At 39.5% G+C, this 72,089-nt stretch overlaps 2 protein-coding genes, 1 long non-coding RNA gene, 1 other non-coding gene and 2 pseudogenes across 10 annotated transcripts; 4 read left to right on the top strand and 2 right to left on the bottom strand.

Annotated features, from left to right (window-relative positions):
- Window positions 1–13,456: 13,456 nt before the first annotated feature.
- TRNAP-AGG lies at window positions 13,457–13,528 on the bottom strand. Its single transcript has one exon. It is a non-coding gene; the product is annotated as a tRNA-Pro (tRNA).
- A 2,791-nt stretch (window positions 13,529–16,319) lies between these two features.
- Window positions 16,320–19,267, top strand: LOC112180722 (annotated as a pseudogene).
- Window positions 19,268–24,577: 5,310 nt separating this feature from the next.
- On the bottom strand, window positions 24,578–29,164 carry LOC112180723. Of its 6 annotated transcripts, none has more exons than XR_002928440.2 (10): window positions 28,711–29,161; window positions 28,121–28,564; window positions 27,860–28,025; window positions 27,645–27,763; window positions 27,321–27,522; window positions 27,182–27,228; window positions 26,249–26,304; window positions 25,651–25,751; window positions 25,028–25,089; window positions 24,578–24,904 (listed from the first exon to the last, which is right to left on the bottom strand). It is a non-coding gene; the product is annotated as an uncharacterized LOC112180723 (long non-coding RNA). The 6 variants fall into 6 exon arrangements; XR_005802814.1 differs by having other exon boundaries at window positions 28,121–28,175; window positions 28,253–29,160; XR_002928439.2 differs by having other exon boundaries at window positions 28,121–28,175; window positions 28,270–29,159.
- A 15,059-nt stretch (window positions 29,165–44,223) lies between these two features.
- On the top strand, window positions 44,224–46,810 carry LOC112180721 (flavin-containing monooxygenase FMO GS-OX-like 3). The gene is made up of 8 exons (XM_024319281.2): window positions 44,224–44,805; window positions 45,212–45,282; window positions 45,456–45,608; window positions 45,698–45,736; window positions 45,817–45,899; window positions 46,003–46,144; window positions 46,254–46,427; window positions 46,536–46,810. Exons 1-8 carry the CDS (start codon window positions 44,238–44,240, stop codon window positions 46,713–46,715), a joined length of 1,410 nt encoding a protein of 469 aa, XP_024175049.2. The 5' UTR covers window positions 44,224–44,237; the 3' UTR covers window positions 46,716–46,810.
- A 566-nt stretch (window positions 46,811–47,376) lies between these two features.
- On the top strand, window positions 47,377–65,630 carry LOC112180485 (annotated as a pseudogene).
- Window positions 65,631–65,956: 326 nt separating this feature from the next.
- Window positions 65,957–69,265, top strand: LOC112180484 (flavin-containing monooxygenase FMO GS-OX-like 4). Of its 2 annotated transcripts, XM_024319042.2 has the most exons (7): window positions 65,985–66,614; window positions 67,018–67,088; window positions 67,270–67,422; window positions 67,540–67,622; window positions 67,739–67,874; window positions 67,971–68,144; window positions 68,898–69,265. In XM_024319042.2, the coding sequence occupies exons 1-7, from the start codon at window positions 66,083–66,085 to the stop codon at window positions 69,123–69,125; spliced, it is 1,377 nt and encodes a 458-aa protein (XP_024174810.1). In that variant the 5' UTR covers window positions 65,985–66,082; the 3' UTR covers window positions 69,126–69,265. The 2 variants fall into 2 exon arrangements, with proteins under 2 accessions (XP_024174811.1, XP_024174810.1); XM_024319043.2 differs by lacking the exons at window positions 67,739–67,874; window positions 68,898–69,265 and having other exon boundaries at window positions 65,957–66,614; window positions 67,971–68,138.
- Window positions 69,266–72,089: the final 2,824 nt, after the last annotated feature.

The following is a 72,089-nucleotide window of genomic DNA, read 5'->3' as shown; positions in this document are numbered from 1 at the left end:
GTTATTGAGATCTAGTTAGTCTAATAGTGCTTTTCTCTCAATTATGACATAGGTTACAAATTAGTACGAGATGCTTTGAACTGACCTAGAACTCTCAATTAGGGTTTGTGGTGCGGCGGGTTCTTTAGTCTGTCGAGACCTAGAGCTTCTCCATTTATCGAGATTCTTCAAGCTTCGGCCTCATCTAGTTTGCTCTCGCTTTTTTTTTTTTTATGGAAAAGTGTTTTTTGAGGCAACTTTCCATGGGCTGATTTTGGCCTTGCCTGTGAGCCACAAAGTTGTTTGGATGGCAACAGTTAGTGGAAGAGGTCTCATTCCCTGACTGCGGTAAGGCATTAGGAGTAGGATTCAGCAAACGGGGGATTCCCCCGCCCCCGCCCCCGCCTCAAGTTTCCCCCGCGCCCCCCACCCCCATCTGGGGATATTTTCAAATGGGGATACCCCGCCCCCGCCCCCGCCCCTCGCATTGGGCAATTTCTATATGAGGGTTTTTTTTTTTTTTCTTCTTCTTCCTATTTTAAAATTCTATTTTCTATCTTTTCAGATTTTTTCTTTACTTTTTTGACAAAAAATAAATTTTTTGCATTCTTTTTATTTGCATCCTTCTTTCTTCGAATGAGTACTTCAATAATCATACATTAATCCTTCTTTCGTTGAAATTCTACTCAATAATCGTACATTAATCATTCTAATCCCCAAAATCCTACATTCATCGATAATTCCCTCTTCTTCCAATGTCAATCATAAAGAGTGACGTTATCCTTCATGGTCTCGGCTAAGTCAAAATCATCATCAAATGTGCTATCGCCCTTTGAAGTAATTCCTGCAGCTGATAAAAGAAAAAAATAATTTGTGTAAAAAGAGTATGAGTATGCATATATATAATAAAATTATTATTATTGTATACCTTTCATTTCATTCCACATCCAGTCTCGGGCGCACATAAGAGCCTCCAAGGTGTCTGCATGTAGACGGCTCCGATGGGAGCTCACAACTCTCCCACTAGTGCTGAATGTTGACTCTGAAGCAACAGTGGATACCGGTATAGCCAAGATGTCTCTCGCCATGGCTTGCAAGGTGGGATACCGTATTCCATTAACCTTCCACCATTCCAAAATATCAAACTCAGGGGAAGTTCTAGTTCTTGGTATCAGCTTCTCTCCCAAGTAATCCTCTAATTCAGACTTTAGGCTATCCTTCTTTTTCTTACTAGAAACATATAAATCGAAAGATGCCAAAGAGTCGTCATCCAAATCAAAAGGTAATGAAGATGGAGAAGCAGAAGACTGAGATGATACTTGACCGGCTTGTAGGCTAAACTGATAATGCTTTGTCAGGTTATTTGTCAACTCTGTGATTCTCTCAACTTCCGATGAGTGCCGCTCTTGACAAATCAGAGGAAAGAAGTACTCAATCAACTCCATCTTGTACCTTGGATCTAATATGGTTGCAATAGCCATCATGCCATGAATGGAATTCCAATACTTGTCAAACTTCAATGACATTTTCTCCGCCATCAACCTCACTTGAATGTGTTCGGACTTCAACCAATCATTGATCCCAATTTTGATATGGCACACATTCGGGAAATAGAGATTTGCAGTTGGATATTTAGTCCCAGAAAACAACAAGGTAACCTTATAAAACAAATTCAACTTATCAGCAATTACCTTTGTCAGTGCCCAATCTTCTTCACTTGGTATAGCCTTGTACTCACGCTTCAATCGGGGGAAGACATCCTTATACTTCAATGCTGTGTGTAGCATAAGATAAGTTGAATTCCATCTGGTTCGGCAATCCAAAATCAACTTAGTTATGCTCTTGAAATTCATTGTTTTCACCATGTCTAAAAACTTCTCTTCTCTTTTTGGAGTTGCCGTCCAATAGGCCACACACCCTCGAATCCTCTCAATAGAGCCACTGATCACCTCTAGACCATCTCTCACAATTAGATTCAATATATGGGCACAACACCTCATGTGAAATAGCTCTCCATCTACCAACTGTGAACTAAAGGAAATTCTTCCTAAAAGATCATCCAGCATTGCATCATTTGTAGAACAATTATCCACTGTTAAAGCGGACAGCTTAGCATCAATCCCCCACTCAGTCAAGCAATCCATCAAAGCATTAGCAAGTACTTCAGCTGTATGCGGACACGGCACATATATAAACCTATTAAAGAAACAAATACATTTGAGTAGGTATGGTTGGCCATGTAAGACAAATTAAAACAAGTTGAAGTTTTAAAAAAAAGGGTACGATTAATATAACTAACCTCACAAGCCGACTATTCAAGACCCAAGCATCATCTATGAAATGTGCGGTCACGGTCATGAAACCCCTCTTTTGGTTGTTTGAAGTCCACATGTCTGTTGTGATTGCAATTCTACTACTATTCGTACTCAACAATTGCATTGTCCTCTCTTTCTCGTACTCATAGATCTTTATGATATCTCTCTTGATCGTGAATCGAGAAATAACTCTAAACAATGGTTGTAAAGAGTAACAAAACTCCCTGAATCCATCATGCTCAACCATGCGCAAAGGATACTCATGTTTTATAATCATGTGTGCAAGCAATTTTCTTGACTCAAATTCATCGAAATCATACCCTCCAACCTTGACAGATGCAGACCCATGACCCTTTTTTCTTTTATTTTTCAACTCGGGGCATGATTTACGATGTCCATGTAAACCATGTGTCCCTATTCTGCCCCCACCAGCTATGACTTTACTACAATACTTGCAAATACACTTTCCATCTGCTTGTTTTGTAAAATGATTCCAAATAGCTGAAATCTGTCTCCTCTTCTTACTATCTGCATCACCTTGAAGCGTTGACTCTATCTCATTTTCATTTGAGATTTCAATTGGTTCTGCTCCACTAGCCTCTGTGTATGTCAGTTCCATATTTGGTCCTGTCAATCATACAAAAAATGACAAAGCATTATTGAAAAATAAAACAAAGCATTAATACAATCAGCTTAAACGAAAATGTTAACTCAACAGGTTTCTGGGTATTGTCATACTATGCTAACTCAACAGGTTTCTGGGCATTGTCATACGAAAATGTTAACTCAACAGCTTAAACGAAAATGTTAACTCAACAAGTTTCTGTGCTACTTTCAACACATTCCAGAGGTTTCTGGGCATTGTCATACTATGCTAACTCAACAGGTCCATTCTACGAAGAAATCAAAGTGAAAAATTGAACTAAAAGAAATGAACCTTCTCTTCTGCAAATTGGGGCTTGAGCTCTGCTCCTCAGAAGCCGAAACTATCAGTCCCCGATTCTTTTTCCTCCCCAACCACGAACTCACAGCTCCATTCGATTGATACACTGATCCGAGAAACACAAAATATCAGACAAAAAACAAAAACTTCTAGTAATCAGAAACCCAAAACAGAGAGCATACCTCAGAATCGAAATAGCTACCTTTGACCTCTCACTTAGATCCCTCTTCAGTCAAAACACGAACAGAGCTCTAAACCCTTAAGCCCAGATTAACTTCTTTACTCCTCGATTTCTCAGAATCCAAAACATCCATGCTTTCAAGTGAAGAACATACTCTAAACCAGTTCAAGTGAAAAAGAACCCTTAAGCCCAGAAAGAAGGGAAAACCCAGAAGAATGAGACGGAGGTATAGGCAAGAATAAGGCGGCTCTTCTCGTTGAAGGTGGGAAAGAATGAGACGGAGGTCTAGGTTTTCTGTTTTTTGAGATTGAAAAATAATAGTTCTTAATTAAAAAAAGAAAAAGAAAAAAAAAGGGTAAAGTGGGGAACCCGCATGGGTAATGGGAAACCCCGCCCCCGCCCCCGCCCCGCACCCTCGCGGGGGAAATAAGTCCCCCCACCCCCGCCCCCGCACCTGTGATGGGGAACCCCACCCCCGCCCCCGCTTGACAAATGCGGGGAAAACCCGCGGGTACCCCGCCCCCCACCCCCGTTTGCTCATTCCTAATTAGGAGTAGCGGCGATGGGTTGGTATTATTATATAAAAATTCCCTAAATGAAAGTTATATGAAGCCTCGAGATGACTTGCAGAAAGAATTCTTTCTAGGTGAGGCACGAAGCCACTAACGTCGAGTTGGCGCCTGTTGATGTCTAAAAGTCCAGCGGTAGCTGGATCTTAGCTAACGCTGATCCGGTGGGCGGATCGATACTTGTGTTGTTCTCGAAGCTACCGTTACCTGTCAAATGAAATACAATGGGCGTCAGAGGGAGACCGCGCCGGGCGGTCTTCTGCTCTCCGATGCCTAAGTTAGTCAATGTATTTGTGTTGACAAAGTAACAGTAGGTAAGTATTGAATGCGTAATTAATGAGGAGAGAGGAGAGAACCTTTTATAGGTGAGGAAGAGGTTGATCTTCTCTTTGTTTTCGATGTGGGACTGACATGCTTCAGTTCCCAGTTTCAGAAGCTTCTGATGCCATCTTGGCGTGGCGCGTGGCGGCGCGTCGACGGTGATCTGGAGATGGTCCGACGCTGAGGCTGTAGCCTGCCTGGTGGTGTGTCTGCGTGTCATTCCTTTAGTTGGAATTAGTACCTTCGGCGGTACAATGAGCGTGGCCTATTATAGCTAATTATGTTTGCAAATGTACATGTATGTACAAGATCCCCAGGGAGAAGAACGCTAAGGCTGATTCACTGGCGAGACTGGCAACCGCCCAACCACATCAGAGTCCAGCGGACACAAGGGTGGAGTACCTTGACAAGCCGAGTATCACAAAGACCTTGGCGGAGATTTTCAACATTCAGGTCAACCCCAGCTGGATGGACGAGATCATGGCATATAAGCGCAACGGCACCTTGCCAGAAGATAAGGTCCATGCAAGACAGCTCAGCCGCAGAGCAACCCGCTACAACATCCAGGATGGCAAGCTTTACCGCCAGGGATTCACCCATCCCAACCTCCGCTGCCTAACCCCAGAAGAGGGAAAGGTCGTCCTAGCAGAAATCCATGGCGGAGAGTGCGGAAACCACTCGGGCGCCAGATCCTTGGCCAACCGCACAATGCAACAAGGCTACTTCTGGCCCACGCTTGGTGATGACGCCCGGCGGATTTCGAGGTCTTGCCACAAGTGCCAACAGTTCGCAGATCTCCCACACGCACCGGCGGAACCACTGTCAGTCATCATCGGCCCATGGATTCATTCCACGTGGGGCCTTGATTTGATGGGAAAGTTCCAAACCGCCAAGGGTCAGTTCAAATACATCATTGTTGCCATCGATTACAACAGTAAGTGGATAGAAGCGGAGCCACTGACGGCAATAACTACAGCTAAGGTAATCCGCTTCCTTTGGAAGAATATCTACTGCCGCTATGGTGTCCCACATACAATCATTACAGACAACGGCACACAGTTTAACAATAAGGAACTCATCTCATTTGCCGCCAACCTGGGCACCAAGTTGAGTTTTGCATCTGTCGCCCATCCCCAAACCAACGGCCAGGTCGAAGCAGCAAACAAGATAATCAAAAAGCTGCTAAAAAAGAAGCTCGACGACGCCAAGGGTTTATGGGCGGAAAAACTTCCAGAAGTCCTATGGGCCATCCGGACAACTCCAACTACCGCCACCGGCGAAACTCCTTTTTGTATGATGTTCGGCACAGAAGCTGTCCTTCCCATTGGGGTAACTCAGCCTACCGCTAGGGTCGACGGTTACTGCCTAGAGACCAACAGCGACGGCGTCAACTTGGACAGGGACCTCCTAGAAGAAAAAAGACACAAGGCCCATTTACACAATTTACAAAACAAACAACGGGTATCGCGTTTCTACAACGCTAGAGTCAAGGCCCGGAACCTACAACTGGGGGACTCGGTCATGAAGGAAGTCATTCCGCCACCAACAAAACTCCGCCCAACTTGGGAAGGCCCGTACAAAATCGTGGAAGTAGTTAGCCCAGGCACCTTCTACTTAATGGACAGGGACGGCGTCACGTCGCCCCACCCTTGGAATACTGAACACTTTCGGTATTACTACAAATAGTCAGACCGCTACCAAGGAGCATCTTGACTTAGCTAAATTTTTTGTTCAAATATTTAGCTAAGGGAAGCTACCCAACGGGTACTACCCCACTTTTGTACACTAATCCGTCAGTTATCAATGAAACGAGGAATTATTCAAACCATTGTTACCAAGTCTAGCACTGAGGGCAACTGGCAACGCCAGCAATCGTCGGCGGACTTCGTCCGCTACGTGGTGCACTTGGACCAATCTTAATTCCTTTAATGTTTCATTGATCGACAGAAGAAATATATATTACTCAAAACACTAGCACTTGCAAACACATCATGGCAAACCAAGTCAGAAATTTATTTCACTTTCAATATTCTTTACAAGCTGTCGTGACTCAGCGGCCACAAAACAAAACAAAAAAAAACTAGGAGTCTCCAGCGGCCTCAGCCGGCTTCAGGGGTTGCCTTCGACATTTTCTGCTTCGGCGGGCGGCGGCACGATCGATCGACTCGCTTGGTCGGACCCTCGCGCCGTCGGACTGGGGGTCTCCATGGTACCATCCGCCCGGGTATGTGCCTCCAGGAATCAGGCACGTGACACCTCCGACGGGGTGGGGTGGGGAGTCTGCTGGGACCCTTCCGCCGGATGAGCGACACTTTCTCCGCTGCCCGAGCAGGCACCGACTGGGACAGGCACGTCTGTCTCCGGCGGGATACTCTCAGCCGGCGGCTTGTCAGGCTGTGACGCTTTGGCAAAGTCAATGGCGCCCTTCCGCTTCAGCATGTCTATATTTGCTCGGGCCCCAGTCTTCGCCGACTCGATCATTGCCTTCTTAAACTCCGCCGACTGCTTGAACGCCTCGACGGGGGCGGCCGCAGCGGTACTCCCTTCAGCCCTCAGCTGGGTAACCTCACCCCCCAGCCGCTTCACTTCAGCCATTCGGTCGGCGGACTCCCGCTGCACAATAATGAGTTTTTGTCCTTGGCGGCTATCCGCTCCTGCAGCAGGACGATGTCTTGCTCCAACTTGGAGACATATTCATTCCTCTCCAAGTCCCGCTCAATGGCTACGTTGAGCTTACCGCGGACGTCGGCATAGTCACATTCCGCCTTGGCAAACCCCCGCTCCGCCTCCGCCAGCTTCTCCTTCGCCTCCGCCAACTCCCTCTGGAGACCTTGGATTTCATCCCTGAGCTCCCCCTCAATCAGGGGCCGCTTCGACGCCGCCACGAACATGTCGTGCAGTCCCGCCGATATTTGACCAAACGCCGAGCTGAAGGGCGATTGGTCAATTGCCGTGGGGCTCGAGATACCCGCTAGGCCGCCGAACCCTAGCCGTTCGCATAGATGGAAGAGGAACTCCCGCTCACCATCTTTCATGAACGCGGCGTACTCGGCAAACGAGTCCAGATCACTACCGGCGGGCGCCTCCCCCTCCACCGCAACAGTTTTCGAAGGAGCTTGGCGGGCCTTCTTCTGTCGGCGGGCCCCGATTACCTCAACCTCCTCTTCCTCGTCAGGAGAGTCAACCTACCGGCGTTTTCTCTCCAGCGCCCTTTGGTTCCCGCCGGCGGTCCTCGTCGCCCTCACTGGCGGATCCGCCGTCTGCACCACCTTCCCCTTTTGAGGGCCACGCCTCTGAGCAGGCATCCGCTCCTTCTGTTGCCCCGCCGCAACACTTCCCCTCTCCCCGCCAGCCGTTTGGGTCCCCGTCTGCACTACCGGCAGACCATCCTCACCAAGATGGGAGTGATGCGGCATAGGCAGCACCACGGGAACCTCGGACTGACTCAGTGCCAGTGTCTCGGGGTTCACCAGCGTTTGCTGAGCCGCCAGCCCCTCGGCGTACATGGCCTCCAGAAAGTCGTCTATCTCCGCGCGGTCCATGGCCTTTTCGAAAGCGTCGCGACTTGATTTATTACCCGGCGGAGTTTCTAAAAAAAAAAAAAAAAAAGGAAGATAACGGTCTGGCGGAGATTTCTCACCAATGGTCAGAAGTCGGAAATCTAGCAAGTTGCGGTTCCGCCAGCAACCTCTGATCCTCGCTACGCGGCACTCTTCTTCGCGCGTTAGCGTGTACCGTAGTCCCGCTGCACAAAAACAATAATCGTTAGTGACAGTGCAAGTGCAAATACGTAAACCCGCCAACTACGTTCAGCGAAAACCGATTACCAACCTCGAATGGGTTGGAACTCCGACTTAATCCTAAATGTCGGCCCTTCCTCGTTCGACCTGGAGTGATACTCCCAACCCTCTGTGGCGACGCAGAAGGTCCCCCGCTAGTAGGACATTGAGTCCCTTAGATTTTTGATCAGCTTGGGGGCTCCCTGCCGGCGGCTCAAGTTCACTTGCCCTTTGCAACCTCGGCGCTTCACGTACACCAGCTCGTAGAAGTGAAGCACTTCCGCCACAGTAGGGCCCTCGCACCCGGACAACCGCCAGAGTGAGTTCATGGCCAACATCAACCGCCACATGTTGGGGCAAATCTGACCAAAGGCAAGGCCAAATTCGCACACCAGGATTTGGAGATTTGGCACCAGCGGGAATGTCACTCCTTGGCGGAATATCGCCTCGTGAACGGCAGCAAGTCCCGCCGGGAGGATCGAGGCCTTCTCATCCGCTGTCGGCTGGCGCAGCTTCACCGAGCCCGGCAACCGGAACGTCTGCTTCATTCGGTTAACGGCGGCGGTGTCCATCCACCCTCCTGCCTCGTCGACGGCGGTGCCATCCGAGAGGAACCACGCCGACTCAGCATTTTGCCCCGCCGCTTCTCCTTCTCCAGTGGAGCCGCTAGCAGCACTGTTGCTCGCCAAACGCTCGTCGCGCCTAGCTTTCGCAGCAGCGACCTCACCCGCCCTAGAGCTCTCTGGACGCGAACCACGACCCATAGCTACTTCCCAGGGGATGGTCTGTAGCGGCTCAACTTCGAGCGGTTCTGGCAGTGAGGTTCCTGCATGGGCAGACGGACGCAACAAATCAATAAAAATCCTATCCGCCGCGCTGAACGACACGTCAGACCCGGAATCCTCACTGCTCGAAATCTCTATGACATTAGCCATCCCAAACCCTAAAACCCACATCAGTTAGCACAAACACAGATCTAGCCTATTCTTACATCAGTTTTAGCCAAGGCCATCAAGAACAAAACCCAGAAAATGCCAAAATACGAACAAACGCACTCAACCCAGATTCGGCCATCCAAATCCCTAAGCGCTAACGCTTTGCCAGCGGCAATTCAACCCCCCCCCCCCCCCCCCCCAAAAAAATCTCTTTTTTTACACCTCAGAACACACCCAACAAAACCAGCAATCATCCCAGAAAGACAAACAAGACCCAGAAAATAGCAAACCCACTGAAACAAAATAAGAGAGGAGGAATCCAGGTACCAACCTCGGTGGTGAAGTCTACGACACGGTGGTGCACTGTAATCTTAGGGGGCTACGATCGTCGTCTCTCCGGGAACGGTATCCCCAAGCTTCGGCAGACTCTTTCTTCGGTCTCAGACGAATGGAGCTTGAAGACGATGACTAGGTTTTCAAATTTTCAGAGTGATGAAATCTCTCAAAGTTCCCCCCCCTTTTATGTCAACATCAACGCGTCCTAAGCCGTCCGCTCCCTAACAACATCACATACCAGCCGTACACGTGTCGTAACCCTCTACTCACTCTCCGGAGTACCCGAGGCGTCACCTCGGTTACGAAACCCACATTTACTGTCATTAAATGCAAGAAGACGGCCAGGCATAGGGGACAGGCCTCCGCACGCTAACCCCCTGCGACTTGGACACGTGTCTACTACCACCAGACGAACCGTCTGGTGGAAGTAACCACCGCGATAACTTCACCAACCGTCCGAGTCTCCGCTGAGCGAAACCCCGCCAGCGGAACTTCTCCCTTGTCATCTTCCAAGTGACGAAGTCTCCGCTGAGCGAAACCCCGCCAGCGGAACTTCTCCCTTGTCATCCTCCAAGTGACGAAGTCTCCGCTGAGCGAAACCCCGCCAGCGGAACTTCTCCCTTGTCATCCTCCAAGTGACGAAGTCTCCGTTGAGCGGAACCCCGACGTCGGAACTTCTCCATAGCCATCCTGCAAGCCTTGTCATCCTCCAAGTGACGAAGTCTCCGCTGAGCGGAACCCCGACGTCGGAACTTCTCCATAGCCATCCTGCAAGCGGGGTGTCTTCCGCTATACATCTCTGGCGGAATCCCCTTTCATCTTGCAAACTGCGTGCTTTACTCAACGCAATATCGTTCAACAAAGTACCGCCAGCCTCGTCTACAGGACGCTACTTCCTGCTACATTTGGAGGGGGGATATCCGCCAAACTGCGAATCCCGAGGCCACGCCTCACTCTGACAACGACCGCCACGCGGCGTTACCGTCAGACCGTCCCTACGGGACAAGGGGACTAGTCAACAGTCTACGACGGCCCTGATCAGGCACGTTGACCCCCGTCATTTGGGTGTCACATTGGGCTCGCTACCCAACACCCTCTGCTCCGTGCAGCTCCCCCTCAACAAACAATTTGCCGACCGTCCGGAGGTCTATCTTCGCCGGGGAGTGGGGGACTCCCTAGGGGGCCCAGCAGGGGCCCGCCCGAAAGGGTATAAAGCGTTTGCTCAGTAAAACCAACAGTTGACAACGCACTGACGCTAATTATGCTCTTGCAAGTCTAGCGGAAGAAAACGCTTCAAACCGCCGAACAACTCCCCAACCAAGATTGCCCTCCTTGACTGGGGACTTGGGGGACTTGTACATACATGTACATTTGCAAACATAATTAGCTATAATAGGCCACGCTCATTGTACCGCCGAAGGTACTAATTCCAACTAAAGGAATGACACGCAGACACACCACCAGGCAGGCTACAGCCTCAGCGTCGGACCATCTCCAGATCACCGTCGACGCGCCGCCACGCGCCACGCCAAGATGGCATCAGAAGCTTCTGAAACTGAGAACTGAAGCATGTCAGTCCCACATCGAAAACAAAGAGAAGATCAACCTCTTCCTCACCTATAAAAGGTTCTCTCCTCTCTCCTCATTAATTACGCATTCAATACTTACCTACTGTTACTTTGTCAACACAAATACATTGACTAACTTAGGCATCGGAGAGCAGAAGACCGCCCGGCGCGGTCTCCCTCTGACGCCCATTGTATTTCATTTGACAGGTGACGGTAGCTTCGAGAACAACACAAGTATCGATCCGCCCACCGGATCAGCGTTAGCTAAGATCCAGCTACCGCTGGACTTTTAGACATCAACAGCGCCTATGTTCTCTTTCCACTTCCTCAGTTCAGGAACAAAGACTTCGTTGTTTCGCTTGGTGGTCCAGAAATGCCAGACTTATCAATTTCTTTGCAGAAACCATATCAAATCAAGACCGATTAATATATGAAAGAAACATATATGAACTTCTCATATAATAGTTTCCTATACGTATTCATGGTGGAAAGTTTTCTCACAGCCACTAGTGTCTAGTGCTACTAACCAGCAAGGAAACGAGGCAAATCGTGCAAGTGAAGCGACAACACCGAAAGAATTCCCGAAAATCCAAATTGAATGAACTGATGCTTGGATCTTGTTGTTTAGACTTTAATCCAATTACAATGATAAAAGTCCTTGATGAGATTTCATATTTTAAAATCGTTTCATATTAGTCTTATCATCTATACTAGTAAAAATGTATTTCTCAATATATGAAATAAAACAAAAATTCTCTTTTTGAGAACTATAATTTTTATACCTGAATGAAGAAGAGAGGTGTAGTGAAAGTTAAAAAGCGGTTGCAGCAATACATAAAACGAATTAACTCACTGTAATACACACACACACACACACACACACACACACACACACTAATACAGACATAAATTACATGTCAATAATATATATATATATATATATATATATATGTGTGTGTGTGTGTGTGTGTGTGTGTGTGATATATATAGACACACACACACACATACAGACATAACGTACATGTCAATAAAATATTAATGTTAATAATAATAGACTTGGGTTAGTACTTAGTAGTAAGGAATGTGACCCATCCAAGTAATAAATATAAGCTATTGTGTGTGTGACTTTTTGACTTTGAAAAACTCTTTATGTCCCGCAAGTCATTAGTTTGGTAGAGAAGCAGAAAATGTTTGGGAGAATATTACAAATGGTCACTCAATTTTTACATATTCGACACTTTAGTCACTCACTTTTTAAATATATCACTTTGATCACTCAACTTTAATTCTGTTATTCACTTTAATCACTTGGTTAATTTTTTTATTAAAAAAAATTATCTGCCACAATATTAATGATATTTTCGTCCAACCAATTATGAAAAATTGAGAAATCTATATTAGAATGATTGGGAGAAATGATTAAAGTGAGATAAAATGCTCATTGGGTGACTAAAGTGATTGACAGAGTAATAGTTGAATGACCAAAGTTATATATTTGAAAATTGAATGACAAAAGTGTCGAATGAATTATAGTTAAGTGACCATTTGTGAAATTCTCATATTCCCTAATATGTTTAATTAACATAATTTATATATTTTTTCTCAGAAAAGTAAGTTGGGGAACGGGACCCAATGAATCCCTTAGTCTCTCCGCTTTGCTTACCAGTTGCCACCCTCATTTATCATTTAGCGATGAAGGTGAGTCTAAACTAAAAGGTGGACATTTTTGCGTATTTGGGTCGATATATGATCTGGGACCAATTATTTTCAGATCATGACTGCTACAAGAGTTGGTAATTATCTAAAATAAGATTGGCGTTCAAGCAATTTATGGATAAAGAGTTGCTCCTATTTGTACCACAATTGCGTGATTGGCTAATGGGAGGCTAGTTGATTTTGCCCTAGAAAACACTGGAGTTGTTCTTTGTACTAAACACTCGTTGTTCGCTCAAAACAGAGTTGTAATGAATTTGCTTTTTTTACTTGATAGAGTTTGAAATTCTTGTCCGTTTCCTACTCAAATTATGGTCAACTCTATCCCTTACTAAGGGCCGCTAAATCTAATAAAATTGATATCCTTTTAAAAAACAAAAGAGCCGCTAAATCTAATAAAATTGATATCCTTTTAAAAAACAAAAGAACTCAAGTTTGAATTTTCTTTCATGTATACTTCCCTTCTCGACGCTGTCGTCACCGTATATTAGTCCAAGGGAATGAGTCGAAGGCTGTCATTGGTGTAGAGGAGTTTTGTACAAACTGTCGCATCGGTGGATGGATAATGGTGGAGAGGATAGCTGCCGTGCAAATGGTGGAGAAAATGAGTGCGGTTGCAACTCGAAGAGATCCGAGTGTGATTTGGATATGGTCAGTTGCATGTAGAGATCTAAAGAGACCTGCAAATAGTTGCCATGGTGCTCGATTTAGACCAAAATATCTGGGTTCCTCGGATCCAATCCAAATCTTATCTAAAAAACCAACAGTGGAGGGTTGTGTGGAAAAATAGAATTTGATTTCCAAAATAGATAGAAAGGGGGCATTCCGAGAATTGAACTCGGGACCTCTCGCACCCTAAGCGAGAATCATACCACTAGACCAAATGCCCAATGTTGGTGTACCACCTGTCGCCTACCAATTTGTCTTATATGTATCTTCCAGCCGACGCTAAATGACAAATTATTAGTGCACATTTTGCCTCTGTTAAAAGCTGGAAAGAATTTTCCTTTAATATTAAGAACATGAGCCATGCATGCACACACAACTGGGAAAAGACTAATAATTATCCTCTAACCACAGATCGATACCGTTTAATTCCTTAATTAATATATAGGTGAGAGGAGAGTAGTTTTTTTAGGGGGACAATACATATGCAGGTAAACTAATTTAAGGAACACCATATGGCTACCATGCACCACCACGCCACCTTTGTTGCCACGTACCTCCGTCACCACGCTGGAACGTCTGCTAGGCAAGCCTCCCCTGCCGCGCCCATCAGTTTCACTTTACACATACGTGTACATATTTATATATTGTAATACATTCACATATCAGAATTCAAATTATACTGAATAATTTTGATATACGTCAAAATCTCTCATTTAATTCAACGAGAGTGTAGTTTGTAAAAATGAGACTGTGGATTTCAATCTCCTTAATAAAATCCAGATTATAAGTAAAAAAAAAAAAAAAAACAGTAAAAACCCGTTATATAGAAAACAATGTTTTGGCATTGGAGTTTTAGTAGAGAGTATAATTTCTAACTTGCGTGCTAATTTTTGCTAAGAACTTCTATGTTAATATTTCTTAATATGATTTTTTATTATAAATTGTGGATATAAATATATAATTGATTTTGTGTGTGTGTGTGTGTATATATATATACTTGTATGTTATCGTTTCTAATACCAAAAAATTTACAATATATTTGTTACCAAGAAAAATTTAGAGGTTATATGCAACTCTATTAGTACAATTGCGAAATTAATTAACTTCAAATCTTAGCCATTTATGAGAAACATTAATTCTTTAAAGATAAAAATGTAAGAGATCCAAGCAATTGTATTGTTTGGTAATTGGTTGCTCCAAATGTTCTTGCCAAACTAAACACAAATTTTAGCAACATGACCTATAGAGGGGAGCTAGATTTGAAACTTTGGGTGAGCATTACTCTTTTGTATTAGTATGTGGAGGATTGTGTAGGTAACTTCAGGCGGGTTTAAATGAAGTTTGGTGGATATGTAGCTGAAAATGTAATGCTTCATTTCCGTTCTTAATTCTTATTACTTAGTACTCAGGCTTTTTCGACTGTTCGTGTTAGGTACTTAACGTTCTTAATTATATATATATATATATATATATATATATATATATACATGGTCGGTCCTGAGATTCTAACGACCTGAGGCAAAGAATTAAAATGTGGCCTCTTAAGTAGATATAGATATATATATATATATATATATTTTCGCCAAATGATAATATAAAATCATGTGCATGTTTTGAACTCAATAAAAAAAAAGTGTTTTGATTAAATAAATTAAACAAAAGTAAAAGGAGAATATTGACTTAATTCAATGAAAAGGAAAAAAAAAGAGTGACACGGGTCAGAGAACTAAGGCTCGAACCTGGGTTGTGACTCGTAAGGTAGATAGAGTAACTGGGCTACCGCTGGTGCAAGATGATTCGATGTATCTTTTGTCAGCAAAAATCCTATATATCCATATATAGTATGATATATATATATATAATTAAACCTCGGAGGCCCCTGAAGACCAGTGGCCTGAGATGGCTGCCTCAAGCGGCAGCCCTCAGGGCCGGCCCTATATATATATATATATATATAAATATATATATATAAATATATATATATATATAAATATATACAGGCCCGTTTCAAAGAGGACGGCGATGCAGCACCGGCGTTCCAGGCGGCTTGGGGCTTGGAGGAGGGTTCTGGGCAGCATTCGAGGTCGGAGGAGGTCAGAGTTGCAGGTTTCTGGGCTGCGACCTCACCTGCAACTGTAGGTTTCTGGGCAACGCTGCAACCACGTCGCCGGCTACTCCACCGACTGCAGACCGGTTCGTCCGACCCCTGGCATCAGTCCGGCAAGCCCCGCCGCTCCGTCGAGCCTCGAGCAGAGCTGCAGCGTCGACGTCCGCACTTTAACAACAGTGCGGACGTCCTCTTTGGAATCGCTCCGTATATATATACAGATCCTATCCAGAGCGAAGATCCGCTTTGAAATTAATGTGTGAAGTTCGAGTTTTGGATCACTTTTCGGTCGCATATCCACATCTCGACCGTTCAGTTTTTAGGTACTAGTGTATAGATTATCTCTGCAAATTTTCAGCCAAATTGATGATCGTTAAGGTATCTAACTCGCTTAAACCAATGGACGGACTGAATCTATCAACTTGAACCGTACGTCCGTACTAGCTTTAAGGCAATTATTAATGCCTTAACGATCATCATTTTGGCTGAAAATTTGCAGAGACGATCTATACACTAGTACCTAAAAACTGAATGGTTGAGATGTGGATATATATGCGACCGAAAAGTGACCAAAAACTCGAGCTTCACACGTTAATTTTCAAAGCTGAGATCCGCTTTAGATAAGATCTATATATATATATATATATATATATATATATATATATATATTTATATATATATTCTAGACTAGCTGTAAATGTTGCGTGTAAGATCAAATTGTGAAATTTATAATGAAGATTCGGCTTTAGGTGCATGCTCTCTAATTTGAAACAAAATACAATTTTTTCAAATCAATACAATAAAAAACAAAACAGTCTACGTATACTTATAAAGAGAATCTTCCTTATCTAAGACATTTTCTATTGAATCTGTATTAAAATTTGAAGTCTTTTCTTTAGTATTTCCAGTCGGCCTTGCTTCAGAGAATCAAACATGTCAAGCTTAATTGGTATATACAAAGTCAGGCATATTGTCATTTTTCTAGTAAACAAAGACTTGAACGACAATAAAATGTCAAGCAAGTCTCTCTGGCATTTGTGTCAGAGATGGCTGATGGTCCCTCTGCTCATTCGGCTACAAATACAATGCATCCCTTATACCGCCACGTAGCAGTGATTGGTGCCGGTGCCAGCGGATTGGTGGCGGCACGTGCGCTCCGGCATGAAGATCACAGCGTAGTAGTGTTTGAGCGAGGTGACCAAATGGGTGCTACGTGGGTGTACACCACAGAAGTGGAGTCCGACCCAATCGGTCTCCACCCAAACAGAACCATAGTCCACTCGAGCATGTACCAGTCTCTCAGGACCAACCCTCCCAGAGAGATCATGGGGTTCCGGGACTACCCATCTGCGGCCAAGGAACAAGATGAAGAGAGAGACCCGAGAAGGTTTCCGGGTCACAGAGAGGTGTTGAAGTACTTGAATGACTTCGCCGGCGAGTTTAAGATTTGTGAGATGGTGAGGTTTAATTTGAGACTCAGGTGGTGTTCGTGGGTTTGGTGGAGGGTGGCAAGTGGTGAAGTGGATGGTTAAGTCCAAGAGCAAGACAAGTGATGACGGTTTCGAAGAGATTTATGATGCTGTGGTTGTTTGTTGTGGGCATTATACTCAGCCTCGTGTTGCAGAAATTTCTGGTACGAGTCAATATCAATCATATATACGGAGCTAGCTTTACTCATTCTTCTGTCACTATACTGAATTCTTCTGAGGTTGCAATTTCAATTGCATTATTAGTTTGTAGTATATGTTTGGATTATGTGGCTCGATACAATCTAAAAATGTGCAGAGAAAAAGTCTCACATTAAAAAAGAGATAATGTTAAAAATATATATAAGTAATTAGATTACTCAAAATTGTACTTATAGATATTTTGAGTTAAAAAATCACACCTGTTTGGTCCAAGGTGGTTAATTAATTGATACTAATATCGGTATTTTGTCTAAATTAGGAATGGAGCTACAAGAGCATACAACAAAAATAATTTGGTTCTTACATATTTTTTTTCTTTAAAGAGAATCAAATGATTTCACTCTTACCTCTATGATGGTTCTTACATGTTTCTCCGTCCCTTTAATATTGTCAATTACATTATTTTCAGATATCACTACATGAAAACGGAGGCAAATTCACAGCCACAACTATCGGACTCCTGAGCCTTTGCGAGATCAGGTCCGTCACACTTCTACCTTCTGTAAAATCTTGTAGCTAGGTTGTGTTCTCATAACTTGCTAATGTGAGAATATATGAGAAACAAAGCAACTTGATAAGCAGGTCATGGTAGTTAATATGGTAGGACTACTTTAACTGTTTTTCTCAGCAAAACAAAAAAAGTACTGCTTTAACTGTTTTTTTTTTTTGGTATTCTTTGGTGGACGTTAACTTCGATTATTCGGTGCCTGCTTTGCATAGGTTGTAATTATGATAGGGAGCTCCTATGGTGCTGTTGATATAAATTCGGGACATAGCTGGAGTTGCCAAAGAGGTCCACATTTCATCCAGATCTGTTGCTCCCGAAACCACTGAGAATTGTTAACAAGAATAAGCCTGGCTTTCAAACCATGTGGCTTAACGCTATGGTAATATAATACCCATAATAAGAATCAATTTTGGTGTCTGCGTGAGAAGTTTGGGACTAATGATATAATCTAAACCGACGCAGATTAATAGTGGCTATGATAACATGTGGCTTCACTCTGAGGTAAGACAACTCACCAAATCAAGAATTTCGGCTACTATGAGGAGAAGTCGTTAACTTAAGATATAATCGAACCTATGCGCAGATTAAAAGTGTCCATGAAGATGGTAGTGCTGTTTTCACAGATGGGAGTGTTGTTGATCGTTGCTGACACCATTCTTCACTGCACAGGGTATACTTGCTTTGTGTACATACATGGTATCTGCCAGCCATAATCAGCACTCATACTAGACCACCTCACTTTGTCCAATTGGCCTTGACGGTGTGACCCCAGGAACGCGGCAAGCCAACCTTCACCGACAAACCAGTTCTAGGCCGAAACACGCCTCGACGCACCGCCACGCGCCACCCAAAGTCATCCCTGCAGAAAAGACCAAAAGTCATCAGACTGAAGCATATCAGTCCCATATCGAAAACAGGACTGAGGTAACTCACTATTCCACCTATAAAAGGTCAAGTTCTCTCTCTTCATTCATTACGCATTTAATAGCTACCAATTGCTACTCTGTCAATACAAATATATTGCCTAACTTTAGCATCGGATGAGCGAAGACAGCCAACCGCGGTCTCCCCTCTTGACGCCGTTGTATTTCTTTTGACAGATAGTGGGACTTTGCGAACTCACAACATATGGAAGATTGGATCCTTGTCCACATTATTGAAAGCCGACACCTTGTGGCTGTATTCTGAGCATTAACACTTTCTAATGTGAAGTACTGCAACAAAAATTAGAGCAAATAATAATCTAAGTTTTTAATTTTCCTTTCAAGGTACAAATATCTTTTCCCTTTTCTTGAAACCAATGGCATTGTAACCGTGGATATGGGGATGACAAGCGTGTCGAGCCACTATTCAAGCATGTCTTCCTTGGCACCATAGCTTTCTTTTGTCAGGGTACCATGGAGGCTGTGTTTCTCTTCTTTGAATTGCATGCCGCATTTTGGTTGTATCTTTATTCGTTTTCATATGGGTTGATGCAATAATACTAACATTTCATGGCCATTGCAACAGATTGTTTGTTTCCCCAGTTTTGAACTTCAAAGCAAGTGGATAGCAGGAGTTTTGTCAAACCAAATTGCGCTTCCATCCAAAGTGGAGATGATGGAGGATGTCAAAGCTTTCTACTCTTCACTTGAAGCTTCTGGCAAACCTAAACGACACATTCATGACATTTTTGATTATCGGGCAAGTTCGGCTTTGTCCCCTATCAATATAATGTTTTAGTCCCATTGATATCTCTTTACTTGGCATGAATTCCAGAGTAAATATTTGGAGTGTTATTTTTGCAGGATGAATATGCTGATTGGCTTGCAGCACAATGTGGGTGTCTAGTCTCATAACAATGGAGAGAACAAATATTTTTGACAGTCGCAAAGAATTGGTTAGTTCGACCCAAGACATATCAAGATGAATGGGATGATTACCATTTAGTACTGCAAGCTTATGAGAGCTTCAGGAATGGAGTTTAAGTTATTAGAAGTAATATGAAATGATGCCCTTGCCGGATGAATTTCAATTATGATCGAAATGATCACCTTGTTTCTTGTTGAAAGTTCACCTACTTATCTATATCTTTCATGTGTTGTTGTCCCTTTGGGGTTAGGAAAATGAATGTTTCCCTAAAAAGGGTTATGTAAATTGTAATTCAATGAACATCTTGGAATTATCAAAATTCAAGTAATATAGTGATACCTAAATTTACTTGTCACCGAGTAACATATTGTATTTTTCAAAACCAATATTTGGTGAACAATTAATGAAACAATTATTGTTATTTCATGGTATCTCATTGAAGGATTTAGATTCTCTAAAGTGAATAAATCATGAATTTACATGAATTTCGTCTAATTTAGACCATCAATAGAATCCAATGCTCCTTATTAAGCTATGTCAAATAATCCAATGCTCCTTATTAAGTCACGTCAAATAATTTTATTTTTCTATTTTAAAATATTATTGTTGTATAACATACGCTGTTAGTTTTCTACTTTTCCTTCTCATGTTCTTCATTTTGGTCGATTCACCACCTCGTTCTTCTCTTTTTTGTCTGTTCTTTTAATTTATTTTTGCAATTGAGTTTAAATGGGAACCCAATGAATACAAACATCTTTAAGAGAAAATTTGATAGAATCGACGACATCGACCCCTTGCTGGCTTTCTCTGTAGTTCAGTTCATCAATTAGAACTTCGATTTTTTCAAGTCTACTTGAAGAGTTTGATTGAGCTACAGAAATTAAGGGGAAGGGAAGTAAAGGGAAAGTGGTGGTGGATGTGATGATATTACTCTGTACTACTCCATCTTTAAATCCATGATTTTCAGTATAATTGGAACAGATTAGGGATTGAAGAACCCTCTTTAATGAATTTGGGAGATTCGATGTCTCCCCTCAGTTTGGAACTTTGGATGAAAACTTAAACGAATCTGGTATTAAAATTCAAGTGGGATAAAAATCCCCCATTCCCCATATGCATATATCATTAGGACCATCAGAAGCCCAATAAATACAGGTCAAGGAAGAACCCATTAAAATCCAAAGTTGTAAAAGAAAATCATTGATTTCATGAAAGAACTGGTTATGAAGTTGGGAAGAGAATGTTGACGGCGAATTGGCCTTCATTAGTGACTAAAAATGCAATAAGTTATGCTAGATGATGTGGCTGCTCCCAAACCATTGGATCATAGTGACGGTCCAAATTATATGAAATTCACCTAACTGCATGGTTTCTCACTGCAGAGAAGCTGAATCCACATTCCTCATTGAAAGTCACGGATACAATATTTATAGTATGGAAAATTTGTGCGAGGTAGAATTTCATGAAGTAATAATCATGTTGAAAGTGGGTGGTGCAAACTAGAGGTGGCAAACGGGCCACTAAGCACGAGCACGGTACGGGCCCGGCACGGTCCAAGTCCGTTAGTGGCCCTGCCCGACCCGAGCCCGTAATGGGCCCGACACGACATATTGTGGGCCGGCCAGTTACAAACACAAAATTTCATTTTGTTTTTAAAAATATTAAAAAACTACAATGATGAGATTTGAATATGAGACATTTTTATTTAAAATCTCATGACAATTCCACCAATGCTTTCTTTTATATTGTCAAAATAATGAAACAAAACATTATATCCTTATTTTGACATAAGTATTTTTTCTAAATATTAAATATATGTTTATTAATAAAGACTATTCTCATAATAATACAACTATAGAATGAAGGAAAGAATAATAGATACTAAATCTTCATTATATTAATAAAGATTAATCTCACAATAATATACTAAAAATAATATTTTGTGAGTTTTTTTTTCTTTCTTATAGTGGAATATAAAAAATTATTAGAAATCTAATCTTAAAAAGTTAAGATTAAGAAAAACATTATAGAACTTAATTTATTTTAATTTTCTATATAGTTAAATAAAATTAATTTTTATTTGTTCAAATTAAGATTTTAAAATCGTGCTTTATAGTGGGTAGGCAGGAGCACGGCCTGTTATTGACCCGGCACGAGCACGGCCCGGCATGATATGGGCTTGGGCCGGGCTTAATGTTTAAGTAAATGGGCCGGCACGAGCCCGGCACGATAATAAATGGGCCGGCCCAAGCACGATTAGGCCCGCTTAAAATGGGCCGGGCCGGCCCGTTTGCCACCTCTAGTGCAAACGGAGGTACATGACTCCATTTGTGAATGACACTAGACAAGGGAGAGAGTATTCAGTGAACTGACGTGCATTTGTACAAACAAAAATGACGGCTGGATAACATCAATTAAGTACATTTTTGGTATTAAAAAAGATGCTCCCTATAAATATCAACCGCTAAGATCTATTGGTTCATTTATACCGTCGGTGCATAGAAGAATTTACAAACAATGTGGCGACAAAGGAGGTTAAGTTTAGAGGGAGGGAGTAATCAAAGTCAATTTAGAAGTCTGAGAGAGAAAGATTGTTGTTTACCATGTTGAACTACACTTACGAGCATTACTTTGTTTTTCGATTACAACACTTACATTCAATAGTTATAAATTTTTTGATTGATCTTTTTGTTGACTGCTGATCCAATTACCCATTTACTCTCATCTTCAAAGTAATGTGGATGTGAATGTTGATCAAAAGTAGAATTTCTTAAAAGGGTAATTATCACAATTGGTACCTAAACTTATCCTCTATCTTATTGATGGTACATGAACTTTAATTTTGATCACAACCAGTACCTAAACTTTTCAATTTTATTTCAAATGATACCTATCACTAACTTCCGTTAATGTTCCATTAAAAACTGACATGTGTCAAACATGTGACTCAATTTTCAATGATAAATTTGTAAAATTACCTTTTTTTTTTTTTTTTGTAATATCACTTATTTTCACTTATATTGTGGCTATAAAAAATGAGACTATCAAAAGGAAAAACTTTCAACTTCAATTAAAAATATGAATGACAGGAAAAAAAAAATTACAAAAGTTTTGATAAGCTTTTGGTTTTAAATGTTTTATAGTTTGTCCAAAAAAAAATATTTTATAGTTTTATTTGAAATGTTTTGTCTGTATCTATAAAACAAATTAATTTTTGTTGAGATCTTGCTTTTAAATTTTATTTTCATAAGAGGGTAGAGATACATTTTTAATTCCATTTTTAATTGAACTTCTATTTTTATTAACATATTAATTGATCAAATATCTAGTCAACAAAATTATTTAAATGGGTATTTTCGTCAAACTACTCTTGAATATAGGTCATGTGTTTTGCACATGTTAGTTTTTAACGGAACATTAACGTAAGTTAGTGATAGGTACCATTTGAAATGAAATCGAAAAGTTCAAGTACTGGTTGTGATCAAAATTGAAGTTTAGGTACCATCGATAAGATAGAGGATAAGTTCAGGTACCATTTGTGATAATAACCCTTCTTAAAAATGTATCATCTATTTTTTGGCAAACATAGTTGTCAACTTTTCATTCTTAGTCCGTAAATAAAAACAATCCACCGTGGTTGACCAAAAGTGAGATTGCTAAGAGCAAGTCCACCCATTGGGTCACTTACTATTCACTACTTTTTATGTTTATTTCTACCATTTGGGTCATGGGCACAGTTTTCAAACTGATATGGGTTACTCTGAGTCATTTTCTGGGTCAATTTCGTGACCTGCAAACTGACCCAATGACCCAGGTTAGTTTGGAAATTGTGCCCGTGACCCAAAGGGTGGAAATAAACACTAAAAAGTAGTGAATAGTAACTAACTCGGTGACCTAACGGGTGAACTTGCTCTAACATTTGTGCTGGCTATGGTAGCTAGCTCTGCTCATTCGGCTACAATGCATCCCTTATCCAGCCACGTAGCAGTGATCAGTGCTGGCGCCAGCGATTTGGTGGCTACATGTGAGCTCCAGTGGGAAGGACACATTGTCGTCGTCTTCGAGCGAGGTGACCAAATCGGTGGTACGTGGATGTCCGCTTTAGAAGTAGTCTGACCTAATTGGTGTCCACCTAGACAGAAAACATAGTCTACTCGAGCATGTACAGTCTCTCAGGACTAGCCTCCCAAGAGAGATCATGAGATTTTGGGACTACCCATTTGCAGAGGGAAGCTTAAGGGGAAAAATTAGCCAATAGGGTATTGATCACTATAACAGTTTAAATGTTTGATCCACGAATTGATTAGAAATGCTAAGAATTCAAGTTACGATCCCAAAAATTAGATACTCGATGTGGTTTCACTACTAGGATAAAGTTCATAGACATCAGTTCACAACTGATGTTAAAAAAAAAAAAATCTGATGTCTTAGTGGGTGATGTTAAAGATCGCCAAAACTAAGACATCGGTTCACAACTGATGTCTATTTTGCAACCAGACATCGGTTTTAGGTCCAGAACCGATGTAAAAACGTTAATGTGATCACCATTTTGGTGTGTTTAGCTATTGTCAAACCTTCATATTTTGGCATTAGATGCTTAATGAAATATAGGTCTAATAACACAATTATCCATTTTAACATCGTTATTGATTTAGAAACGATGTCTGATAATATTTTACACATCGGTTCCTGAAGAAGAACGATGTCCAATGCTATGTTGGACATCGGTTCCTTAGTCTATATCGATGTCCATATTTATGCTAGACATCGGTTTTTGTTTATATATCGATGTTCATAGTAATGCTAGACATCGGTTTTTGTTTAAGAACTGATGTACATTCTCTTTCTTAACATCGGTTTTTATTTAGTAACTGATGTATTTTCTTTTTCTTGACATCGGTTTTTGTTTACAAACTGATGTATTTTCTCTTTTCTGACATCGATTTTGATTTTCAAACTGATGTAATTTCTATTTTTTGACATCAGTTCTTCATCAGTAACTGATGTTTTTTTCTTTTCTTGACATCAGTCTGTGAATTCAAACTGCTGTTATATCCCTTTCGTGCTATATTTGATACTAGAAAGCTGATCCACAAATAACATGAAATTCAAATGAAATTCAAATATTGGGGAATTGCATTAATTTCTATCCAAAATTAGAGCTTGAGGTAGCTTCAAAAGTTTTGCACAATAAACCCTAACCTACTTTAAGGCTAGTCTAGAAGATACCTCTACTGCAATAACTACATGTAGTATAATTTGTTCACAATTCATCCTGATATCACTACATCTACTACAAAATGGTAAGCAAAATCTAGTCATACTCAAAATCATATTGCTCTGCAGAATTGACATGACTGTGAACTAAAGAAACAAGTTCATGAAGAGCATGGACGACAACCGGCTCCAGGTCATTGCAGAAGCTATCAAAAAATGTTGAAGCTGGTAATATACAAAAACATATAGAGAATTATTTTACTTTGGAAAATGGCATATTATGTAATTATAATGAAAATGAAGATTAACAAACAATAACAACAAAAGTGGAAGATGATTTATACTAACCTGTGTCTCAATCAGTCAAATGTTCAAGAATGGATTCTAACTAGGCAGCAAACCGCGCGATGCTGCGGGAATATCATTGATGTGGTTAAGCTTTTCACAGATTCCAAAATCTGATATTTTAACCAGATGTGTATTTACACATTCAAAAATAAGTTATGCTAACTAAAACAGGTTTTCATGTACATATTCCACAAAATGGTTAGGCTTAGCAAAAATTTATATGTTTGAAGTCAGAACCAACTACTTAACATTAACTCTTCGAAAAGTCTTCAACTGATCGATTCCATCATTTCAGATACATTAACTCTTTGAAGGGCTGTTACTGGAAGTTAGAAATAAGCATATCAATATGTACGCATGCATGTACTATAAAAATCAAACAGAATGACAACGTATTTAGACCAACTCAGTATAAACATAAGTAATCCATTTATCAAATCCAGTGCACCATCATTAACAATCAAATGCGAAATGAACTATATTAGCAGAGCTGTTATCCAAGCAAGAAAGTTCAAGCAGGAAATAATCGATTTTTTTTTTCCTTTAATAGGAAATAGACTACTTGCATGTGAAAGCTGTAAGTACAAATACATTAGGCTGAAGAGTTAGAGGAAAGAAGTTACCTTTAGGATTTTTGCTAGACATCGTTGAATAGCCGCTTGCTAACTGAGTCTACATTTCTTTTCTTTCATTTTTTGTTGATGGGACCCAGTCGGAAGAAGAACTAATCAGAAGCAATTGGACATAAAAAAATATATTCATAAGATTGAATGCAAAATCAAACAGATCATGCAACATATCTGATGCCATAGATAAGCACATAAATAAATGACAATGAATTGTAATTCAAATGTTCAAGAGCCACTTCATTTACACAATACTCATTAGCTAACTTCTAAAAGGAACTCAGTGACAGAAGACTATGGCAACCAAACACAGAAACAATTCAGATTTTGACACTTAATGGCAAACTATCAAGACTTCGAATGAAGAATACAAACTATAGGGTATAAGCATCAACTCATAAACTATAAAGAAGGTAAGAGTTAGGTTACTGGAGAGGCTGGGTTCATTGGTTCTCACCTAATTCTTAATTTTACAATACTCTAAACATTGGTTGAGACACTTTATACAGAGAGAGACAATACAATGTAATTGATCAAGATACTTGAGATACACACACACACACATATGAAGGAAATAAGGATGTAGATCATTTACCTTTGCAGCTATTAGATATATTAAAGGATCAGACTTTTACTCTGCCGCACGATGACCTGCAAACAAAATGGAAGGAAAGAACTTAAGTGTCAGCCAGATATGTAAATGGAATACCTACATGAGTATAGAATCACAACTTAACTGAGATTTTTCTGAGGTCTAACAACCAAAAGATCATATGTGCAATTCCAAAAAAAATGACAGAGTTCAGAGTTAAGTTACTCAGCCATAAACAGAAGGAAGTCCCATAACCTAGATCCTAAAACCTCATAAAGCATCAGTTTAAATCTTCAATACCAAAGTGCAGGTGAAGTGAAGATGTCAAATATTTATACGAACTCTTCTATTAGTTAGTTACAGGGGTCTTTTGCTCATTAGGTGAGTATTGTAAAGGTTTCTTTGAAACAAAATATTGATGGGGACTGACATTGGCTTAATCTAACTTAAAGCCTGGGATTGCTATAAACCGAAAAAGAGGTTTTCGGAAACCCCAGATATTTTAAACAAATTTGTAATTTTTGAAGCAATTGAAGTTTACTCAAGGTACACCATATATGCAATGATAAATATCCACAAAAAAAAAAAAAGTTGCTGACAGAAAAAGAAATAAAAAATTTGCAAAACCAAGATTTTGATCGAGTCCCAGCTGAATGTTTTATGAATATGTACTTCATTCTAATCAGAACTACAGGTTGACTATTAAATCACAACTCTTTGACAGATAAATTAATTAGTGTTAGCACATTCCAAAGGATAGTTTAGACCTAAATGCAAAATCTTCAGCCTTTTGCTATCACGAGTCCTCATCATACAGTGAGACTTCATACCAATTCAAAATAGTTTACATAAAGAATCTCAAGAACATGGAAATCCACAATTAGTTCAAAATAGAAGCATAATTGTAAACATCTGTAACTATTTGTTTAGACATACCTCAGATTGTTCAGAGAATCAATGTCCAATGAATACAACTCCTCAATCTGCAAAAAAAAAATAGAATTGCCATTTCAAATTGTAATTGCTTTAAAATGTCACTAGAAAACGAAATAAAGAAAACAAAAGACCAGTTCACCTGCAAAACTCTTGAAACCATGACTTCTGAAGTCGAAATATAAAGTTAAGATCTAGGCCTTTAAGTATGGTCATTTCATCAATTTCTGTCTTAGACTCTCAGTCTTATCTGTTGTTCGACCGAGGGAAGATCCCTTCAAGTCAAAACGTCGATGAATGGTATATTCGGAACAAAACAGATTTCCCATAATAATAAATCGCATCTGAAACATCATAAGACAGATAATAACATTTAAATGCTTATCATGTTTGTAAAAACTACAAACACATTACTTAGTTTGAAGTTTAACCCAGCTATAGGCTTAGCAACTCTTGGACAAATTACCTTTTTTCGAATAGGTTGCACAGTTAGCTTTAGCAGTGTAGACCATAAAATTTAGTGACCAGCGTATTCTAGTATGCTCGAACATGGTTGTAATAGGCAGAGAGCATCCTTATAAGAACCTTCACCATGAAACATTATTTGTTTAGAACTAGTACTTTTTTTTTTTTTCAAAAAATTTATATGGTGAATTGAGTACAAACAACTAGAGAACTCACTTTTACTTCTGCTTTCTTCATTGTTTTAATCACGTATCGGTCATCATTAGTCAAGTAAAAGAAGTTACCACTTTTACCAGGAGAAGAAAGTTCTCGAACAGCATTGTTCCCACAGATAGAGAGCATGTAGTCAGCTGCATTCACCTTGAACAACTTCCTGAGAGTTCTGCAAATTTTATTTTCAATTTTTTTATACACAAATGTGCTAACTAGTAGTTAACTGATGAAGCAAACATAGCTAGCAAGGCAAGATCTAGTTACCTGAAGACTAAAGGACAATAATCCTTCCATTTAAATTCACAATAATCCTTCCAAGCTGCAAATTGAGCATGAGTTCATTATTTTTGTAATTTTTGTGGCCCCTACTGTCGTTTCCCCTTGTCTCCTACATACCTTAGATTGATTATTACCTGGAGAAGATGATTGAGGCCTTGAGAGCTTCTCGTTCTCTTTCTAGTTCTTTGTGAATAAGAAGGTGCTTAGCTTCTCAAACACATTACAGCTATCTCAAAACCCGTTACAGATACCTCAAACACAACCCCCAAAACCCAGAAACACAACCCAGAAAATCCAGTGGCTTTCAATTTATCAGCAAATCAGCGACTACCCAAAACAAAATCAGAAACAAAATACCCATCACTCCATCACCTCCAAATTACACAAACACCCATTGCAATATCGAAAACCTTGGGTTCGGTTCATCATCTGAAGAAGGCAATTTCTACTAAAATCAAGAACAAAAGAGCTACTAGCGGTCCAGAGAAGCAAAATCAACAACGAAGGAATCTAAAACGCACTGAACATGAAGAGAATTTCAAGAAAAATTGAGAGGATAAAGATGAAAGTGATACCGTCGGGGTGGAAGGAGAAAAGAGAAGGAGGAGGGACAAGGCGGAGCTTCGGCGTGGACTGCGTCTTTAGCAGATCTGGTGAATTTGAGAAGAGAGATGAGAGAACAGGTGTGCCAAAGGAAGAGGAGGAGGAGGATAGCGGAGGCGGAGGCTGAGGCAGAGAGCATTCGGGTGCTGGTTGGAGGAGGAGGATGAGGAAGAGGAGGCAAACGAAGTGTAGTCGTGGTGTTTAGGTTTGAGAGAGAAAATTGGCCCAGTGTAGTCGCGTGGGAAACTGAGTAAGTGTTGGAGGCAAACGAAATTTTGTTCCCCCGCCTCATCAATTTTGTAACTTAGTCGTTTCCGCGCTTTCTCAAAATTTTGGAAAAAAACAGAGACATCGGTCAAAAATGATAAACGATGTTAATTGTACAAATAGAAATCGGTTTTCCAAGAACTGATGTTACAAATCTCTTTTACATCGCGTGAATTCCTGACCGATGTCTATGACATGATGTCTGTTAACATTATTCTAGTAGTGTTTGCTGCATAAGTTAATGGATCAATATAATTTTTTGTTCTAATGAATTATGTAGGCATCAAACATTTCGTGATGATTTTGCACTTTGACTTGCCGCAAGCTCTAGAAGAGAAATATGGTGGTTACTTGAACCACTCGTTTGTGTAAGCCTTAAACTTTAAACGCTAAATTAATTCTAAGCACTTGCCTAAAAAAAATTTAATTCTAAGCACTTTAACGAAACCAATATCTCTACATCTTTCTCCTTCGTGATGATTTGAAAAATACGCATCATCAATACACTTATTTCAGTAATAGTTGACTACCTTCATATACATAGGAATAATTTCAGTTTACCCCCCTGAGGTTAGGGGTCGTCATCATGTTAGTCCCTCTAGTTTCAATTTAATCAGTAACACCCTTATACTCTCCAAATTCATCAGCAGTGTCCAATTTTTGGACTTCCGTCCAAATTAGACGTTAAATCTGTTATGTGGGCCCCTTTTAGGGGGCAAAATGATAATTTTGAGCTCCAAATTATATATTAAATTTTTTTTTTTCCTTTTTTCCTTTTTTTTTTTTTTCTTCTGTTTCTTCTTTGTTTTTTTTTCTTCCTTCTTTTCTTTCTTTATTTTTCTCTTTCTCTTCTCTTTTTTTTTTCTTTTTCTTTTTATCTCTTCTTCCTCCTTCGTGTCTTCTTCTTTCTGCTGGGGGATAGCCGGCTGCACTTCTTCGTGTCTTCTTTCTCCTTGGGATCTAAGAAAATGAACCCTTCAGTGAGTTTCATTTGCTTTAAGAGAGACTTACAGTGAGTTTAAATCGTTTTGAGTTGCTGACAAAGATCGAAACTTTTTGGCTCAATTTCTAGCTGGGTTTATATGAGCCTTCCATGATGATGAGAGATCTTATTAGAATCAGCATGATTAGGCAGATCTACAAGAAATAGTAAAGAGGGAAATTGAAACCCATGCCTTACTTGGGAATTTGGCATCTTGAATTTCATATATGTGGTTGTGAGAAAGAGGGAAATCAGAACGAATCAAAGAAGCAAAGCAAAAGGGGGCTTAGAGTTTTGATTTTGATGTGTTCGTGAGGATTGTGAATGTTGCTGCAATTTTGATTAAATGGGTTTTAATGAATGGAGGTAAGAAGGCTTGCAGGCGGAAGAAGAAGGAACAAAAAAGTCAATGTGTAACGTCCCGAACCAAAATTTACCATTTTATGAGTCGTTCGATGGGTAAACGACATTTACATTTACTTTCTGGCTCCGTTTCGATATTTTAGGGGGCCGTAAAAGTTGGCTTTTGTGTTCGGGTCAAAATTTGAAAAACTTTTCTTCATGAAAGTCGTAGAGGACGTTAAACGGAGCGCGTGCATACTTGGTTCGTAAAAATCGGAGTTTGTATGCGAAAGTTATAAGCGAAATATGAAAGTTACTGTTTATGGTAGATTGGTATAAATTTAAAAAGTTACTGTGGCCGGGTAACTTTTCTTTCTTTTCTCTCTCCTTTCCCTGTGCTCTCTCTTTCTCTCTTCTGCAACTCTCTCTTTCACCACCTCTAGGCTACCAAATGGTGAGCTGCAAGCATCGATAGACTCGTCTCCTCCTCCTTAACATGCATGTGAGAGTTGTTTACGGCGATTTGGCTGGAAATGTGGAGATCGAAGCCAACATTTTTACTGTATCAAATTGGTCAATGCCGATTTCTGGCCACCTCCGGTCATAAACCCAGGTCCATTAGAAGCGCCTTGAGCCACTCTTCATGCTCGCCAATTTTCATAACCCAGATCGAAGCATGGAGGAAGAAAGCATAATTGGAAAATTTCATTGTACTTCGGAGTGCTTAATTGTTCGGCTACTTCAAGGTATTTTCTGACTTTGTCACAGTTGATAAAGTTATTGGAAATATTGAGATGATTCTGTGGATGAAATTTGGTGACCGGAGGAGGAGTTGGCCGCCGCATAAAAAGTGTCACCGCATGAATAGTGCGACGGTGAATAGTGTGGTGTATGAACAGTGATTTATATGTTGTTTTTTTTTAGCTAGTTAAATCCTATATTTGTTGTAGAGTTTGTAGATGTGATTTTGGTGGATTTTGTAGTGATTTGTTATGGATTAGGAATTTCTGAAGTTTAGTGAGACGGGTGTCGATTATGGGAATCCGACCTTCGTATTTTCCCTTGTTTCCGCTTTGGAATACTTAATCGATGAATTGGTAATAGTGGTAAAGTTTGGATTGAATCCAAAAAGAAGTGGATAGGTGATTTATGAGGATATGATGTGGGAATAGTATTCAATTTCCAGATTGTTATTCACAAATTATAATTGTGTACAGGACGACGTATCGAGCTACTGCTCGACGAAGGAAACCGTTTGTGTGGTCGCCTAAATAGTACTGTGAGTGGACATTTATTTTAAATTAAATGTGCATGCAGTATATTATTATTTTCCGATTGAGGTTTAATTTATTATTTGAATTATTGAGATTTCTTGAGATTTATTATGCTCTATGAGTTAAGGGATTTTTAGTGGATTTCCTTCCCGAGGGCTTTCAATAGATTTTCAAGCTAATTATTTATGAGTTATTGAGTTGGGAAATGATTTTCGGGAAGTGACTGATTCAGGAAAATATTATGAGAATGATTGATTTCGAATATAAGTTTTTATGATGATATACGAGTACGAAGGATTTAGCAAATATTTGAGCATGATTGAATTATCGAAATTTATTGAGTTTTGAGCTCCGCACCTATCAGCCTTGAGTTAGATTGAGATTTCTTTCCGAAAACATTTATTGATTTACAGATTATTTGATTTATGCTTTCGAGGATTCATTGAGATATTGAGATTTGAGTTAGTGAGATAATCCTGAGTTATGCTTTTGGTGAATTTTTAATGTTTTATTGAAGTAACAGCGAGTTTCTTTCCGAAAGCAAGTAATTGAAAGAGGTTGTTTCCAGTTTATTGAGGAGGCTATTCAGTTTATTGAGGAGGCTATCTTCGGCGCATGCGTATATTACCTAGTTGGCAGTCCCTTCTAGGTAATAGTCGGGTTGGCAGTCCCTTCCAGACTACATCCTCGTTGGCAATCCCTTCCAATGCGTCACCTGGTTGGCAGTCCCTTCTAGATGACATGAGGTAGTTAGTTGGCAGTCCCTTCTAACTACCTGTGGCTAGTTGGCAGTCCCTTCTACCCACCGCCTCCTATTCCGGTTGGCAGTCCCTTCCGATGGGTCATCTGGGTGGCAGTCCCTCCTAGATGGCATGAGATGACTAGACAGCAGTCCTTCCCAGTCATCAAACAAGCCTCTTGAAAATGATATTTTTATAAGGATTGAGGATGAGATTTTAAGAGATTGCAAGATGTTCTATTTTTACATGATTAAGATTGCAGTAAAGATGATGATTAAAAGTATTTCCAATATTGTTACTGCATGCGAGATTTTAGAGAATAACTTGGGAAAGCATTAAGTTTTACTTATTCATTCGAAATTATTTATTTTTCGTCCACTCACTCTAACGGATTTTAAATGTTTTCCCCTGGGCCCTTCGGTTTCAAATGCCCAGTTTGCAGGTCAGTTTAGCTTGAGGTCGAGCGTACATGGGGTTGAGGCATAGCTGTCATAGCTTCCACATTTTAAAAGTATCGGTCATTTATCTTATATTTTATCATCTTATACGCTTGTACATTAGATTGCTCTGATAACCCAGGATATTAATATTCTTAAGTTCAGAATTGTTTGTGACATTGGAGATGTTGTGATACGGGGAGCAGGGTGGCTCCAGAAGATTAAGGGTTGATTATTTTAGAAGTGTAAATGTCTTTCTACAGGTTTTTGGGTAGTCCACTTTTAGAGGGAGTTCCGTCAATTTTTTGGTAGAATTTCTTCTGAGGTGGGCCCCGTAGGGCCTCTTTGGATTTCAATGTGAAATCTGGGGTGGGTCCTGTCACAAGGGGTTTGATATGAGCCTTCTTCCCCAGACCAGCCTCCAACCAGCCCTCCCCCTCCAGACCGGTCTCACCTCACCGGCCAACACCCACACCCGGCCCAACCTCGCTGCAGACCCCTCGCCAGCAGCCTACCTGTAGCGCCTTTGCGCTACTGCAACAGCGCAAGCCCAGCAGCAGCAGCACCGCCTTCGATCCAGCTCAATTCTAGCACTATTCCGGCCGGACCGCCTTCGTCTTCCTCCAGCACCATGCCTGCACAGCCCGCCTCCACCCCCACACCCCGCGCAGCGCACCTAGTGCCTGCATCACCGACCGGCCAGTGCAGCCGGCTATCCCCCAACAGAAAGAAGAAGACACAAAGGAGGAAGAAGAGATAAAAAGAAAAATAAAAAAAAGAGAAGAGAAAGAGAAAAATAAAGAAAGATAAGAAGGAAGGAAAAAAAAAAAACATCGAAGAAACAGAAAAAAGAAAAGAAAAAGGAAACAAATTTATATATATATATATATATATAATTTGGAGCTCAAAATTACCATTTTGCCCCCTAAAAGGGGCCTACATAACAGATTTAACGTCCAATTTGGACGGAAGTCCAAAAATTGGACACGGATGATGAATTTGGAGAGTACAAGGGTGTTACTGATTAAATTGAAACTAGAGGGACTAACATGATGACGACTCCTAACCTCAGGAGGGTAAACTGAAATTAGTCTATATACATATGTCATGTTCTCTCTTTCATGAATGATTTTAAAGATTGCAATGAACTTTACTTTAAATTATTTGGAGATGGAGTTAAAAATTGGTTCACAGTCAATGAGCCATCAATTTTTGCTATTTATGGGCATGAAGTTGGGATTGCTCAGCCGAGGAAGTGTTCACTTCAGGATGATCCTTGTGTGTTTGGGCCTGAAGAGAAATATTTTGTCCCTATAGGTCCTTGCAAATTTAGTGGTACTTGACGTAGTTGGAAGTAACGGGGTTTATAAGCAATAAACCCTAAAAGATATAGTTCTAGAATCCGCAAGAAAAATCTTTGATTTTATTAAATTTTATATGAAAAATAGTTCGTAATACAAAGCATGATGGTGGTTATAGGCCTCCAAGACCTAATCATAATCTAACAAGGAATCCTAAAGAATCCAAATTAAAAAGGAAACTATGAACTTAAAATAAAAAGAATGTAAAACTAGCCTAAAAATATTAAATCTTGATCGGATAATTAAGACGAAATATTTCAGCCTAAATCTGATAGGGCTCACCAAAGTGAGTCTTGTAGATCTCCTTGTTCTCATTCCAAAAAACTATTATATATGCATCTCAAACGGACATTCTGGCAAAAAGGTTGATCTATTTTGATTTACAATCAAGAACCTGACTTTTCGCACGAGCAACCTGAAAAATCCAAAACCACATCTTCCTAAATATTCAAGCAATTAGTAACCTCATTATGCTTGAGTTACCAATTCTCCGGTAATTCTTCTTAATTCTGTAATGCTTTTTTTTACTTTTATCGTTTTTCAGCTAAACCGGTCACATTCTCATCCTACATCAGTAACTCATCGACAAAACCTTACATTGTAGCTCACAACCAAATTCTTGCTCATGCCACCACGACTAAACTTTACCAAGAAGAATACCAAGCAAAATATAAGGTTGAAATAGGAATCGTCCTTGTTTTGGAATTGCAGGAAGATAGAGTTGCAGCAGAACGACTTTTCGATTTCAACCTAGGATGGTTATGGAACCATTTGTGTATGGAGATTATCAATGAGTATGAAAGAGTTGGTAAAAGAAAGACTACCTACATCTTTTCCACAAGAGAAAAGTTCGATAAAGGGAAATCTAGATTTTGTTGGAATCGATCAGTTACTACACATCATATTATGCTAGACAGAGGGCCACCATTTAATGAATTGCAATACAGTTATGATGTATCAGCTGAAAATAGGTAAAATTCGAGTTTCTTGGGCCTGAATCAACATATCTTAGTATATAAAGGTTCTAATTTGCTTTCTTTCTTGGTGATATTTTGTTTACTGCACGTATCAAAAATGGAATTTTTCTTGGCTTAGTAAGAACAGTCTAGTTATATTTGCAATTATTGTCAAAACGAAACGCTTTAATAGATTCAATTAACATACAATGTCTATATTGCATAATGTTAAAGGATATTGGCCAGAAAGCTTGCAGAAACTGATGAAGCATATAAAGAAAATTTATCAAAACCCGAAAATCTACATCTCCGAAAATGCTTAGGTTCTCATGCTTCAAGCATCCCTAAATCATCCAATATTGTTAGTATATAAATGCATATGCATATCCTAACATTTCACAAACTATCTTTATAGGACTTGATACGAGTAGAGATAATACGCTTGCAGTTGCTGATCAATTGAAGGATCCGGAACGAATTTCGTACATTGTTCGTCATTTGTAACGTCTCAACAAGGTTATCAAGAACGAGGTTTACGTAAATGGGTACTTCTCATGGGCACTATTCGACGACATTAAATGGGGCGTGGGATTTTTCATTTTTGGGTAGATATGGGCTTATACCATATGGATTTGATTCACAACTATTGGCGCATTCCCAAGCTTTCCGCTAAGTGGCCGGTTCAAAGCTTTCCTTCAAACTTTCAATGCAATGTGACCCACCCGAGCTAGCTACTAGGTACGTGGTTAAATTGATCGTGTGGCATATGATTGTATTATAAACGCACACATAATTATGTGTTGTTTTCAGCTAATGAAGAAATCAAATTTGGTCGATTGCTCGTCAAATCTCAGTTGATGAGCTTTCATCACTACTAATCAGTCTTAAACTTTCACTGTGAATGATCTTCGGGTTTTGAAGAGTTTTGTAGTTCAATCCAAGTCTCGCCGTGCTCTGAAAATTGTTGAGGTTATTTGGCATGAATAAAAATTAATTTGGACAGTGCATGGAAGCGAGATTCTAGGATCGGAGGTTACTGGGCCCTCTTTCGTGATTACAAAGAGAATTATCTTGGTTCTTTTGCCTTTAATTTTGACATCCAAGCTCAGTCACATAAGAGGTAATGGCCGTTATTAAAGCAATTGAACTTGCTTAGGTAAGGGATTGGAAACATATATGGTTAGAAGTAGACTCCTCTATGACTCTTGACATCATTCGCTCTTCTCATTTGGTCCCTTAGAAGCTTTCTAATTGTTTGCATCAAATATCTCACATGCATTTCAAATCTTCGCATGTATTTTGAGAAGGTAATCAAGTGGCAGATATTATGGTTCTACCTTCTTTGGTTTGATATGGTGGAACTTGGCTCCACCCTTTATCTAGGCACAATGTAATAGTGGTTGTTTAGGTCTACCAAATTTTCGTTTTCGGTAATTGGCTTGTATATTTTCTTTTTGGTTTCAAAGGTTGGATTTGTTTCCCCTCCTTTTGTAATCTTTTTTATTTCAATAAAATCTGGAAACTAAGAAAGCTAGTTGCCTTTGTTTAGTTCTCCAGTTTCATGCCAAAAAAAGAAGCAGCCAATATTAGACAGAAGAAATTTTTAGTAAGATGATCATGCACACGACGTACTCCACCACCACGACCAACTCCAAAGCCAGCAGCTCCATGTATACATGTAGCTCCATAACCACTTCCGCCATTACTGCCACAACACAGGATTGTGTTCAGGGTATTGTTCTCCATAATCAGCTTGGACAGTTCTAGCTGCAGAACATATGCATACATTAACAACACAAGGAAAGCATAACTGAGAAGTGTTGGAATAGTCTGTCACGCCCCTGATTTTTAACACAAATAAAAATTGATATATAATCCCATAATTATACATGCGTGATCATTTAGTCATCAATACAAAATATCTGGAAATCTTTTTCCCTTTTAAACTTAAATACATATTGATGCCTTAAACTCACTATGTCAATATTGACCCGCTCCGTAGGGTCATATATTACATAAGCTTACGAATTAAATTGTCAACAACAAAATAAAACGTAAATGCTCCTTAGGGCTAACTACACAACGAAAGTCTTTATCAACGGTAAAGTCACAAAAATGGCTTCCTGTTGAGTCATAAATTACTTATGCAATTGTGCCCCATAATTATGAAAATTGATTTGTCTTCCATGATATTTTACCCTTTTTAATCCATTTCCTTTTATTTGTAGGAAACCTTGCATTGAGAATAAAATGACTATTTGAGGCTTGAAATGCGGAGATTTGAAGCTAGGGGAAGAAGACACGGAGATTGGAAGAAAATTGCAAATCGACTTTTCTGGTGACTTTTCCAGCGAGCCGCCACTCATGGAGGGTCTTTTCTCCAGCAAAGGAGGACCATGGTGGTGAGAATCTCCCATAACTTGAAATTCAAATATCTCCCTACACCTTGTCCTTTTATCACCTAGCCAATTTGGGACTATTTGGGGGACAATGGTGTAAGAGCATCTCTTGCACACTTGGGGACCAAAGATGACACACCTAGCTGATCAAAAAGAGGCCAAAGACCAATTATTCAGAATTCTTGACTCCATTCAATCATCTTCATCCTATCCAAGATCCGTTTTCTCTATAGAGAAGAGACCACCATTCCACCACTAAAACCACCATCTCCACCTCTAAAACCTCCATTTTCCTCCACTACAACCTCCATTTCCTCCACCACTCAACACCACAACTCATCTTAGAGATCTCAAATTTCACTATTCTTACCAATATCAAGAGTTTGGAGCAAGGAGAAGGAGGTGACTACCACCACATCATGTTCTTGGAGACCCATCTCCACCACCTCTTCCGGCATCATCAATAGTCACCTTTTACTCTCTATCTCTTTATGTATTTGATGTTTAATAGAACGTTGAAGCTTGTGTATCTAGCTATGTGTGAGTAATGAACTAGTTGGGGGGCTAGGGTTGAAATCCCTAGCCAAACTTGCTTGTATTGATGCTTTTGTTTATAAATTGATGCAAATTCATGTTGTCATTCTCACATGCTAAGTCAATAGTTGAACGCATTACTTAGACGTAATCAATTTGAGTTATGTGTTTGCCATGACATGAAGTTTTTCTTAGAGATTGATTACCTTTAGGCAAAAAAGGAGTATGAAAGCACACCATGTGTGCATGTGAGGGTTGTGAGCTAAAATCACCTAGAGATAGGATTGGTTTACTTGCTTGGTTACCTAAACTCTAAGCTTTATGCATTTAGGGGCAAAGGATTGAGACCTATCCGGAAATTGAATTTGTCTCTAGATAGTTAGCTCTAGACTTATCCGGTTAGAGTTAATAAAATGAAAGGGGTTTAAGCCTTAGTAGTCCTATCCGGATGCTAAGAGGGTAGTTGGACAATTAGCTTTGCATCATTCATATTCAATTGCTTTAATGCTTGCAAGGGAGGAAAAAGGTGAAACCCGATGCCCTAACTCCCATCCATTTGATAACAACTTGTTTAGTTTAGCTTAGTTTATATTACTTGCTTTTATTGTTTCAATTTGAATAGAAACCAATCTCAAAGTCAAAATCAAATCTCTACACACCATCTTGCACATACTCACCATGAACTTTGGTTCACTTGTGAGCCTTTGTTTGTGATTGTACATTTGCATATTCTTCTAGTTTTTCCTTAGGTTTTCCCTAGCTAGGAAAGGATTTACCAATCCTCGTGGGTTCGACATCTTTACTTAATCCCCTATTCTATAACTTATAAGGGTGGCTTTAATGATAACACTTCCTACCGTAAAGTTGCAAAGGCGCTACTTCAGCTTCAACCACGATTATCCTAACCTGCAGGATTAACCCCCACACCGTTTGAATGGTGTACCGGGTTGTCACATAGCAAACCTGGTAAGATTTTGCAAGTCCGTATGAGTAACTCAAACCACCGCTAAACAACTCACACTTTAACTAAGGAAAACAACTCACGCTTTGATTTCTTACACAAATTAAAGAAAGCAACTCACACCTTATTTTCTTTCAAATCACGAAATAAGGACAGCAACTCACACCTTAATTTCCTATTCAAATAATGAAATAAGGAAAGTAACTCACACCTTGATTTCCTATTCAAATCACGAAATAAGGAAAGCAACTCATACTTTGATTTCCTATAAATCATAACATAGAAAGAACTCACTCTTTGATTTCTATAAATCATAACATAGAAAACAACTCACTCCTTGATTTCTATCAAATCGTTAATAAGGAAAGCAACTCACACCTTGTCCCCTTAAAAACTGTTAATAGGGAAGCAACTCACACATTGTTCCCTAAAAACACAAATTCACGAGTTAGATATAACCTTGCATCGTTATCCCACGAATTACACTGGCAAACAGACTAGAGCTCTAACTGAATATATCGTAACCTGTCACCTCGGCCGAGGTTCAACCTTACGATATACTGCCAAAAGTCAACTTGTGACATTAAATCCTCTGGCTGCGCAGACCCTCGGAATAAAACAATAAATGAGTCGCACTGGACCTAAAATGTTACACAAATCTCAATGTTTTCAAAACAATAGAAATCGTCATTTCACACAAATTTGTTTTCTGAAAAGCCACAACCCAAAACAATAAAAAGCATCATTCATGCATATTGTTTCCATAAGTCCACAAATCTAACAAAACATATATATTTCACGCAAATATATATATATATATATACGTAGTCATCCGCTCAGAAATGCCTACTAATACCAACTATAGTTTGTAGTTAAATCAATAACTCTCAAAACGATAAAGGTAATTCCGTTCGTAAATGAATCTTGTGAGATTACTCACCTCGAAATTCCTGCTGCGTCTTCATACCACTAGACTACTTACAGAACGCACTCTGTCAAGCACCTAAGGAAAGTACAGCCTTGATTCAGTCAATGGAACACAAGGAATAACGTTCGAAACCCTAAATCGAACTAAAATTCCCAAAGTGACGCCAATTGAGGCGAAACCACATCCGAGACCACCCAATATCTCCAGAATACTTCTACAATCGATATTTCATAATCACAAGTCTATCGGACGCTCAAATCCTCACGAATCGAATCATCAAACAGTCCGAAACCGTAAAAATCACAATATATTCATACGATCTTCAAAAATTGCATATTATATATCGAAACACTCGTATTGACGAGTAGATGATATATAATATCAGAAACTGTCCTTACATGGCCGGAACTCCGCCACCGGGTCAAACTCGATGATCATCATGAAGAGTAGAGCAACTTTCATACCTGGAGCTAAGCCTAGATCGGTCTAGATCACGCTTGCAAGATCGATCAATCGCTATCATTTGATCAAGCTCCAGATTCACTGTGCACCGCAAATCTTCAACCCTTAATCTTCCACTCCACACAAAAAATCGTCCTTCCAGGTGGGTATGAGGATGATCAAGAGGAGGAGGAGATTCCAAAACCGTGAAGAAATCGAACGGAAGGTCGCAGAAAATAGGAAAACCCATCGGATCCCGATCGTACAATTGAGGCTACCTTCGATCTCCTTCTGGGGTGCTCCACCGGTGAAACCAACACCAAGGGTCGATAACGGAAGCTGAGGTGCGTCGGTTCAACCCAGGTCCGCCGCTGCTGGTGGCCGGAAAGAAGATGGGTCCGGGTCGGGTCACAGTCAGGTCGCACGGAGTAAGGTGAGAGAACGGAGAGAATTCGGGGGAGAAAAGAGAAAAAAGGGAAATTTTGGGATTAAATGAAAAATCCCTGAATTTATCCTATTTATATAAATTTCCTAAATTTTTAATTGCTCATAACTTTCTTATACAAACTCCGATTCTCGCGTTCCACATGTCTATGAACTCGTATCGATGCGCTCTACAACTTTCGTGAAGAAGTTTTTGGAGATTCTCAACGTATCAAAAGTCAACCTTGAACCCCCCAAAATCCACACTTTTCGAATAAAAAGTCGTTTGAAACACTTCCGCTCCGTCTACGAGCCATGGAACCATCCAATAACCATAAATTAGATTTTTGAAAAATTTTCGGAAAATAAATACGAGTTTCCGAGGCATCACATATTCATTGGGGGGTACCTAGGTGTGTTGATGCCAATTTCACCATCAACGAGTCAACAAGACTTTCGTTGAAATCCAAATGTAAAGTGGTAGGGTTGTTCTCTTCAAGTGGGCCTATCTTTTCCTTTGATTAGTTTGACAACATAAGTAGCCTTGGTCGTCTACCTCATGTGAGTAAAGGTATGGCCTCGGTGGTCTTGTGCCTGGTCTTAGGCTTCCAAGCTGCCTTGTTGGGTGAAACTGATAGTCTCGCCTCAAACTTCCTTCACCTAACGTTGGGCGTCCATGCTTCTTTGCTGGGTGAAACTGATAGCCTCACCTTGGGCTTCCTTCACATGATGTTGGGCGTCCACGCTCCTTTGTTGGGTGAAACTGATAACCTCGCCTCAGACTTCCTTCACCTGATGTTAGGCGTCCATGCTCCTTTCTTGGGTGAAAATGATGGCCTCGCCTCAGACTTCCTTCACCTGATGTTTGGCCTCCAAGCTGCCTTGTTGGGTGAAATTGATAGTCTCGCCTCGGACTTCCTTCTCCTGACGTTTGACGTCCACGCTCATTTGTTGGGTGAAACTGATAGCCTCGTCTCGAGCTTCCTTCACATGATGTTAGGTGTCCACACTCCTTTTTTGGTTGAAACTGATGGTCTCACCTCGGACTTCCTTCACCTGATGTTGGGCCTCTATGCTCCTTTGTTGGGTGAAACTGAGGGCCTCGCCTCCGACTTCCTTCACCTGATGTTGGACCTCCAAGCTGCCTTGTTGGGTGAAACTGATAGTCTCACCTTGGACTTCCTTCACCTTATGTTGGGGCTCCACGCTCCTTTGTTGGTTGAAACTGATAGTCTTGCCTCGAACTTCCTTCACATGATGTTGGGCGGACAACCCATTTGTTGGGTGAAACTGATAGTCTCACCTCGGACTTCCTTCACCTGATATTGGGCCTCCACGCTCCTTTATTAGGTGAAACTGATAGTCTCATCTTAGACTTTCTTCACCTGATGTTGGGCCTCCACGCTCCTTTGTTGGGTGAAACTGATAGCCTCACCTCGGGCTTCCTTCACTTGATGTTGGGCGTCCACCGCCTCTAGTTGAAGAGCTTCACGACATAGATATTTTGGTATAGTGTTGGGAGAGAAGAGAGAGCTGAAGTCCTCTCCTCAGCCTTGTGAAGGCTGGGTATTTATAGGAGAAAGTTGGTTGAGATAGAAAGGAAAAGTATGGGTTCTTTCCTAAAATCTGGGTGTCAGCCCATACTTCCTGCTTATTGACACTCCAAGGGATGGGTTTGACAGATTCGATGACACGTGTCACCACCATGTGATCTGATTTCATTGGTAAAGGGTTAAGAGATAGGTGTCGCCTATCCAAGTTTTCCTTCTCCTTGAATTACTCTTAGGCCATGCCTTATGTTAGAACTTGACACTTGGCATGGTTGGTGAGATTTTGCCTTGATTGGTGCTCCATGTCTCTTTATGACGATTGCATGTGCGTGAGCTTGGAGGTCGAGCCTTTAGCCTTGGAGTTCGTGGTCATGATCCTTAGAGGTTGAGGCTTCTAAGCTTGGGGGTCGAACTCTTGGTCTTGGGAGTTGAGACTCTTGATTCCTTTGGACTATGCTTTTCTAGTAGTGAGGTCATGATATGCGCGCTATTGCCTTGCCATCCAAGGTGGTGAGTCAATCACATGGTGACCGTCCAAGACTTAAGAGGTGGAGATTAGACTTGGAGTACCAAAGTGAGGCATCTCACTAGTCATGGTTATTTCCATCTTAGGATTATCTTTTCTTTTTCGATGAAAGGTTTAAGTGCGTTCAAAGGTCAGAATCATACATGGACTCTTTGACATTTCAACACGTCCTACGTGGAATGAGTTGAAAAGTCAAAAGTATTTGTCGAACCAAATTATAACATCAACCAGGCATAAATAGGAGTGAGATCGAGGGTAACTTTTCTACTTATGGGCAAAAGGTGGTTGAGGTACTCATGCGTTTTGTTAAACCCGAGCTCCAATTTTCCTTATCCGAATGTTACTTGTTGCATGGGTACTAGCTATACCATGTATAAATATACTAAAACTCACCAAAGGAACAAAAATTATGTTACATGCTAATTTTTTTTTTTTTTGTCAACAAGATTACATGCTAACTTGAGCAACAAGTACTTGTTTTGCATGCTGAATTTTGCCAAGAACTTCGATGTCAATATTTCTCAATTTGAAATTTTCTTTTATATATATATATATATATATTATGGATTGGACATGACTGATTGTATACTTGTCCATTATCGTTTCTGATAGTAAAATATTTACAATATATTAGTTACTGAGGAAAATTTACAGGTTATATGCAAACTCTATTACAAAATTACAGAACTAATTAATTAGCCACAAATCTTAGCCATTTATGAGAAACGTTAAATCTTAAAGATGAAGTTATATGTAATAGATCCAATTAATTGTACTGTTTGATAATTGGTCTTATTCAAGACATTCATGCCTAACTAAACACAAATTTTAGCAATTAATATGACCTATAGAGGGGAGTTAGATTTGAAACTTCTTGTATTAGTATGTGGTAGAGAAAGATAACTTCAGGTGAGCTTAAATGAAGTTTGGTAGATATGTACCGGATTATATAATGCCCAGTTTTAGTTATCTCTTATTACTTGGTACTTGGGCATCTCCGACTGATCGAGCTAGCTAATTAGTGTTCTTAATGAGGATTCAGCATTAGGTGTATCGTGTATACTCTCTAATTTTAAAAGAACAACAGTTCACTAAACCAATACATAAAAAATAGAAGTCTACGCGCGCGCGTGTATATATATAAAGAATCATCCTCTCCATCTGAGTCATTTTCCACTGAGTTTGTATTAAAATTTGAAGTCTTCTCTTCAGAATTTCCAGCCGGCGCTGCTTCTAGATCTATCAAACATGTCGAACGCGCTTTATATTGTATATACAAAGTGTGAAGCTCGTTATTCGTCATTTTTCTAGTATAAAAAAAAAGACAAGCGATAATAAAATGTCAACTTGTCAAGTCTCTTTAGCATTTGTGCCAGCGATGGCGGATGCTAGCTCTGCTCATTTGACTGCAATGCGTCCCTTATCCAGCCACGTAGCAGTGATCGGCGCCGGTGCCAGCGGTTTGGTGGCGGCACGTGAGCTTCGGCGGGAAGGTCACAACGTCGTAGTGTTCGAGAAAGGAGACCAATTGGGTGGCAATTGGGTGTACACCCCAGAAGTGGAGTCCGACCCAATTGGTCTTCACCCAAACAGAACCATAGTCCACTCCAGCATGTACCAGTCTCTGAGGACTAACCTCCTCAGAGAGATCATGGGGTTTCGGGACTACCCATTTGCGGCAAAGGAAGAAGATGAAGAGAGAGACCCCAGAAGGTTTCCGGGTCACAGAGAGGTGTTGAAGTACTTGAATGACTTCGCCGGCGAGTTTGGGATTTGTGAGATGGTGAGGTTTGAGACTGAGGTGGTGTTCGTGGGTTTGGTGGAGGGTGGCAAGTGGATAGTGAAGTCCAAGAGCAAGACAAGTGATGAGGGTTTGGAAGAGATTTATGATGCTGTGGTCGTTTGTTGTGGGCATTATACTCAGCCTCGTGTAGCAGAAATTTCAGGTACGAGCTAGTATCAATCATATATATAGAGATATATAGCTCTACTTGTTCTTGTGTCAATATAATTGTATTGACTGAAGGAAATTGTATGAACTGAATTCCTTTGAGGTTGCAATTTCAATTGCATACAAGCTAAAATTATGGAGAAAAAAATGTCTCAGGTACGATTGTGTAATGCCATAAGAAATATAAGTTAATTAACTATTGAATTACTCACAATCGTACCTAGATATATTGAGATAAAAACATCACACTTGCTGATCTAAGATGGTTAAGTGAAAACTATTGGTATTTTGTCTAATCTAGAAATGGGCCGCACACTCCATTGCCACAAGAGTATACAACAAAAATAAGTTGGTTCTTACATGTTTCTCCTTATCTTTAATGTCAATGACCTTCTTTTTAGGTATCACTACATGGAAAGGGCGGCAAATTCACAGCCACAACTATCGAACTCCTGAGCCGTTTCGAGATCAGGTTCGTGACACTCCTATATTCTGTAAAATCATGTAGGTTATGTTCTCATAACTTACCAATGTGCATGACAATATTTGCATGAAGCAGGTCATAGGGTAGAACTCTTTAACTGTTCTGTTTTTGTATTTTTTCGTAGATGTTAACTTCGATTATCCGGTACCTGCTTTGCATAGGTTGTAATTTTGATAGGGAGCTCCAGTAGTGCTACTGATATCTATCGGGACATCGCTGGAGTTGCCAAAGAGGTTCACATTTCATCTAGATCTATTGCTTCCGAAACCAAAGAGAAGAAGCCTCAGTTTGATACGATGCGGCTTAACGCTATGGTAAGATAACACCCATATAGTAAGGATTAATTTGGTGATTATGATGAGAAGTAAGTCTTGCACTTATGTTATTATCTATACCTATGCAGATTAATAGTGGCTATGAAAACATGTGGGTTCGCTCTAAGGTATGATAACTCACCAAATTAAGAATTCCGGCTACTATGATGAGAAGTTATGAACTTACGATATAATCGAACCTATGCAGATTAAAAGTGTCCATGAAGATGGTAGTGTTGTTTTCATAGATGGGAGTGTTGTCGTCGCTGACACCATTCTTCATTGCACAGGGTATACTTGCTTTATAATCCTCTGTATTGAATGTGGAGTAATGTGAAGTGCAACAAAAATGAGAGCAAATGATAATCTATTGAAGTTTAATTTTCCTCTCAAGGTACAAATATCATTTCCCTTTTCTTGAAACCAATGGCATTGTAACCGTGGATGGAGATGACAACCGTGTTGGCCCACTGTTCAAGCATGTCTTCCCGCCTGCCTTGGCACCGTCGCTTTCTTTTGTTGGGGTACCATGGAAGGTGTGTTTCTCTTCTGTGAATTGTATGCCGCATTTGGTTGTATCTTTATTCGTCTTGATAAGGGCGTTAATACAACAATAGTACTTATACTTAATGGCCATTGTAACAGACCGTTCCTTTCCCCAATTTTGAACTTCAAAGCAAGTGGATAGCAGGAGTTTTGTCGAATCGAATTGCGCTTCCATCCAAAGAGGAGATGATGAAGGATGTCAAAGCTTACTACTCGTCACTTGAAGCTTCTGGCAAACCTACACGACACACTCATGACATTTTTGATTATCGGGTAAATTTGGTTTCTTTGCTTCCGTATCAATATAATATTTTAGTCTCACTGATATCTCCGTACTTAGCATGAAATCTAGAATAAGTATTTGGGGTGTTATTTTGGCAGGGTGAATATGCTGATTGGCTTGCGGTACAATGTGGGTCTCCAGTCCTAGAAGAATGGAGAGAACAAATGATGTTGACAGTAGCAAAGAATTGGTTAGTCCGACCCAAGACATATCAAGATGAGTGGGATGATAACCATTTAGTACTGCAAGCTTATGAGAGCTTCAAGAATGGAGTATAAGTTATTAGAAGTGATGTGAAATCAACCTGTGCCAGATGAATTCCAATCATGAAATGATTACCTTGTTTCTTGTTGAAAGTTCATCCAATTATCTACATCTTAATGCGTTGTTGTCCTTTAGGAAATGAAGGTTTTCCAAAAAGGTTATGTAATTGAGTAATTCAATGAACATCTAGGACATTAACAAACCTCGGGTAATAATTTATTTAGTGATCGTTAATTAGCTAGTTACTATGTAACATATTGTATTTTTTAAATTCAACCTTCAATTGGTGAACAGTTAATGAAACAATTATTGTTATTTCATAGTATCTTAACGAAATTCACAGATACAATTATCCTAATAACATTAGATGGTTACATACTCCGTGGTAAGTCTGGTAGAATTTCATGATGTAACAATCATGTTGAAAGTGCGTGGGTGGTGCAAACGGAGGTGCGTGACCCCGAATGTGAATGGTGCTTGACAAGGTGGTGACAAAGGAGTTTACCCCTAGTTGTCAACTTTTCATTCCTAGTCTGTAAATAAAAACAAGCAACCGTGGTTGACCAAAAGCCACATTGCTAACATTTGCGCCGGCTATGGTAGCTAGCTCTGCTCATTCGGCTACAATGCAACCCTTATCCCACCACGTAGCAGTGATCGGTGTACACTCCAGAAATGGAGTCTAACCCAATTGGTGTCCACCCAAACAGAAACATAGTCTACTCGAGCATGTACCAGTCTCTCAGGATCAACCTCCCCAGAGAGATCATGGGGTTCCGGGACTACCTATTTGCGGCCAAGGAAGAAGATGAAGATAGAGACTCGAGAAGGTTTACGGGTCACAGAGAGGTGTTGAAGTACTTGAATGACTTCGCCGGCGAGTTTGGGATTTGTGAGATGGTGAGGTTTGAGACTGAAGTGGTGTTCGTGGGTTTGATGGAGGGTGGCAAGTGGATGGTGAAGTCTAAGAGCAAGAGAGGTGAGGATTTGGAAGAGATTTATGATGCTGTGGTTGTCTGTAATGGCCATTCTACTGAGCCCCGTGTGGCCCAAATTGAAGGTATGGATTAGGGGTGGGTATTTTAACCCGAAAACCCGGACCGAATCTATCAGGACCTTCAAGTCCGGGCCGGGCTTTGAGGAAAAAAAAAACACAAAAAGCTGAAGCCCGAACCATTTGTGTTTAACCAGGCCGGTCCCGGGCCTTATTATTCAAACGGCTGAAAGCTCGAAGAAAAGCCCAAAGTCATATTAGTGATATTACCCTAAATATGTAGGATACTGCCTTGACTTTAGTCTCAAACTCACAGCCTCCTTCTGAAAATTGACCTCGAGCCTTTCCCAAACCTCTAAACACAACCCCGACCTCAAACTCACCTCCTCTTTCTGGAAATCTACAGCTTAAATCTCTAAAAGGAGGGAATCAACTCCTTATTCTGGAAACCTACCTTAAATCTCCAGTTTCCCTTAGCAGCTCGAAGCCTCGAACCCAGCTGAGGACCTTTCCCGATTTCGAATTCGAAATTTCCAGAAACCCAGCATCTGTAGTCCTCAATCCCTTCTGCCCTTCTTCGATAAGCTCGAACCCACTCGAATTCCTAGCCCTTGAAAACCCGATGAAAACCCATCAATCCCTAGTCTGAAAATTCGATTTTGAACCCAGTAATTCGTAACATCTGTAGCCTTCGGGTTCCCGATTTCCCAATTTCTAGGAACCCAACAATCGATTCGAACCCAGCAATCGTAGTAGCTCGAACCCAGCAATCGATTCGAACCTAGCATTCCTAATTTCGAACCTAGCATTCCCGGTTTCAAACCCAGCAAGGTATCCATTCAGTTAGTTGTAATACAAACTGAGTTTTCAGTCATGGCTTAGAACCAGTAAATGGTTCAGTAACTCAAAACTCCTTTTTTAGTTTATTTTTTCAGTCATGGGGTTATCTGATTTCAATTTTTTGTTTCTAGGTACAAGAATTCAAGAATCGATTTTGATAATGCCCAAAGCAGCAATGGAACCCGAAGCAGCTGCAGTTATTGGGGATGAGTTGGTGGTGGCTTCCTGCCAGTCTGAGGCCGGTGATGATAGTGAGCCAGCAGGTGGTGCAACTGGCACGAAGAGAAAAAGAGAGTCTGGGAGTAGTAGCAACAACCCTTGCAGGTCACAATTCTGGGAGCATTTTGATAAATTTGATGTTCCAATTCAAGCAACTAAAGATGGGGAGGAGGTTGAAGTAGGCCACACAAACAAAGCTCGCTGTAAGTATTGTCAAACAGAGATTGGTGTCTATTCGGGCTATAGTGGTAATAGTACTCTTAGGCGTCATATTGAAAATGTTTGCAAGAAATATCCCGGTAGAGTAGATTTGGAAGATGGGCAGAAAGTGTTGACTAGTGATGGGAACAAAGGTGTAGTTGTGAGACAATGGTGTCCAGATGCTTGTACAGAAGCTTGTGTTGTGATGATAGTTCTCGACGAACTACCATTTAGTTAAGTAGAAAAGGCTGGGTTTCAGTACTTCTGTTCGGTTGCCATCCCTTGATGGGAAATTCCGAGCTGAAGGCTAATTGTACGGAAATTTTTGGAGATGTATGATGCTAAGAAAGAGGAGCTTAGGGGTGAGTTGGCCAAACACAGAGTGTGCTTGACTACCGACACTTGGACTTCGATGCAGAATGTCAATTACATGGTGGTGACAGTTCATTTCATCGATATGGGCTAAAATTTGCACAAGAGTTTGTGTGATTCCCAATCATAAAGGCACCACCATTGGGAAGATTTTAGAAACATGCTTGGTGCACTGGAAGATTGATAAAGTGATGACTGTTTCAGTTGATAATGCTGCTGCCAACAAGCATGCAGTGGAGTATCTTAGGAAGAAGATGATGAATTGGTCAGTTCCCCCTATTTTGGACGGACATTATATGCATGTGAGGTGCTTGGCTCACATTTTAAACCTTATCGTTAGATCCAGCTTGAATATTTTGGACAAGTCGGTTGCAATTATTAGAAACGCAGTGAGGTATGTGAGGTATTCTGCTTCAAGGTTGGATGAGTTTAAGATGTGTGTTGAGAAGGAGAAGTTGGACGTTAACAAAATATGCATTCTTGATGTTCCAACTCAGTGGAAGTCTACATTTCTAATGTTAGATACAGCGATGCAGTTGAGAAAGGGGTTTGATCGGTTAGCTGAAGAGGAAGACAGCAAATACTCGGGTTATTTCGGTGAAGATGAGGATTTGATAAAGGAGGATTTAGAAGTGGTAGAGATTCAAGAGGATGCTAAGTCAAAAACTCGTAGGAAGAGGGTCGGACCACCTACAGATGAAGAATGGGAAAAGGCTGCTGTTTTTATTAGGTTTCTACTAGTTTTTTTATGAGGTTACATTGAGGATCAGCGCAACAACGAAGTCTACTACATCTTCAGCTTTCCATGAATTGTGTCGATAGAGTGTGAGATTAACGTGCTGTTTTTGAAGCCGGAAATGAACTATGAAAGTGAAACAGAAGCTTTAATGGCTCAGATGGCGGTGAGGATGAGAAAAAAGTTTAATAAATACTTTGGCAACGTTGATGATGTCAATCAACTTCTTCTAGTTGCTTTAGTTCTTGATCCTAGGTATAAACTTCGCAATGTCGGCCATGTTATGAGTATTTGGTTAGACAAAAGGAAGAAAAAGTTAAAGATCTGCTTGTTGCTTTGACTGATATCTATGCACAATCATGTACGGTGAGTTCAACTCAAAAACAAAACTGTGTCAAGAGTAAAAAGCCATCTGCTATGAAAGAAAGAAGTGGAAAATGGCCGAGATGATGGATAATTGGGCCAAGGCGCTTGAGGACTCCAACGAAATTGTTGTGGAGAGTGAAGTTGATTGATACATTCTTGATCCATTTGAAAAGCCAAAATAAGGGGTTGACTTCGATATCTTAACTTGGTGGAAGCTCAATGGATCAAAATATCCTAACTTGCAAGCTTTGGCAAGGGATGTGCTAGCTATTCAAGTTTCCATAGTAGCTTCTGAGTCATGCTTTAGCACAGGCAAACGAGTAATCGATCCTCATAGATGTTCCTTAACTCCTAGAAGTGTTGAAGCCCTTATATGCTTGCAAAACTGGCTTAAGAGTGATGAAATAATGGGTCTAAAGTATATTCCAACCATCGAGGAGAAGAACCTGTATGAAGATATTGAGAAAGGTACAACTCTCCCTCTTTTTTGTTCAATATTTGGACTGTTTTCTAGTTCATAACTTTCTGCCAATTAACCTGCAGATTATCAAAATAGAGCCCCAATTCCCGCTGTGGCAACTTTAAAGCCTCCTAAGCATCCTAGGCTCCCAAAGGCTGCAAGGACAGCAACATCTACTTCTAAAGGTGTGCTTGCTAAGTTCATTTTAAACTTTGTTTTGTGCTTGTGTACTTGCTTGGGTGCATTTTCCGGGTACTTGCTTGGGTGCATTTTCCGGTTTATTACAATGCTTGCTGTCCTTTTACTTCTTCTTTTTTTGGCAAATTCTTGAGATCAAATGAAACATTATTGGGCCATTGCAGGAACCACATTGCTTGTTGTGCTTGCTTGCTAATTGCTATGCTTGCTATTTATAACACGTGCTATGGTTTGATAACACTTGATGCATGAGTTTTTACTCCTCTTAAGAAACCTTATCGTCTTACTTTCAATTCATGTAAACAATGTTCAAATTCTAAGCCTAGCCTGCGTTCTTATAACTTCAAAGTAACCTGTGATTGCCATATATAAGCATAGCCATGGACTTTGGATTAGATTGGACTATTAATGCGGCTAATGGGACAAAACCAGTGGTATCAGTTCCAAAATTGAGGCTAGTAATTAATAAGGAGTGGATGAGAGAAAACTAGTTATTCATGCTGTCAAAGTTGGGTTGGCTCTTACAATTATGTCACTTTGTTACTATATGATATGTGATCTGTTATTGAAATTGAACTTTGTGCTAATCTTATCCACCATGTCAAAAGTATATATTTGTACATGATATTTGTGCTGCTAAACCACATAAAAGATCTGAGTTTTCCATGCACGCATCTTTTTCAAACTAGAGTATGGAAGTTGCCTTCATTTTACATACATTTCTATTTTACCATGGAACAGGTTCCAGTATCAATAGCTGATCTTGGTGGTACAGAGATCGACCTGACATTATTGTGATATGTATTGAAATGGAACTTTTAATGTGATCAGCTTGCTAGTTTTTCTGCCAAAAACTTCTTCTGTTGTAAGCTTTTAATGCTATGTGTGTTGTAAACTAATAATGTGATCTGCATAATGTGAAATGGTTGTAGGATGACATGGTTTGCTGGACACCATTTGATGGCAGCAGCTGGAGGCTTGGAAGCAAATTAATGTGGTTTCAAACTGCTAGTTTACTTGGTCCGTAATATTATTTGCCTATTTGGTCTGGAATTTTGTAACTTTGATTTGTTTGAAACTTCAATTCTTCATTTGTTTGTACTTTGTAACTTCATTTGTTTGTACTTTGTTTACCTTCATTTTTCTTCAATTGAAACTTCATTTGTTCGTACTTTGTAACTTTGAAGAGGCTATGAAGTTTGGATGTTATTCTCTTCTTTTAGGCCAGAAAACCCGGCAGGACCGGCCTGGGCCTATTTGGTCAGGTCCTTCACGATCCCTATAACTGAAAATCTTTATTTAAGCCCAGCCCGAAAAAGATGGGCTTGGTCCCGGGCCTAGCTAATTGACACGCGGTCTCGGTCAGTGCCCAGGCCTACTGACTATGGATCAATGTTAGAGCTTTACTATTAATTAGGTTATGAAGATAATAGGATTGGAGTTTATCAAGTTTGTATTGTTAACTTGAAATTGCAATTTCAACAAAGTTTGTAGTTTTGTATTGGCTTATCTACTTCATTCTGCATGGTGTTATTAAACAGTCCTTTCAAGGTTGCAATATGAATTGCTGTATTAACTCCTTAGCCGAGTCTGTGCTTATGATGCATTTGCAAGATATAACAAAAATTAAGTTGGTTGATACATCTTCTCCTTCCCCTTGCTCTTTCTAGGCATCAGCTCATGGAAGGAAAGCAAATTCACAGCCATAATTATCGGACTTCTGAGCCATTTCGAGATCAGGTCTGCCTCGATCAGTTTCTGCATTCAGTAGGAACTTTAGATTGTGCTGTCCAGAGTTTCCAATGTGATCCGGTATGTCTAACTACCTTCGCTTATGGAGATCCTTCTTTGCATAGGTTGTAGTTTTGATTGGGAGCTCTGCTAGCGCTATTGATATTTCTCGGGATATAGCTGGAGTTGTCAAAGAAGTCCATATTGCATCTAGATCCTCTATTGCCTCTGAAACCTCTGAATATAAGCTTGGCTTTCATACCATGTGGCTTAACTGTAAGAATCAAATGTGGACTTGTCACAAATTATCATAATGTATATGATGATTAGCTTGATATCAATCATAGTTTAACATGGATACAAACTGTAAATCAATACTAGTAACTTAATGAAGCAGTGTATCAATTCATTAAGGATAGTAATCCATTGCTTAGTTTACAAGAAAGGCTACAAGACTGTGATACATTAGGATTCTAATTAGGAGACTTGTCCCTTAAGAATTACCTTAATGGAAGGAATCTAAGGGTTAACTATCCTATATAAATAGATGAACTTGGTCCCTGTTACCACCACATTTTGCATATTGTTCTGTCCACTGAGAAGCAAGTTGGTAAGTAACAGAAGACCATCTTCAAGTGATCATCGTTGTGCAACTGCAGAGATGGAATCCATGCCAGTAATTGCTGAAGGTAAGTCTTGATTCTTGTGTGATTGTTGTCGAACTTGTATGCATATGATTGTGAGCATGAATATGGTTTTACAATTGGTATCAGAGCATAGGTTCACAAATATGTTTTAGTTTTGCTTGACATGAAAATCGATTTAAGGGTTTTGCAAAACAACCAAAAAAAAAAAAAAAAAAAGTTCTTGCTTTACGGTTAACAGGCCCTGTTAACAACTCTAGGCTCAGTCACAGCACGCGGACTATCCAAGCCTAAACCTGACCAAAACATGAAGAATGGGTGACCGTTGTAATAGTTTTGATCAACACGAAGGTCTGGGACTAGATTCAGAAACGTGCGAGATGTTTTCATCTCGAGAAGGGATTCAAAACCCCAACTGTTGTGAATCAAGAAGCCGATAGAGTCGATTGCTGCATTTGGTTATCAAATTCAAGATTTCGCTGAGATTTTTTGCAGCAAATTGGGGAAAAAGTAAAATCAGGTTTTTCTGTGAAAATTGATTTCGATTCATAGCATGATTATTAAGTTTTAGATTGTGCTCAAGAACCCTAGTTGCATTCCAGGCGTGCGTTAGGCTAGAGTAGATGGTGACCGGATGAAATTTACAATTTCTTGATTGTTCTGTATTTTCTTGGAATCGAAACAATTTTGGTTGTGCTTGAATATGCATGATGAATTGATTACTTATATGGTATTGCATCTGTGATCGTGTGACAATGTCTGAAGAATTAGAATCTCCCAAAAACTTTACACATTGTGGAAATTGACAGATGCAAGAGCTTAATTTTATTATAAAGACAATATGGTCTGGGTAGAATATAAAGTTAAAGGCTCATAAGTTTTGTGGTTTTCTGTTGGCATAAGTGAACATGGTGCATAAAGCATCCGTCATTGATGTTGGCAGAAAGCATATAGAATAACAAAACTGAACTTGTGTCTTGTATTTTAAGACTATACTTTTGTTTATCTTCCAAAGAAGTGGTCAAGTATGGTCTTAGAATGCAAGACAGTAGTATGCATGCTTAATGAAAATATATTTGGATACTTGGAAAATTTTCTTCTGTCTAAAGATGTGGATATATGAATCTCCTTGGATAACATATTTTGATTAAGCATGGCATATTGATAAAGAACTACAGGATATTAGGCTTCTGCTCAAAAGTGATGCTTAATATTGTTTTATGTATGGATTGACATGAATGCAAGTAAGGATTGATTAAGTTTTCTGTATGATCTTGTATTGCACTGTTCTTGTTTTGGTTGCTTAAGTTCATAAAAGACACAGAAAACTTAAAGTTATTTTCTTTACAAATTGAGAACTCACATGAATTTTGTTTTGCTCCTTAGGTAACTCTTACATGAACTTGAAAAGTGTCTTGATGTTAACTGGAACCAATTATAGACCTTGGCTAGACTCTGTAGAGAATTATATGGGAATGCATGAAAATATAGACTATTGCTTTACTGAGGATAACCTTGCAGAGTTGAATGAAAAGAGCACCAAGAAAGAAACTGATCTTTATAAGAAGTGGCATAGATCCAATAGGATGGCTAAAAATGTTATCCGTACCTCTATGTCCAAGACTGTCAGGGGAAGCATAGAAGAGCCTGAACTAGTATCAAATTTTCTGGAACTCATAGCTGTTAAGTTTAAAGAAAGTGAAAAAGCAGAAACAGCTAGGCTAACTAAGGAGTTTCATGATTTGAAGTACACGGGTTCAGGGGGAGTTAGAGAGCATATTATGAAGATGATCAATATAAATGGCAGACTCAGGGAGCTCATGATGGTGGTTAGGGATGAGCAGGTAGTGCTTTATGCACTGCATTCCATACCTAATAGTTTTAGTTATCTTAGAACCAAATACAATTCTCAAAAGGGAAACTGGACTTTAGATGAACTTATATCCATCTGTGTGGATGAGGAAGCTAGGATCAAGGAAGAAAAGGAACCTACTACGGCCATAAACCTCATTGAGAAGCCTAAAAAGAAAAAGCCCCATAATAAGCTCAAGCCTACCAAAGCCATAACTAAGAGTTCAACAGCTGCAGTGGCCAAGGAAAATAGGCCATTTAATTAGGTTCAAGTGCTACTTTTGCAAAAGAGTAGGACACATGAAAAAGGAATGCACTGGCTATAAGAACTGGTTAGCCAAGAAGGGTAAGATTTTTTCTAATTCAATTTTTTCTCTAGAAATTAATCTTATAAATGTTGAACCACAGTCTTGGTGGATAGATTCAGGCTCACCTATTCATATTACTAATTCTTTGCAGGGATTCATAAGGAGGAGAATCCCAAAAAGTGATGAAGTGAATCTGTGTGTGGACAATGACATGAGAGTGGCAGTCAAGGCTATTGGCACCTTAAAGCTCGATTTAGGATTAAGAAAATTGTTAGTTTTGGACAATATTTTTTATGTACCTTCCATGAGAAGGAATTTGGTTTCAATTTATCTTTTAGTCAAATCTGGTTGTAGACTTGTTATTGACAGTAATGAAATTCTTATTTCTAAAAATTCTGCTGAAATTGGTTCTGGTGTTATTTTGAATGATTATTTACAGTTAAATTGTTCAATGGCTCAACAAGAAATTTTACTTGTTGAAAATAACACAAACAGTACTAGCACTTTAACAGGTGTTAAAAGAACCAAACTAAATGAAAAGCCTGCATTTTTGTGGCATAGAAGACTCGGCCATGTTTCAAAAGAGAGACTGAAAATTTTGGTGAAAAACAAAATCATAAATGAACTTGATTTTTCTAATCTAACAGATTGTGTGGAATGCTTTAAGGGAAAAATAACCAATACAAGAAAGAAGACTATATATAGAAGCCAGAATTTACTAGAACTCATACACACTGATATATGTGGTCCATTTAGGCATCAAACTATCTGTGGGAATGTGTATTTTATCACATTCATTGATGATTTTTCTAGATACAGTTATGTTTATCTACTTTCAGAAAAGACACAAGCATTGAAAGCCTTTCAAATCTTTAAGTCTGAGATAGAAAATCAACTAGAAAAGAAAATCAAGACAGTGAGATGAGATAGAGGTGGTGAGTTATATGGCAAGTACATTGAATCTGGCTAACAAAAGGGTCCATTTTCCTCTTTTTTTTTCAAGACAATGGAATTAAAGCTCAATATACAACACCTTATAATCCACAACAGAATGGTGTTGCAGAGAGAAAGAATAGGACACTTTTGAACATGGTTAGATGCATGATGTGTACACTGGTTTGCCTAAATTTTTGTGGGGTGAGGTTTTAAAAACTGCAAATTATATTTGCAACAGGACACCTAGCAAAGCTATAGAAAAGACTGCCTTTGAACTTTGGTGTGGAAGGAAACCTAGTCTTCATCACTGCCATGTTTGGGGATGTCATGCAGGAGCTAGGATTTATAATCCAAACTTGAATAAACTTGACCCTAAAACTGTTAGTTGCTATTTTATAGGTTATCCAGATAAATCTTAAGGCTAAAAGTTATATTCTGCTCACCATTCACCTAGGATTTTTGAAACTCATCAAGTAAAATTCCTAAGTGAAAAAGTTCACAATACAAATTTTGAGGATTTAACCTCAGATTTTGAGGAAATTGTGTCAGATGAGAATATAAATGTAGCATTGCCTTTAGAACAAGAACCATTAGCAACAGAAAGTGTTACAGAAAATCAAGATGCATAAGATCAAGCACTTGATCAGGAAATGCATCTTGATGATCATCAAGTTGAACCAGAAATTTTACCTGAACCAATCCCTGATGAAGAACCTCAAAATCCTCCAGTAGCTTAACCTAATCCTGAAAATCCTTAGCCTAGAAGATCACAGAGAGCAAGAAAACCAACTTGGGGGGGGGGGGGGAAGAGAGTGACTACATTGTTTATCTGCGAGAAGCAGAAATTGAAATGGACTGTGCAGAGGACAATGATCCAACTACATTTAATCAGGCCAGTGAAAGTAGTGAATCTCATCAATGGCCGCTAGCAATGGAAGCAGAAATTGATTCCGTTAGTCAAAATGTAGGTTGGGAATTAGTTGTACCTGACCCCAAACAGAAAACTATAGGTTTGTAAATGGGTTTTCAAAACCAAAAGAGATGCAAATGGCAATATAGAGAGACATAAAGCAAGATTAGTTGCCAAAGGTTTCACACAGAAGGAGGGCATTGACTTTACTGAGACTTTTTCTCCAGTTTCTACAAAAGACTCGTTTAGGATAATCATGGCTTTAGTTGCTCATTTTGATATGGAGCTGCACCAGATGGATGTTGAAACAACCTTTTTGAATGGTGAACTAGATGACGTGATTTATATGAGGCAGCCAGAAGGTTTTGTACAAGTTAGAAGTGAAAACTTAGTGTGCAAGTTAAGGAAATCAATTTATGGCCTAAAACAAGCTTCTAGACAGTGGTATAAGAAATTTGATTCGGTGATTTCTACTCTTTGATTTACAGAAAACGTTGTTGATGAGTGTGTTTATTTGAAGACAGTTGGGAACAATTTTATTTTCCTAGTTCTCTATGTGGATGATATACTCTTGGCTAGCAGTAACCTAAAATTGCTTAAAGATACCAAGAGCTTTCTGTCAAGGAATTTTGACATGAAAGACTTAGGAGAAGCATCTTTTGTACTAGGTATTGAGATTAAAAGAGATAAGGCACATAGACTACTTGGTTTGTCTCAACAGAATTATGTTACCAAAATTTTAAAGAGATTTGGCATGGAGAAGTGTGCAGCTGGAGTAGTTCCCATGTCCAAAAGAGATAAATTGACCAAGAAGCAAAGTCCCAAAAGTGATATTGAAAAAGAGAATATGGAGTCAAAGCCTTATGCTAGACTTGTAGGAAGTCTTATGTATGCACAAGTCTGCATTAGGCCAGACTTGTCTTTTGCAGTAGGAATTTTATCAAGATTTCAATCCAATCCAGGCCATGAGCATTGGGTAGCTGGGAAGAAAGTGTTGAGGTACCTGCAGAGAACTAAGAGTCACATGCTGGTGTATAGGCAAGTGGAGGATCTGAAACTCATTGGATTTTCAGACTCTGATTTTGCAGGAAATTATCCAGACTCTAAGAAGTCGACTTGTGGATATGTGTTCATGCTTGCAGGAGGTGCTATTGCTTGGAAGACCATGAAACAAACACCTGTTTCAACTTCCACCTTGCAAGCTGAATTTATTGTAGTGTATGAGACTGTGTGTGAAGGACTTTGGATCATGAGTTTTTTGATGCAGACCAAAGTGTTAAGTCACATTGTGGCAGGCACACTTGTGATTTATTGTGATAATGAAGCAGCAGTTTTTTTTTAGCAAGAACAGTAAAAGATCAAATAATTCTAAACACATTGATTTAAAATATTACAGTGTTAGAGAAAGGGTAAAGCATGGTGAGATAGCTGTTTTGAGTATTGACACAAATTCACAGCTAGCAGATCCTTTCACCAAGGCTTTGTCAGTGGCTGCATTCCAGAAGCATACAGCAAGCATTGGAGTTTTAGCTAATCTAGATGCTTAGGTTCAGTAGAGAGTTATTCCAGTTGGAGCAATTTAAATTTCTAAGGTTTCTAAGTTCTTGTATTTCTTTGAGTTGTGGATTTCCAGTTTATTTATCACAACTTGGTTGTAAAGACAGTTTATTATTATCAATAAAATTTGAGGTATTTTTTCAGATTTTGGTTATTGCTGCAGCTTTTGTTGAATGTTCTGAAAAATTGTCAATTTTGTGTTTAAAGTTATACTTGCTATCAGATGACTTAAATCATGTATAGCATGATGTTAAGGTTCAAGCAATAATTTTAAGCCATCAGTGTTCAGTAAATTTGCTTGAGTGTCTAGTTTTAGAAACATAAAGTAGGACCTAATATATGTTTACTTGTTGATACACATTAACATATATTGTATCACTTCTGGTTGGACATATGTGGATTGCAGAAGCATGTGTTAGTGGTTTTGAAACTCTGCATTTTGTTAAAATGTATACTGTTTCTTGCTCTACATAAGTCACTACTACAAAAATTGAATCAGACGACGGCTAAAAACCGTCGTCTGATATGAAGGCAAACCGTTATATATCGAGGCGCCGTCTGATGAAGGTCAATTGTAGGGAACCGTCGTGTGAAGGGCTCGGCAGCATGGCGACAACATGTCGGCGGCATGCCAGCAGCCTGTCGACAGCATTAGTTGTTGCGTGACTATTCTTTAGACGACGGGCGACTTTAGAAACTGTTGTGTGATTGCAATTCAGAAGTCGCTTTATTTTATACCCGTTGTGTGACTTTCATTCAGATGACAGTTTTTCAAAGTATCCATTTTCTATTTTACATTCAGACGACAGTTTTTATTTTTGGGTCATTGTGACTATTGTACACATATGACAGTTTTTTTTGTGGTTATTGTTGTCCTAATAGAATGATTCAATGCATTGTATATGCTGGAACTGAAATAAAAAATGATCAAATTAAGAGTAGCTGATCAATATATAGAAGAAATTGTTATAATCCAAATCATGCAACAAGTAGATTGTGCAAAGTAATCTTTCATCCACAAAAGGAGTACATCTAATACTACTCTCCTAGCAATTCACATCCAGAAATTTACTTAAGGAGTCTAGCTTGGCAAGCTTTGCCGCTCTCATGGCATCATTGGAGTCTAGCTTTGCAAGCTTCCAAGCACTAATACGAATAGGCCTTTTAGGAGCTTTTTGATGTCTTTCTGTAGTTCTAGCTGCATCTGGATCAATAGTCTAGTTTTGCAAGCTTTGCTGCTCACCCGAGACTACCAACACCTACTATATACAAGACAAAGATAAATAATTTAGTTCAGCATTTTAGAGCCTTTGATTTACTAAAGCATTTAAGGGAATCTCCCATTTTGAGATATCACAGAATTACCTAGTCTAGTACTCAGATAGCAAAAGTATCACAAGCCTCTCAAGATGCTAGACCAAATTACTGCACCTATATATATGCGTTGAACCATGAAATAAAGTGAATGGTCAATCACATCTATAGAAACTTGCAATTAGATTAATTAATTATGAATGTAACAGCTTTGTGTGTATAAATGCAGATAATGTGCAAAGTTTCTTGCATTGGAGTAAAAACAAAATTTATCAATTCCTAAACTAGTTCGATTTGCATAGGTTCTTGATTAAAGACAGAATCTAAATTTCATAAAAACTGTCACACCTTTATTAATCCTGAAATACAAGAACCATTATATAATGTGTCTATAATTCAATACCTCATTCAGTTAAAAGCAGAATTACATAGAGATTATACCAAGTTTACAACCTCGATCAAGGGAGGATTTAGGGATGACGTCGTGTTTTTATCACATAGAGATGCAAATGGACCACCAATTTGGCATCTCGAACTAGTGTCAGTAGCAACATATTTTGGAAATCTTGGTCTTCTGTGATTAAACACTGAAGAAAGCTGTAAGCAAAACTTATATTAGCAAAATCCAATACAAAGAGCAAGAGCAAGATTGTTCTTGATTCTACCAGTATCAGAATCGTACTTGTGGATAATAGCATGGGCATTGGACCATAGGAACAAGATTGTGAAGGTAACAACCAGAATGTGGCAGATAAGTGTATGCAAGTGGTCTTGACGCAACTCAAAAAGGACCCAAATGGCAGTAGCTCCTCCAAGAAACCCACCAAAATTTTTCTTGTTCCTCCACAAGAACACGTTAGCTGCTGCAACTTTCAATAAACCAAAGAGAAGTTATTATAAGCAAAATAAATGAAATGCACTAAAAGATGAACAAAAAAGATTGATCTTTTGGATTTCTCAACATCAACAATAACAAGTGGTTTTCGATTCAGAACAAGTGAGAAGCCAAAATGAAATTGAAATTTGATAAAAGAAGAGAGCGAAAGATTACCTCATCATGGTGAATCGGAACTGGAATTGGGCTGAAACCAAAAAAAAAAATATTCAAGATTTCTATTAGCTAGTAACATTAATATTACTGTGACCATAATGGTGAGACCCATATTGATATGCCGCTGCCAATAGTCCTAACATGATATAATCCCGAAGAAACTAATACATAGTACAAATTGGAAGAGGAATGAAGGGCACTAACATGAAACATAAACAAACATATGAAAAAAGCATTAGACCAAATAAGAAAGCATTACCAGTATGGTCTATGTGCAAAATTAGTGACAATCTAATTTCAATGCTTCTTTGAATGGTCAAAGCATCCCAGGCTGCGTACCGTTGGTTAACTAATATTCTTATCCAAGATATGAAACTTTTTGTCCATATAATATGCCTGATAAGAACTCATGATTACATTAATATGCACATGCCTAGTAAAGTGGTAAACTGCAGGTAATCTATACAGGATGAGGCGATAAGCTACCTCATTTTTCTTTCCCTGGTTTATCTTCCACTTACAACCTAGGCAGCTCCAGAGAAATCATTTTAGAAAACACAATTTATAGACACTACAAACACAGAGCAGGCAGCCAAACTTTACGGATAGAAAATTGGTCCTACGGTAAATTACATGTGATGTTTGCACTGAATGACGACATTCTTAAAATCAACTGAAACTTTTCAGGTCATCATCATTAAGTGACCCATGGAACTAGAATATGTTTCCTAAATATATCAAGTACACATCGCTTTGCAAAACAATAGTAACCATATTAAATTATATGTGCACAAGTGTGTTTGTGTACATTTGTATAAATGAGAAACATTTGATTTGATTCCCATCTAGCTTTTTCACTACATGGCAAATTACTTCTTAAAAGGGCATCCTATAATGCCTAAATCAAAATTTTGGGGTTTGACTACGTTTAAACTACATGGAAATACCAAATCAAGCATCAAAACCAAAAAACTCAACTAAGATGCCCAATAATACAACAGAATAATTCTCTACCAAACTTCCACAAAGCAAGCATTCGTACCATCTAATGCAAAAGAACAAACAAATTGGCAGTACTAAATGATGCTACAAGATCAAACAGCTAAAGTTACTATGCATTAAACTGAGATAGGAATAGAATAACTATTCTACATAATTTCCAATACTAAATGTTGCTACAAAGATTAAGCTACAATCATCCAAAAGGGCTACAATCACATAAAAAGTGGTGTGAAAGCGAGTTAAACACAAACTTACAAACTAGCATATATATCTTCATTAAGACCAACCCCCCATCTGCTGCTATGAACAAGAAGCTCACTCATCCTCAAAGACACCACCATAAGAACTCCCCAAAACTTTGAAATTCTGCAATGAGAAGAAAGTTAGCAATTAGAGAGAAGAACACCATTGCCGAAAGATCTGAAGAACCCTAGAGGTTTACCCATTAGGTTTTCTACAGCCTCTGAACCAAGAAAACCCCAAACCAATCAGTTCGCACAACAAAAAACACAATTCAATTCCTTGAATTTCAGGTTTCAAAAACGAAACAAGAAGGTGACGACGAAGAACATGCATCGAAAATTGCAAGACAGAGGGGGGGGGGGTTGTTACCATTGAGATTGTTAGATTTGATTTTGGTCTGAGCGCAATTGGAGTAGAGCCCGGAGTTGTTGGGGTCGACGACGATGGCCTAGGTGTATAGGTCAACGGCGAGCTCAAAGTGATCGTTGATGAAGGCCTTCGCTAACCCATTAGGTTTTGGTTGGGGTTTGTCGAGAAGAGAGACAGAGAGAGCTTTTGTTGGGGTTTGTAGAAAAGGAGATGGGGTTTGACGAGAAAGGGTATGCCCAGGAGAGAGAGAGAGGTCGGGGTTTCTTAAGAAGAGAGAGTGTCCGGGTTGCCAGTGAGTGCCAAGTGTGAGGCAAGTTGATAGAGGATTTTGATTTTGGGTCTGTTGAGAGTGAGGCGAGTTGAGAGTGAGATGCTGTCGAGAGAGGGTTTTGGTTTTGGGTATGTTTTGTTATTTTTGTTAGTTTTTTCCTAAGTGGTGGGGTTTCAAGCCCAGTCCTATCAATTTGGACAAGGACTCACACAACAGATTTGTGTAAGAATGTGGTTTGAATGTAGCCATTTAAATTTAGGGTTTGTCTCCTATTAAATTGACTTCCCTCCTTGGGGGGTTGGAGAAAAATGGTGGTGGGAAATCTCGCTCCCTCCATTCTGTCAAATATATTAATCAGATCACAGTTTTATTGTTTCTCGTCGTATGATTAATACATGTTGGGGGAAATTTTGAGGTTTGCTATGGGGTTTGGCACCACAGACTTGGTGGGAAACTTGCCGCTCAAATTTTTTAGGGTCACACAACGGTTCTGTCCTTAAACGTCTTCTGAACTAACTCATGATTCCACATCAGACGACAGATTTTATAAAAACGACGTCCAAAAAAATAAAAATCAATCAGACGGCAGAAAACTATGATGCGTCGTCTGATTCAATTTTTGTAGTAGTGAGTAACTGTGATCTGACCATGTTGAAATGGATTTTTTGATTAAAGTTTGTTATCTGGCGCGCACTTTGGTAAGTTAAATTAGTTTTGATATTATCTGGTACAAATCATCAAGTATAATATGTGTCAATCCAAGGGGCAGATTGTAAGAATCAAATGTGGACTTGTCACAAATTATCATAATGTTTATGATGATTAGCTTGATATCAATCCTAGTTTAACATGGATACAAACTGTAAATCAATACTAGTAACTTAATAAAGCAGTGCATCAATCATTAAGGATAGTAATCCATTGCTTAGTTTACGAGAAAGGCTACAAGACAGTGATACATTAGGATTTTAATTAGGAGACTTGTCCCTTAAGAATTACCTTAATGGAAGGAATCTAAGGGTTAACTATCCTATATAAATAGATGAACTTGGTCCCTGTTACCACCACATTTTGCATATTTTTCTGTCCATTGAGAAGCAAGTTGGTAAGTAACAGAAGGTCATCTTCAAGTGATCATTGTTGTGCAGCTGCAGAGATGGAATCCATGCTAGTAATTGCTGAAGGTAAGTCTTGATTCTTGCGTGACTGTTGTCGAGCTTGTATGCATATGATTGTGAGCATGAATATGATTTTACATTAACGCTATGGTAAGATAACACCAATAGCAAGGATCGATTTTGGTGCCTATGATGAGAACTTTTGAACTAATGATATAATCTAAATCGATGTAGATAAATAGTGGATACGATAACATGCGGCTTCACTCTATGGTAAGATAACTCGCCCATAGTAAGGATTTTGGCGATTGTGATCAGATGTTATGAACTTAGGATATAATTATCTAAACCGATGCAGATTAAAAGTGTCCATGAAGATGGTAGTGTTGTTTTCGCAGATGGAAGTGTTGTGGTCGCCGACACCATTCTTCACTGCACAGGGTAATACTTGCTTTGTAATCCTCTGCACTCACAATTGCAACTAAAATGAGAGCAAATGATAATATAATTCCTTTTCCTTTCAAGATACAAGTATCATTTCCCTTTTCTTGAGACCAATGGAATTGTAACTGTGGATGGGGATGACAACCGTTGGGCCGCTGTTCAAGCATGTCTTCCCACCTGCCTTTGCACCTTCGCTTTCTTTTGTTGGGCTACCATGGAAGGTGTGTTTCTCTTCTTCGAATTGTATATATGCCACATTTTGGTTTCATTCGTTTTGATAAGGGTTAATGCAATAATACCTTAACCTCATGGCCATTGTAAGAGACCGTTCCTTTCCCCAATTTTGAACTTCAAAGCAAGTGGATAGCAGGAGTTTTGTCGAATCGAATTGCGCTCCCATCCAAAGGGAAGATGATGGAGGATGTCAAAGCTTTCTACTCTTCACTTGAAGCTTCTGGCAAACCTAAACGACACACTCATGACATTTCTGATTCTCGGGTAAGTTCGGCTTCTTTCTTCCTTGTCAATGTTTTAGTCTCATTGATATTTCTCTTTACTTAGCATGAAATTGAGAGTAAATATTTGAAGTGTTGTTTTTGCAGGGTGATTATGCTGATTGGCTTGCAGCGCAGTGTAGGTGTCCAGTCTTCGAAGAATGGAGAAAACAAATGATGCTAACAATAGCAAAGAATTATTTAGTCCGGCCGAAAACATATCAGGATGAGTGGGATGATAACCATTTAGTACTACAAGCTTATAAGGACTTCAAGAAATTCACCACACATGGAGTTTAACTTATTAGCAGTGATGTCAAATGATGTATTTGGCAGATGTCTTTGAAATATGAAATGATCACTTCATCTCTGTATGAATTTTCTTACAAATGTTTACATCTTCTGATCTTCATGTATTGCGGTCCTCTTGGGATCAGTTAATGAAGCTTCCCCCAAAAGGGTACGGTCCTAATTCAATGAGTATCTTAGGGTGGGTGTATTTTTTTTTTTTTTTTTTTCTTTTCTAATTTTAGCTTTCACAATTTAGCATTATTTTTCGATGGAAAACCTCCCCGAATCCTAAAATATCGCAATGAAACTGATTTTAATCATTTTATTCGAAATTTCGAATAGGAGCAAAAATGAAATATTTCTTAAAGAAAAGGCATATTTTGGCCGGTCAACTGTTTGGCAAAGTATGGTTGTCAATTGACCAAAATAAAACGGCGTCTGCTCTCTCTGCTCATCCGACAATGCAACCCCTATCCCGCCACGTAGCAGTGATCGGCGCCGGCGCCGCAGGCCTGGTCGCCGCACGTGAGCTCCGGCGGGAAGGTCACACTGTCGTCGTCTTCGAGCGAGGAGACCAAATCGGTGGCACGTGGGTGTACACTCCAGAAGTGGAGTCCGACCCAATTGGTCTCCACCCAAACAGAAACATAGTCCACTCGAGCATGTACCAGTCTCTCAGGACCAACCTCCCCAGAGAGATCATGGGCTTCCGGGACTACCCATTTGCGGCCAAGGAACAGGATGAAGATGGAGACCCGAGAAGGTTTCCGGGTCATAGAGAAGTGTTGAAGTACTTGAATGGTTTTGCTAAGGACTTTGGGATTTGTGAGATTGTGAGGTTTGAGAGTGAGGTGGTGTTTGTGGGTTTGGTGGAGGGTGGAAAATGGAAGGTGAAGTCCAAGAGGAAGAGAGGTGACGATATGGAGGAGGTTTATGATGCTGTGGTTGTCTGTAATGGTCATTTTACTGAGCCTCGTGTGGCCCAGATTCCAGGTACGGATCGATCAATGTCATTAATGCAGAATTTTACTATTTGGTGGGTCAGGAAAATAGGATTTCGGGACTGTTAAACTGTGTTGTTAGTTTGGATTTACATGTTAAATTTTTAGACTTTGTAATGGTTTTGGGACAGTTTGAATTGCACTCGGTTTGGCGTTCCTTGGGGAATTTGAGCTTCATAGTCTGCACCTGCATATAAAGTTTTACTCTTTATAATGGTTTAGCTAATTACTTCATTCTGCATTGTGTCATTATGAAATTGTGTCCATTGAGGGAAAAGTATCAACCAAGGAGCTTTTAACTCCTTAGAGCTGAGTCTGTGCTCATGTAAATGCATTTGCAAGATGTAGCAAAAATAGGTTGGTTGTTACACATTCCCCTGCCCCTTGTTCTTCAGGCATCAGCTCATGGAAAGGAAAGCAAGTTCACAGCCACAATTATCGGACTCCTGAGCCATTTCGAGATCAGGTCTGCCTCAATTTTGTATTCTATAGAAACTTTTACATTCTGTTGTCCTGAGTACAGTGAGTTCCCTAGATGTGAAACAAAGCAACTTCTAATGAAGCAGGCCAGGGATTGTTTTAATTCATGGGTCCTTGTCCTCTTAAGGAGTGGTTACCCTCTCTTACAGAGTTCCTTCTTTGCATAGGTTGTAATTTTGATAGGCAGCTCAGCTAGTGCTATTGATATTTCTCGGGACATAGCTGGAGTTGCCAAAGAAGTCCACATTGCATCTAGATCTGTTGCCACTGAAACCATGGAAAAGAAACCTGGCTATGATAACATGTGGCTTCATTCTATGGTAAAAGAGCTCACCCATGGTCAGAATTCGGTGGCTATGTTCATCAAGGAATTTTATCTGACCTTGATGCTCGAGATAGGTAGATCCAGTGTTCTGATATAATTTAAACCTGTGCAGATCAAAAGTGTCCATGAAGATGGTAGTGTGGTTTTCCCAGATGGGAGTGTTGTACTTGCTGACATCATTCTTCATTGCACAGGGTATAATTTCTTTGTCTTTTTTAGGACTTGCTGCAATTAGGCAATGTTCCGCATGAATATGAAGTAATGAAATGTTCAACAAAAATGAATTATGCAATGCTACTTATCTCTTTTAGGTACAAATATCATTTCCCTTTTCTTGAAACCAATGGCATTGTAACTGTGGATGACAACCGTGTTGGGCCACTGTATAAACATATCTTTCCTCCAGCATTGGCTCCCTCACTTTCCTTTGTTGGGATACCTTTTAAGGTGTTCTGTACTTCAAATTTTATCTGTTATTTTTCTTTAATCTTTTGGTCCTTCTTTTGATGGTGAAAGTTAAATCATTAAACATCATGGTGCCAGGTCGTTCCTTTTGCCATGTATGAATTTCAAAGTAAGTGGATAGCAGGTATTTTGTCGAATCGAATTGCACTTCCATCCAAAGAGGAGATGATGGAGGATGTCCAAATTTTCTGCTCGTTGCAGGAAGCTTCTGGTATACCTAAACGATTCACCCATATGATAGGTGATTACCAGGTAATTTCAGTCTCTTTAGTTGGCTATGTCCTGTTAGTTAGTCTTGAAACATATGACCTTAGTAGAAATTCATTTATCATCAATAAATGAGATTTTAAAGCGCTTATGACATCCGCTTAAATGAAATCTTGTTTCCGACTGCTAATTTTATGATTCTGAAGGTGGAATGCTCATAAAATTACTGCATTGGCACAGTAAAGTTATGCAAATAAAATAAGGATCCATAAAATAATTTTGAACTCATCATTTATTAATAAGTAAATATCAAGTTTTATGCCGTCAAAAACCAATTAATTGTGGTTATAGGCCTTCAGCAAAAGCAGTTTCATATCTCTCTATCTTTCGAGCCTTTAAATTGATTGCACTTTCTAATTTTGCATTTTTTATTCACTGGGAAGGTAAATGACAAACTAATGGGAAAAACTATATAAATCTTTCTTGCTGCTTAGTTCCTTAATTTTATGATTTATGATTCTTAACCAAGCATAAACTTCAAGATGTTCATTACCACTTAGTTCCCAAGTCATCAATCTTCCTTTCGTTCCGCATGTTTTCAATCTTTCAGAACAGGTTTTCTTTATACACATCTGCTTTATGTGTAATTTAAATCAGCGATAACTTCTTCAGCTAAAGCTACTAGTCTTTTCGGACACTATTCAGTTTCTTGTTCCCCTTAATTCTATTAGTAACTGCATATAGTTCTATCTGTTATACACGATGAACAGGATAAGTAATTGAGTTTTGTTTCTGCAGTTTGAATATGATGATTGGCTTGCATCTCACTGTGGGTGTCCAGTCTCTGAGGAATGGAGACAGCAAATGTGGTTGGCCACTTTTAAGAATGCTCGTCTCCGAGGACCATTGTACCAGGAAGAGTGGGATGATCACCATTTAATATTGCAAGCTCAGGAGGACTTCAGGAAATACACCTTCAATGGAGTTAGAATGATAACTGATACAAGTGACAGACTGCCCAGATAATTGTGAAAGTGAAAATGTGAAATGAAGCAACTTCCTCATTTCTTTTGACATTTGGTAGTCTTGATTTGCTTCTGTACCTTAAGTTAGAAACGAGTTTCCCTGCAAAAATGGTTTGGGTTCAAATCACAAATCTTGTGTTATATAGAGCTTTTACTTAAAGTGAGGGGGATGGTACATAAGACTAGACCATCCATTAAACAACCAGTGCTCACTTATTAAAGCAAGTCTATTAACTACAATAAATCTAGGACATAAGAATAGAAATAGTTCAAACTAAACTACCTTTTTTTTTTCCTTACCCTTCCAATTAGGGCTAGGAAGTTTATCCGAGTACAACACACTCAAGACTTCTTCTGCAGGTACCTTCTTTAATTTGGACGGTTTTTGTTCTTGGATCCCAGTGGTCTTCCACGCTTCTTCTTGGCAGTAATCTGCTTAGCTTTCATTTCTTCATTGGACGTACATAGTGGCAAGTACGCCACTAGGTGTCTCAATGAGACCCAAAGATTTAGCTGTAAATTTAGAAGCGAATTCTGGCACGTTTACCATTTTTTTGTAACAGTATCCATGACCTTACCTCTCTGCATGCTCTTCAAAGAAAAATTTCAGCTTTTTTGGGGGGATGAAAATAGGGACGTGGGTCTGCCTCGTTTCACAACTTGTTGCGGCTCCTCAACTGGCACCAACTCCAGTGCTTGATCACTGTTCTCCTCAGCTTCCTGCCTTTCCGGCCTTAAGTCCCCATGCTTAATGACAATAGGTCTGAGACCTTTGGGAGTATCATTGTTCCCAAACAGATTCCTTGCCACTCAAGGTAGAACTAGAGTTTGAACCACATGAAATCTAAATGCACCATTAGTAAAAACTAAAAAGTGGCTTCTTGAAGGCAGTAAATTAAAGGACCAGCCAACTGTAGTCGGTGTGGCGCAGGTGCATCTAGTTTCTTGCTTAGTGATGATGCTGCTATGGGGCAGACGCCTTTCTCATGCAAAATTAGGTTGCAATTGCGACATTTTCCAATCAGGTTTTCAAAAAAGAACGAAATTTTCATCCACTCAATGGGTAAAAGCCAGGTCCAGCCCTCATAAAAAGCCTGCAAAAACCGCTTCGGTGGGTAGAAGGCCGGACTTAGTTTAGGGGTTTAAAACCTGGCTCGGTCCGGCCTGTAAATGATACCCTAAACCAAATATATATATATATATATATATATATATAATATTTATCCGCAAATATGTATATATATAAGTAGATTAAAAATTATATATATATATATATATAATTAACTTACTTAGATAAAAAATTATAAGTAGATTAAATTATTTATTTAGAACTAGAGAATATAGGCCTGGCCTGAAAAAAACTCGCAAGGCCCAGTTTATACGGATGAGTTTGAATCTTGAAATTTATAATAAAGCCCGGTCAGGCCCCACCCGCCATTATATAAAAATATTATAAGGCCCGGCCCGTTGACGACCCCTAAAATGACCAATGCCCTGGAATGGCTTATTACTGCATATGCTCTCAATACCCCTAATATTCAAAGGCACACCGCCCACATCCACAAGCAACCATTTTTCTTCTCTCTGAAACAACTAGGTTTAGTATTGCAACATAGTACTAGGAATCCCAAAATTATACATCAAAATTTCATACCAAATAAGTGACTTGAAAGTTTAACTGCATTTTTAGATTTTAAATTATTAAAATGAAATAAAACAATTGAGATCATAAACAAAATAAGAAGAATAAAAAGCTTCTCTTGCAATTGCAAACTAAATAAACCAGACAAGAGATGAAAGATTGCAAATGATTTTGATAGCAAATAGAATTGTTTGGAATATGCATATGGAACCATGAGTGAATATAAAGCTTAATTGGCAACCATTAACTATATATACTACCTTCGTTTTCAACCCTCTCTCCGAACCTATTTTATTATTATTATTATTATTATTATTATTAGGGAAAATGATCATTTATCCGATTTTAGGTTAAAAATTGCCCACTTGCTCCACCAACTGTTTTTTAACCCCATTTACCCAAAACACTCTAAGAGATTATTTCCCATTTACCCAATTAATTTTTTTTTCTTTTTTTTTGAGACTTTTTTGCCCTCTCCTTCTTTCTCACTTAGAGAGAGAAGTCACCTTCCACCTTGCTGTGCTACGGTGACCAGTGGCCGGCGCGGTCTCCGGCGACCAGACTCCGGCGACCGGTGACCGGACTCCGGTGAACGGTGACCGGATTCCGACGAACGGTGACCGGACTCCGGTGAACGGTGACCGGATTCCGACGAACGGTGACTGGATTCCGGAATCCGGCTATTATTGCCCCCCAGTAATCATATTACTGCTCCCCAGTAATCATATTATTGCCTCCCAAAAATCATATTATTGACGTCCAGTGAATTGTATGAACTCCCAAAACCAAAATGAATACACTACAGGAACAATTGATCAATTTATAATCATATTACTGCCCCCCAGTAATCATATTATTGCCCCCCAATACAAAGTCTAATGTTTCTACTGCCTCCCAATAGACCACCAAAAATGCACCTTTTTGTAGGATTCACAGATAATTTGACTTTAATACACAGAAAACAACATATAACTTATCAAAACACCACACTATAGTGATCCATGTCCCTCGTATCAAAGTCTACTGGGGGCCAATAATGTGTCTACTACCCCCCAGTAGACCATCAAACAAACCCCACAGTTACATTGCAATGTCAGATTACTTACATTGTTGAACATATAGTAGATCATTGGCTTTCATATTCTCTTCCATTTAGCAAGAAACAAAGAAGAAAGAAAGTAGTCAAAGTACAATAGTGAAAAGTCGCTGTGCCCCAAGACGGCAAGGTTTCGATTTTGGAGAACTGCAATTAACAGCAGGATCGTGCATGCTAACTACATGGCATCATCTCGTTCACTCAATCACCACACTCAAATATGCAGA

The sequence above is a fragment of the Rosa chinensis genome, chromosome 7 (assembly GCF_002994745.2).
Source record: "Rosa chinensis cultivar Old Blush chromosome 7, RchiOBHm-V2, whole genome shotgun sequence".
NCBI lineage: Eukaryota > Viridiplantae > Streptophyta > Magnoliopsida > Rosales > Rosaceae > Rosa > Rosa chinensis.
The sequence above is the reverse complement of the archived record's forward strand: the minus strand, read 5'-3'. Positions and strand labels throughout refer to the sequence as shown.

Bases quoted from the DNA above. Each gene is read 5' to 3' on its own strand.
- LOC112180721 (XM_024319281.2), top strand. From the start codon at position 44,238: ATGGCGGATGCTAGCTCTGCTCATTTGACTGCAATGCGTCCCTTATCC. The intron at 44,806-45,211 runs GTACGAGCTAGT...CCTTCTTTTTAG, and splicing joins TCGTGTAGCAGAAATTTCAG to GTATCACTACATGGAAAGGG. The intron at 46,428-46,535 runs GTAAATTTGGTT...TTATTTTGGCAG, and splicing joins ATGACATTTTTGATTATCGG to GGTGAATATGCTGATTGGCT.
- LOC112180484 (XM_024319042.2), top strand. From the start codon at position 66,083: ATGCAACCCCTATCCCGCCACGTAGCAGTGATCGGCGCCGGCGCCGCA. The intron at 66,615-67,017 runs GTACGGATCGAT...CTTGTTCTTCAG, and splicing joins TCGTGTGGCCCAGATTCCAG to GCATCAGCTCATGGAAAGGA. The intron at 67,089-67,269 runs GTCTGCCTCAAT...TTCTTTGCATAG, and splicing joins CTGAGCCATTTCGAGATCAG to GTTGTAATTTTGATAGGCAG.